The following is a 71,290-nucleotide window of genomic DNA, read 5'->3' as shown; positions in this document are numbered from 1 at the left end:
AAGTTGGATTAGGAGCGATAAGCGAAATTCGACTAATGAGAGCGGTGCACATGTGAAGAGGCAGAACTTGGCTCTAACCATGTCAAAAATATTAACCTAAAAGTTTAAGCCCATAAATAGAGGGAAACCGTTATTGTATTACACAAAAGGAGCTTGATAGAGAGATCATTATGGGAGAACCCGAGTTCAAGCCTATCAATATATCTAGTTCGACTCACCCTTTACTCAAAAACTTAAACAAATGAGTTATGACCAACCATAATATATTAAGTGTTCCATACTCTCCGATGTGGATTATTAAAACATAATTCACACGTGTGTACCAACAATCTTCCATCATGTATGAGTTCAGTATTAAGTTTGCTCTTCTTTAATATATATGTTTCTGAATCAATAAGTCTCAACTTGAATCTTAGATTCCCAGCTTTATCTTGGTTTCTTTCTCTAGACCGAACCAATAAGGTTGCCCCAAATCCATGTTTGTCATGAGATTCATTCTCTGATATATTCACCAAACACCACTACACATTGGTGTTTGGTGCTATTATTAAATAGTTCTGATACCATTATTAAATAGTTCATTATAAAAACTCAAACTTTTGAATTGACTTTCCATTTGTTAATATGAGAATCTGATGCAGTCAAACCAGTTCAAGTAGTCGTCCATACCTGCAAGGATTGCCCCTCGATGAACAGCCCGTCTGCCGGGACTCGATCGCCTATCTTCAAACAAACAACGTCCCCGACGACGATCTCAAATATGGAAACCTGCTGCCGCCAACCCTTCCTTAACACATCGATGAGAATATTACCACTTGCTGGAGACAATTCATCGAATTGTCGATTTTGCCAGTGATGGCTCACGGCTGACATCGTGATCATGAGGAGCACCATCACGAATGTGCTCCCTGCGTCACACCAGCCTTCCTTGACCCCATTCTCCTTGATCCCTGACCCGAGCCAAAGCGTGGCGCAAACAAGAAGAATCGTGATTTTGAGGTCCATGGAAGCCTCAAGCACGAAGTGGAAGAAGCCCTTGGCGGGCTGCTTGTATGTGTTGATGCCAAATACCCTTTGCCTGTGAGAGACGTCATCCGGTTGGCCGCTAATTCCAGCATTGACGTCAGTTTCAAGGGCCGAGGCGACTTTGTTGACACCCCCAAAGTGTCTGAGGTGATCGAGGTCCTTGTCCTTGACCAGCTTGGTGAGCTGTGACTGATCCATCTTGAAGGAGCTGGGTTGGTCGGAGCGAGCACTCGGAGCCTGATCGGGGATCAAAATTGAAGTGTAGGAAGGAGATTCTGTTGGGAGCTTGTTAGTTTTCTCTGTGGAGGTAGTGAAGGCTCGGGAGTAACGGCTGGTCACGAAGGCCAAACGCCATTTCTCGGCAAACTTGGACATAGGGGGCAAGTCGAGAGAGACCTTGGGGCGGACGTTGTCATCTTCGTCGTCGTCACCGCCACTGAGAATGCTCATCGTCGCTGGGAAGGGCCAGAAAGGCTTGTGATCCTCCTCCTCCGACGATGAGTCGAATTTGTGGAATATTGTTTGAGATGATATCTTCATACAGCTTGAGCTGAACCAGATGGTGGCGTCATTCGTGTAACGGATTAACTAGGTTTCAGCGAAATCGGAGGACGTAGCGGAAAAAGTGGTTCCCCGAAACGAAGCTCCGCCCGCGATTGAGTTCATTTGACGGGGCTTGGGACGAGGAGTCAACGAATTGTCGAAAGATATGCAGGGAGGATGACCCAACGCCGTGTTGTTTCTTTGATGGTTTCAATTCCTACACGGAGTATGAAATGCTCTCTATGAAAAAGAAAACAAAAAACAAAAACAAAAAAATACTGTTGGTGCATCAGAATTTGCACCTTGTATGGTGATAAACAAAATAGGATAATATAACCACTCACTGCGGTGGCGTAGTTGGCTTGAGCTTTGTGCCTCCCACGAAAGGTGCCAAATTCGAATCCCAGCGGCGTTACTTGGTGGCTTAACTGCTGGCGTGAGTGTGGTGGCTAACTTATGTCATCAGCCCCAGGTTCTTCCCGCCAGCTGTTGGCTTTCATGGTTTCCTGGGTTATCAAAAAACAAAATAGGATAATATAGACAACTTATTTTTTCAATGCCGCGTCTCTACTAGCATCACCTTCTTTGGGCCTTCAGATGCAATCTGCCATGGCGAAACAGTTCGTGGGTCAAAACCTCAACTGGACCGTCTCCTTCCTTGCGGGCAAAGACTTTTACAAGTGCATTGCTCGCTTCTCTTTTGGTACTCTTTGTTATTTCATTTGGAAGCACATGAATGACATTCTCTTTAGAGAGTAGCGCTTATGCATTCTAGCGGTGAAGAATTAACTCATCAAGGTCATCAGAGACAAGGCCACCACCTTCAGGAATGTGGATGATACTTATAGAAACCGGAGATTGCAGCGTAGCTCGAGTATTGATCTGATCATTTTTTTCAGCTGGGGAGTCTTCTACTTCGGCAGGGCCCTAGCTTGGTGTTTGCTGTCTGGATACTCTTCCTCCGCGTGGGTACTTCCTTGATGGCTCTTTACTTTTGTCGTTGGCGGATGCGGGCGTAGATTGTGCTTCATTTGGCCTTCTGTGGCCTCCTACTGCTTTTCTTTTCCTTTCGCCATTGTTTTGGCTGTTTCTGCTTCCTCAGGCCCGCTCTTGCCCTCTTTTGCATTCACTCTAACTATCCTGTTGTTTTGTTGAGTGCAAGTTTTGTAGTGTCGGATCTTTTGTAATTATTGGTTCAAGCTATATATTCTTACCCTTTATAAAAAAAAAACCAAAAAAACAAAATAAGATAATTGCCTTGTGCTAATTTAGGTTCAGTGAAATCAACATATGTGTACTTTACAGTTTGTCATGAAGACATCGACTAAAAATATGAATTGCTATAGATCACGAGAACATGGTGTGAAATATGGATCATCATGAAAATCACAAAATTCGCATTAACACCACTATAAAGAGTTAGGGGTAGATCAAATCATCCGGAAGGGTAAAGAAAAAGTCAGAAGAAGAAATTCTCTTTCTAGAAGAGTTAACTGAATCAGAAAAGGGTCAAAGATTGAGGATCTTGCTGCACCTACCTGAGAATAATTTTAAATTAATTTGTTTTGCATGAAGGAATCTCACGGTTGACTCATTATCTGTCCTGATCTTGCTCCGCGTTTCCTGGATGTTTCCTTCCACTCGCATTTTAGGAATCCCCCTCTCATGATAAAACATATTATTGACGAATGAGAACGCGAGAGTTAAGAGAAGCAATACTCTATTACTCTCTTTCCTAATAAATGCTTTATTTAGGAAGACTTTTTGGAGTTAAACTGAAGTATGTGTCTGTGTGTGAGAGAGATTAAACCTCTTTCACCATTCGATATTGATGTTGTTACGTTCGCATTCCGAATTTCAAAAATAAGAGCGGCTTAATTTGAGTTAATTAGAAATATGACTAATATGCATCATGAATTTGTTCCTTGCCTCGATGTAATCTATGTACGTAATTCATATTAGTTTAGTCTGTTTGTGCTTCCACATTTTCTTACGATTTTGTTCTACACGTTCTTGGCTATATTGAGGTCACTTGTCTTATTTCTTATTTTCTCAATGAATGCTTTCTTTGAATTGGAAAAATTACATCGACACATTCCTTATTTTTTTAGTTAAAAGGAAAAAAAATCACACTGCATCAGGAGAAATTCAATATACCAGCACAATAAGAAGATTTGAGTTAAACCCAATTAGCGTTCCTAAACCTTATAAATTGTTCTTTGTGCACAATTTTCCTCATGAGCTTCTTGCTTGTCGATAGCAGCTGTAAGATTGGTGTATCAGAGATCGGAATGCACTTGATGACCCAACCGATGAGCCAAGACGTGGCTGCGATCCCGACAGATGCGCCCATTGTCCCCAGCTCAACCAGTCTGTGACAGCGAACCACGCTTTAGGAACTCGACCATCACCACCTGGAGGACCACCATCACGAAGATGATCCCCAAGAACATCGTAGCTAATCTTGTTGCAATTAAAGCTCAATTAGGTAATCTCCTAAACTAAACTCAATTCAAATATATTAATTGAATAATTTGAATTATACGATTCTATCGTCGGTTTGGAGTGAATATTTAGGAATTTGATCTTTAAGAATTAAGATTAGGTAATCGATAATGTTTGATTCCTTTCTTGAGTTGGATTCGATAGTTGAATTATTTTTAATAAGCTTTCCTATTTTGTAGAAATATATATATATATATATGCATTGAACGTTAGGATAGGCGTTTCTTAGTTTAGAATTGCATACTTAGGAACTGCGTAGCTATTTAAGAAATTGCTTAATTTAAAGTAGGATTTAATTTAAATCATTTCCTAATTTCAATTGGGTAATATCATATTTTAGGAAATTTCCCATTTTAATCTCAAAAGAAAATCGCAAAATAACATTCATAAAATAACATGCATATATATATATATATATATATATATATATATATATCATATAAAATAGATTGCATGTCGTGTAGATTAGTTCATAATTTTTGTCCATCATTAAAATTAGGTTATGTTACAGTTTAATAATTCATGCACGCTAAGCTTAGCTTAAAATTGCATATAATTTAGTTTTCATAATTAAGGAAAAACCTAAAAAATAATTATTTGGAATTGCATAGGCATTTAAAAATTATATTTAGGCTAGGCAAACATTTTTAATTAACACTTTGTATATATTAAAGAAATTAACCACGGCAAGGTAATCTTTTTCTTTGCATTGAGGATAACCCTATTCTTAGTAATTTATATATTTATTTTTTTATCATTGAGTGTTACGTTATTTGATTACACACCCGCATGAATACCCATTACATGTCAGGGGATTTGGGTTTCAACTCAAAAAAACTGCTTGCAAAATATTTTTCAAAGTAAGAGAAAATGTATTAAATGATGTTAATTTAATGTAAAGTTAATCAAATCACTGAATCTATCAAAATTCTAATTCACAAAAGTAAAATTTTATCCCACACTTTATTTGAGCTTGTTGAGCTGAGCTGGTAAAGTGGTCTGCTCGCTACTGTTGCGCTGATGGAGCTCATCATCTCGCCCCACGCGGCGTTCATCCCAATCGATGTAACCAGCATCTGGGCCGAACCATCAGCAACCTTCGTTCCAGAGAACAGGAATGAATTCTTGATTGCTGTTCACTTCGACGTGATCACTCTCCCCGGTCATGCTTGATTCGTCAACCTAAATTGACCATACAAACGTCGCACATGATTTAGTGATGCTAGGGTGACACGATACAATGCGTTCCGGTCTCAACTTTAAACAAAGAAAATGAACCCCGAATAAATATTAACACGAACAAGTGGAGTATGTTTTAACTTTTAACAAAGTTCGTTCTACCATGACCGGAACTTTGACTTAAAATCAAAGATTTCTCTTTTCGTCATAGAATTAAGATTATGAAAGGTAAAGGTGCCTAGTATCAAACAGAATATTAGACACATGTACATTTATTTGGACTAATTAACTGTGCTCGAACTTGGTAATACTAAATCCATACATGAATGGATAAAGCCAACATGAAATAATGATAAAAAATTCAACCTCAAAGTTTGGAAAGACCAAATGTATATAAATATTATATAAACCACATTCTCAAGTAACTTAGGATATTCAACAATCCCCTCATGTGCAAAGTGGATTAGGAGCGATAAGTGAAATTTGATTAATGAGAGTGACGCACATGCGAAGGGACAGAACTTGGCTCTAACCATGTTAAAAATATTAACTTAAAAGTTTAAGCCAGGAAAGCCATTATTATGTTACACAAGAAAAGCCTAATAGAGAGATCAACAAGGGAGAGTTTTAGTTCAAACCCATAAACCTATTTAGTTAGACCCAACTTTGCTCAAAAGTTTAAACTAATTAATTATGACAAACTAGGATATATTAAGTGCTTCACACTTTCAGATGTGGATTTTAAAACATAATTCACATGTACGTATCATCAATCTTTCATCATGTATCTTTTATTATTAGGTCTTTTCTCCTTTTAATATATATATGTTTTTGAACCTACACATCTCAACTTGACTCTTCAATGCCCAGCTTCATCTTGGTCTCTTTCTCTAGACCAAACCATGAAGATTACTCCGAATCCATGTTTGTCATGAGATTCATTCTTTGATACATTCACCAAACATCAGTACACATTGGAATGCTCATCAATCAACCATAAGCTTTGATACTATTATTAAATAGTTCATTATAAAAACTTAAACTTTTGAATTGACTTTCTATTTGTTAATATGAGAATCTAATGCGGTCAATAGTTCAAATAGTCATCCACACCTGCAAGGAGTGCCCGTCGATGAACAGCCCGTCTGCCGGGACTTGATCGCCTATCTTCAAACAAACAACGTCTCCAACCACGATCTCGAATATGGAAACCTGCTGCGGCTGACCCTTCCTTATCACATCGATGAGAATATTACCACTCACCCGAGACAGTTCATCGAATTGTTGGTTTTGCCAGTGATGGCTCACGGCTGACATCGCGATCATGAGGAACACCATGACGAATGTGCTCCCTGCGTCGTACCAGCCTTCCTGGACCCCATTCTCCTTGATCCACGACCCGAGCCAAATCGTGATTTTGAGGTCCGTGAAAGCCTCGAGCACGAAGTGGAAGAAGCCCCTGGCGGGCTGCTTGTATGCGTTGACGCCGAATACCTTTTGCTTGTGAGAGACGTCGTCCGGTTCACCGCTAACTCCAGCATTGACATCAGTTTCGAGGGCCGAGGCGACTTTGTTGACACCCCCAAAGTGTCTGAGGTGGTCGAGGTCCTTGTCCTTGACCAGTTTGGTGAGCTGTGACTGACCCATCTTGAAGGAGCAGGGTGGGTCGGAGTGAGCGCTAGGAGCCTGATCGGGGATCGAAATTGAAGTGTAGGAAGGAGATTTTGCTGGGAGCTTCTTAGTTTTCTCTGCGGAGGCAGTGAAGGCTCGGGAGCAACGGATGGTGGCGAAGGCCAAACGCCATTTCTTGGCAATCTCGGACATAGCGGGCAAGTCGAGAGAGGCCTCGGGGCAGGCGTCGTTGCCGCCGAGAATGCTCGTTGTTGCTGGGAAGAGCCAGAAAGGCTTGGGATCCTCCTCCCCACGATTATTAGTCGAATTCGTGGAATGATGTTTGAGACAATATCTTCATATAGCTTGGGCTGAACTAGAGGGTGGCTTCATTTGTATAACGGAATTACAGGGTTTCAGCGAAATCGAGGGACGCAGCCTTGTATGGTGATAAACATATAGGACATTGCCTTGTGCTGATATAGGTTCAGTGAAATCAGCCGATTTGTTCCTTATAGTTGGTCTTGAGGATATTGGCTAATGATATAAATCGTTATGAATCTCGAGAACACGGTGTCAAATATGGATTGTCACATGTCATGAGAACATGGATTCGCATTAACACAATTTGGAAAGAATTATGCTGCGTTTGGTAGTCCGGGATTTGAGTCCGGATAGGATAACAATTATCCTATCCGATGTTTGGGAATGTTCACCGGATCGGACAAACTTGGATATATCCGGATAAAACGCTGGATAAAAAATCCGGGGGAGGGGGTGAGATAAGCCCGGATTGGATAAGATTTTTTTCTTTTTTAAAGAAAGAAAGAACTTAACAAAAAGAGAAGATATCACTTGCCGTTTTGAATGGTGGCCACTGCGGAGGTGGCCACAATTCCTAGATCTAGGGTTTTTCCATGGCCTTTAATTAATTGAATTTTCTATTTTTTAGTTTTATAATTTAAATAAATATCATATTTATTTTTTAATCTTATCCTGAAGTGCACTAAACACTTGATAGGATTAGATATGTCCGCCTTTATTATCCAAATGATTTAATATCCTACTTTATCATATTCTATCATGATTATTATCCGGACGACCAAACGTAGCCTTAGGGATTAGACCAAATCACCAGGAAGAAGCCACGCTCCGAAACCATCTAGGTAAAGAAAAAACAGAAGAAATACTCTAACTAGAAGAGTTATCTGTGTTGAAATATAATATACAGCGATGACAAGATCTTTGCAAATTAGTCAATGTGAAAAATACCAAAGAAATAAATGAGAAATAACAAGACACTAGAGATTTACGTGATTCGGATCAAGTATCGATACCTATATCCATGAAAAGAGCTTATAGTAAATATTCTATTATAATTGGAGAATTAAAGTCTACAATCATTTACATGCTCGAGAGTTTTTTATATTTAAATTTAGCTACAAATCTAAAACATTTATAAATAAATAATTCACTTAAACGGGAAATTCACGACATAAAATCACCGCGTTCAAGCATGAACCTTACGCCAAAAACAAGAACTTGTCTGCTAGTTCATTTCTTTTCGTACGGCCTCACATTCTTATTTCTTGTGCGGTGCTCGTCGACCCGAAGAAAAGCCCAGATGGCTTTGTGTGCCGTAAGTCAACAACTTTGACCTGCACCCACCGCTGTGCAACTTCAACAAGGATTCAGCTTTTGCAGCAAAGATAGAGTTTCTTTATTTGTTCTTTTAGCAAAAGACGTGTCTGCTCCTAAAAGTTAAATAGATAAAATAAAAAATAATGTGCTCATATATTGTCCTTTAGCGCCCCTTGCTTTTTTTTTTTTGCTCATACGTCCGAGACAAGTCCATGAAACAAGGGCGTCTTCATCTTTCAAATCTTCAAGGAGAAATTTCTGTTAACAAATTTGATTTAACAAATTAATTCAAATTCGAAAAATTAATTTAACAACTTGAATCAGACAAGGGTCCAAGATTGAGGATCTTTCTGCACCTACCTAACAATAATTTTTAATTAGTTTGTTTTGCGAAGGAATCGCAGATGACTAATCATCTGTCATGATCTTGCTCCGCGTTTCCTGGATGTTTCCTTCCGCCCGCATTCTGGAATCCCCCCCCTCTCAAGAATAAACATTGTATTGACGAATGAGAACGCGAGAGTCGAGAGAAATGCAATACTATATTACTCTCTTTTGTAAAAATGCTTGAAGTGCTATCATGTTCTCAAATAAATGCTCAAAGTAGACATTATTTTAAATAATGGCTTGAAATGCTATTATTTTATCAAAATAAAGGTTGAAATAAATTTTATTTCAAATGAGTGTCGAAGTGATTATATCTCTTTTAAATAAGAGCTCGAAGTAGTTAAGTCTATTTCAAATAAGGGCCTGACTTTTCGGCGATTAAGGGTATTTTTATCATTTATCCATTTTTTTCATTTTTTCATTTTTTTTTTCTTTTTCATTTTTTTCTTCCCCTTTTTCTTGGTTCTTCTTCTTCCTTTTCGCCGGTGGCTAGGGCTGTGAGAGGGTTGGCCTCGCTTGATTCAGCATGTATTTTTATCTTGGGTGTCACATCATTGATTAAATTCGAGCGTATCATCATTGTGTTTTCAAGTTTTGTCGTCACTTAAATTTCAACATAATTTGTTGATGCTCAGCTATGTTGAAGTGGTTATATTTCCCCAAGCTTTGTTGGCGATTAAATTTCAGCACAGTTTGTACGGTTTTTCATTTGAAGTAAAGTTCTGTTATATTTCCTATCTAGAGTAGTCACAGAACTTGTTTCCCTAAATGAAAATCAAAAAGTGATTTTTAATGAAAAATATTTCATCACGGCATAGTCGTTTCATGAAAGATGTTTCATCACGTGATACGAAACTTTCGGCCAAGCAACTTGTATTATTATAGGGGAGGAGAGGGGACCGGAGGGGAAGGGGGCTTTCCGCGAAGCCCCTCAAATGGAAAAAAAAACCGCGTTTGAGCAATTTACCGGGCTTTGGACGTGGACGATGAGTGAACAAAAAGTCAAAAAACATGCAGATACAAGAGCCAAATAAGGCAATTATTTAATCGATTAAATTTCTGCCGGAACTTGATCTCCGATCTCCAAACAAAGGACGTCTCCGATGACGATCTTGAATGTGGATAAAAAGACTCACCATTTAGATTTTCATATATGTAAGCTGGTGCGAAAATGTGACTAATGGTACCGACGCAACATAGGACTCGTTAGCAAGGCATAACGATGATGATATTTAAATTTTTTTCAATAAAAAATTCATATGTTTCAATTAGAAAAAGAAGAAAATTAGCAGATAAATATTGAACAAGGGTTAGTGAACCGAGTTCTTTTCGCCCCCAAAACAAAAGCTAGCTTTCCGAATCTATGATTTCGAGCGAATTCATAAGTTTGCATGGTGGAAAATTTAATGTATCTTTAAAGTAAGAGTCCATGCGTTTTTGGATCATTTAAGAAGTGAAGAGTACACGCATTTTATTGAGATTTGGCTGGAAGTATTAAAAGTGAAAACATTTTTATGCCATTAAAAAGAACTATAAAAAAGATTTCCAAATTCAACATTTCACAGTGTTTTTTTTTTTTTGGTAAGGAACATTTCACAGTGTTGTCATTCCGTAATAAAACGATAATACCCTGTGGTTTTGCTTTTCAATATCTATTAGTTATGGCCTTCTATATCTTTGATTTCCATGGCTTGGGCTGCCAAATCCACGTATAAGGGAATTTGGGGTCACTGTGGCGCCAGTACTGATGGTAAATAAAAAACAGTGCCGTCGTTTTAGCGGGATCTGGTCTCGACATGTAGGTGCTATTGAAGCCATAACGGAAGAGACGATGGTAGTGTTGTTCATATGGGTTTTGGTACGACGAAGAGGCCGACATTTTAGGATAGACAGATGACGGTTCGGGGAATTCCAGGTACTTGGCTACGAACTTTCCTTGAAGCTCAGTGGCCGCGTAGGGGGAAGCATTTTCTTCCAAGAAGAGAAGCGAGCGAGTCATGCCAAGTCAGAACGAAATTTGGTGAGAAAATTAAGGGCCCGTTCCACTCTTTGGTGAGAACGAAATTTGGCTTGTATATCCATTTGTGAACATGGGCATATCGGGAATGCGCTAAAAAGCACATGTAGAGCTCGACGTCATATTGACTTTTACCTGCCCCGCCGGGTTTGTGGAGGGCAATGACCGCCCGCCCGTGTAAGAAGCAACGCGGCAATGACCAAAAGTATTAGGGGGACAGCTGACGGGGACGGATAAGAGGTGGGCACGTACACGTGTCCTCCCCTGATTGATGGTTTACTCAAGACAAACGGAGTTCGTGCCCCACGTTAGACAATGATTCAAGCGCGATCTCCCCACCGAGCATGGATCGGGCCCCATTTTTTACAGGAGCAGAAGGTGCGTGGAAATATCGATAGCGACGACCGGGCCTGACTTATCCCCGGTCCAGTCCTTTTCGTTTAACTTAGAAAAAGCAAGCAGAGGTCGCCGCGCTGCGCGAGGCAAATTCCTGACAACCTCGCACGAACGACGTGACCCTCTCGTTCAGCTCCGGCACGTATATAAATGCGAACGTTGCACTTTTCAGCGGCTAACGAAACACCGAACTTCAGAGTTTTTCCTCCTTATCGTGTTGCCATTTGCATTGTGCGACTGTGCGTCTCTTCCGAGCGATGACGAGCATTCTCAGCGGCGACTCCATCCGCTACGAGGTCTCTCTCCACCCGCTCGCTATGCGCAGGTTCGCCAAGCGATGGCGTTTGGCCTTCGCCACCATCTATTGCTCCCGAGCCATCACTACCTTCGCAAAGAAAACTGACAAGTTCCCTGGAAAATCTCCTTCCCACGCTTCGATTTCAATCCCCGACCAGGCTCCGAGCGCTCGCTCCAATCAACCCAGCTCCTTCCAGACTGGACAGTCACAGCTTCGACCTCTTGCTCCTTCCTACACTTCGATTTTAATCCCCGATCAGGCTCTGCGCCCTCGCTCCGATCAACTCAGCTCCTTCCAGATTGAACAGTCACAGCTCGACCGCTCGACCCTTCCTACACTTCGATTTCAATCCCCGTTCAGGCTCCGAGCGCTCGCTCTGATCAATCCAGCTCCTTCCAGACTGAACAGTCGCAGCTCCAATCGCTCGCTTCAATCCCTGATCATGCTTCGAGCGCTCCCTCCGATCAACCCAGCTCCTTCCATATTGATCAGTCGCAGCTCACGAAGCTGGTCAAGGACAAGAACCTCAACTGGCTCAGAGAATTCGGCGATGTCAGCAAAGTCGCCTCGGCCCTCAAAACTGATGTCTCTCGCGGTATTAGCGGCGAACCGGACGACGTCACTCGCAGGCAAAACGCATTCGGCGTCAACACATTCAAGCCACCCACCAAGGGCTTCTTCCACTTTGTGTTCGAGGCTTTCAAGGACCTCATGCTCTTGATTCTTCTTGTTTGCGCTGGGCTTTCACCCGGTTTTGCGATCAAGGAGAACGGGCTCAAGGAAGGCTGGCACAATGGCGGGAGCCCATTCTTCACAGTTTTCCTCATGATCGTGGTGTCGGCCATGAGGAATTGCCGGCAGAACTGGCAGTTCGATAAATTGTATGGGGCGAGCGGTGATATTCTCATCGATGTGATCAGGAAGGGACAGCCGCGCAAGGTTTCCATATCCGAGATTGTTGTCGGAGATGTCGTTTGTTTGAAGAAACACGATCAAATCCCGGCAGATGGGTTGTTACTCGAGGGGCAGTCCTTGCTGGTACGGACGGGAATTTGTACTGTTTGTTTGCATTAGATTCGCTAATTAACTCATGTTAGATTCCTCCAGAAATATAAAGTATTAGTATTACCAAGTTCGAGCCCAGGTTGATTAATTAATTAAGTAATTAGTCCAAAGTGATGTACATGTGTACGGTATTCTGTTTGATACTGCATAGTTTGTCATAATCCATTTCTTCTCGTGTTAATATGTATTGAGGTTTTATTTTCTTTGACCGCATCCTATCGTCTCATTCTTGTGTCAATTTAGGTGGACGAATCAAGCATGACCGGGAAGAGTGGCTGCATGGAAGAGAAGAGCAATCAAAATCCTTTCCTGTTCTCTGGAACAGAGGTTGCTGATGGGTCTGCTCGGATGTTGGTCACATCAGTCGGGATGAACACAAAGGGGGGCGAGATGATGAGGCCAATCAACCGTGACATCAGCGAGCAGACCCCTTTACAGGCTCGGCTCAACAAGCTCACCTCATCGATTAGCAAAGTCGGCTTGGCGGTCAATTTTCTGGTTCTCGTCGTCCTGCTAATTTGCTACTTCACGGGAAACAAACAGGACAAGCACAGGAAACGGGAATCCGTTCCAGGCCAAACGATGGGTGACAACATCATGAACTCCGTGGTAGGCAACATTGTAGCCGCAGTGACAATCGTGGTGGTCTTGATTCCCGAAGGCTTGCCACTCGCGGTAACAATCACTCTTGTTCATTCCATGAAGAGGATGATGGTGGATCAGGTGATGGTGAGGAAGCTTTCAGCCTGCGAGACAATGGGGTCAGCCACCATTATTTGCACCGACAAGACTGGCACTCTCACAATGAACGAGATGAAAGTGACGGAATTCTGGGTCGGCCAAGACTCCGTGGTGGAAAATGCGTGGTCCTCTGTCCCCAATATTGTCCTGGATTTGATTCGGGACGGAGTTGCTTTGAACACCACGAGCATCGTCTATAGGCTGCCTTCAGGATCGGAGTATGAGTTCTCCAATAGTCCCACCGAAAAAGCGATTATTTCCTGGGCGGTTGCTCAATTGAACATGGACATGGACGAGACAAAGAAGAGCTGTGAAGTCATCCAAGTCGAAGCCTTCAACTCGCAGAAGAGGAGAAGCGGCGTCCTGATGAAGAAGAGCGCGGATGACACGGTCCATGTGCACTGGAAAGGAGCGCCAGAGATGATCTTGGCGATGTGCTCGAGCTTCTATGACGGGTCGGGGATGATGAAAGATTTTGACGAAGATAAAAGGGAGAGCGTCGAGCACATTATCCGGGGGATGGTGACGAGCAGCCTCAGGTGCGTCGCTTTCGCTCATAAACAAGTCTTAGAGGAAACGATCCTAGAAAGAGAAGACGGGAAGAAGATCCAAGAACGTGGCCTGACATTAATAGGACTTGTCGGAATTAAGGACCCATGCCATCCCGGCGTGAAGAGTGCGGTCCAAGCCTGTCAAGAGGCAGAAGTGAACATCATGATGATAACGGGAGACAACATCTTCACCGCTAAGGCCATCGCCACGGAGTGCGGTATTCTCAAGCCTGGGGACGATGCCTCCAACGAAGCCACCGTGGAAGGAGCTGAGTTCCGCTATTACACCTCGGAGGAGAAGCTTCGGAGAGTCGAGAAAATTCGGGTCATGGCGAGCTCCTCGTCTGACGATAAGTTCCTCATGGTTCAGTGCTTAAGGCAGAAAGGCCATGTGGTCGCCGTCACAGGGGACGGCATGAACGATGCACAGGCCCTAAAGGAAGCCGACATTGGGGTCTCGATGGGCATCCAAGGCACCGAGGTCGCCAAAGAGAGCTCGGATATCATCATCGACGACTTTGCGTCCGTGGTGAAGGTGTTGCTGTGGGGTCGATGCGTCTATGATAACATCCAGAAGTTCATCCAGTTTCAGCTCACGGTGAACATTGCAGCCCTTTTGATCAACTTCGTGGCTGCGGTCTCCTCCGGTGACATCCCTTTGACAGCCTTCCAGCTCTTATGGGTGAACCTGATCGTGGACACGCTTGGCGCCTTCGCCTTGTCCACAGAGCTGCCCACCGGGGAGCTCATGAAAAAGCCCCTTGTGGGCCGCACCGAGCCGCTCATAACAAACGTCATGTGGAGGAATCTGGTGGGACAAGCAATTTACCAAGTGGCCATCCTCCTCACTCTACAATTCAAGGGTGAATCGATCTTTGGCATGGACGAGGCGGTGAAGCGGACGCTAATATTTAATGCGTTCGTCCTGTGCCAGGTCTTCAATGAATTCAATGCGAGGAACATCGAGAAGCAGAACGTGTTCGAGGGCATTCACAAGAACAAGCTGTTCCTCGGGATCATCTCTGTGACAGTGGTCCTCCAGGTGGTAATGGTCGAGTTCCTGAAGCAGTTTGCTGTCACGGTGCGGTTGAGCTGGGGACAATGGGGTGCATGTGTAGGGATCGCGGCTGCATCTTGGCCTATCGGTTGGGTAGTTAAATGCATTCGGGTCCCTGATACACCAATCTTACAGCTACTTGGGATTGAATAGCAAGAAGCTCGTGAGGAAAATTAAGCTCGTAAGGAATGTGCAACCAGTCGATGTAATATTTCCAATTAAAAAAAAATGCATGCATTGAGAAAATAAGGATTTAGACGAGTGACCTTAACAATATAGCCAAAAACCATGAGAAAAATGTGAAAGCACGTCCCTCTCTATATCTCTTTCCCTCTCTCTCTCACACACACATCTCAGTTTGACTTCTTTTTGAGATTCCGTGTCGGCTGCTCGTCCGTCAGAAGCTGACATGAGAGTCTACGTCAACAGACATATTATTATTTATTTAAAAAATTGAACGCGTCGTCGTGATCAAGAGAATTCAAGAGCTGGTGATGCGTTCAGCCTTTATAATTAGTCCCGCCGGTCGAGTTGGAGAGACGACGACAAAGTTTTCGAGCAAAAAGTCTTCCTTGGTAAAAGCATTTACTACGAAAGAGAGCAATGGCGTATTGCATGCGTCTCTCGACTCTCGTGTTCTCCCATTGGTCAATACAGATGCTTCTGCATGAGACGGAAACGATTCAAAAATGGAGGTGGAAGGAAACATTCAAGAAAAATGCAGGTAGACATAGTTTAAACACTCGTTTATGCAAAATAAATAAATTAAAAATTATTCTTAGATGCAGCAGGACCCTCAATCTTCGATCCTCATCTGATCGAGACGACCTTCTAGGAGGAATATTTTTTCTTCCGTTTTATCTTTACTCAGATGGGTTTGGAGTGTGGCTTTTTACGCATGATTCGGTCCATCCCTTAGCTCTTTCCAGTGGTATTAATGTCAATACCTTGTTTTTTATTACGTGCAATAACTCGTATATGATATTGCGTTCCTATGATACAAAGCAATTTATTTCATTAGCTAATGTTTTCGCGATGAATGGTAAGTACCAATCGTCGATTTGTCTTGACCTAAATGAACACATGGCAATATTCTCTTTGTTGACAAACTTGCGAACTGCAATTTCTGCCGCACCAATCAAAATATTATGTATCTTTTACATAGAGAGCATTATATACTCCATTTTCGAGTTGCGAACCTTCCATAACAAGGCAGCATTGGGTCTTTCATCTCTGCATATCTTTTGACCTTTCGTTGACTCCCCCGTCCCAAGCCCGTCGAATGAACTCAATCGCGGGCTTTCGTGGAAACACGTTTTCCTCTACCTCCCCCAGTCTCGTCGTAACTCTAGTATGAACTCGCAACATTTGATAATGCGAAAAATAAGAACTCTTAAGGCGATTTTTTAATTTCGTTCCTTACGCATATAATGTTGCAAAAAGAAAATGATCGATCAATAGAATAAACGGCACAAGAAAATAAATAGAACATCGGATTTACGAAATTCGATTAACGTGACCTATGTCCATGGAAGGGCTGTACAAAGTTCCACTATAGATCACACCGAGTCACTCAAATATACTTAGTATTTCGCAGATTTTAATTACACCCAATAATTCACGCCACATTTAGCCCTCACAAGTTACAATTTCTCACGAAATCATCTCTCCACCTCACATAGGATTTACATAAAGAATTACCACAATATTTTTCATGACTTCAAACACTTAGGATGTAATTCATAAACACAAGCTCCTCTTCAATACTCTTCATAAAAAAAAAAAAAAAAAAAAAAACCCCTTCTTAAATATAGACAAAAGTTGGATCCAAAATAGAAAATCCCTTTGAGCCAAGTTACACCACTTCATTGGAATCCGAACTTCATTGTAATCTCCCATAACCTCTCACGTGCTCATACTACCATAGGCATCTTATGATTTTGAGCATTGCTTGAACTTCATTGGAATCGTCGACCTCATTAGAACACCAATTGTATATGCATTTTTAACTTCTCCACAACAATTTTTCCACACAACCTCCTCAATCAGAGATAATGCAAAACTATTGTTGCATCCATATCTATTAGAAGATCGAACACACACCTTATCAAACTCAACGGTTATAAGAACCATTGCCTTTCTAGGCTCCACCTCATTACAAACATTGTTCGTATAAACACTACCACAAATGCTCATATCTAGAAGTATTGGAAACTCATCAAGTGTAATTTTTGTGTTGATATTAGGTGAATTTAATTCCGAGCACCACAACCAGTAACTCCACTCATATTGTACATAGTCTAGGAGCATGCACTTTTTTGCCCTTTTACCGAGCTTACTATCACTCACTCAAACATAATATAGACAACCAAATATTCCAATAATATAATAATCAGCAAAGTTACCTAACCACTCATAAGTCCAATATCCAATCGCAATTGATGAAGGTACATTCATCGAGTTGCTTGCTGTCCTAAGCGCATATGTTAGCATTAGAGAGTATTTTATGGGTCATCTTGAATAATATTTTGCTCATCAACTAGGCAATCTATTGTGATTCACTTGTACAAGTGTGGTGTCTTGCTATGCCTTCCTCCATGTAGAATTCATTCAACAGCTCTGAGCAGGACTCTAAACTACTGTCAATTTGCATATGTTTGATCATCTTACCAGTTTCCTTTTCAATCGAAACTTTCAAATGCTTAATCCTAACACTAGTATTAAACTTAGCTCGCTCTTAATTTTTCATGTCTACATTCCAAATTGTAAGAATAAGACCCCACCTAGTTTGCATTAATTAGAAATTATACTTTTTTGATTTCTACTAAATTGCATCGATTTATTGGAGGCTCCAGGAAACTCAAAGTAAGACTCATTTTTGGGAGGACTTACTACTTAGATACTTTCAATAGTTATCTGCTCCGCATGACGCTAATTGATGAGAGTTACTTTGGAAAGGAAAACAAAAATGGAAGTCAAATTCATTTTGGGTGAAGATTAGCCTATTATTCCTAGATTAACTTTTTTTTTAATTGAGCTATGGCCCTTCCACTTGGCACTATGAAATCACTAAGGTTGACTTTTGTCCTTCACTTTCTAAGATAACTCGAAAAAAAGAATCAAAATTGGAAATTGATTAAAGGAAAAATTCCAAATAAGAGCTCACAGTGCTCTTATTTTCTCAACTAAGAGTTTAGAGTGAAATGATCTCAAATAAGGGCCTTAAATGCCCATATTTTCTTAAATAAGAGTCTCCAAATGGATATTGTTTTAATAAGGCTTAAAGTGGCCATATCGGTCTCTTTCCATCCTTTACATTTTCTCATTTTTATTGCCTTTTTTTAAATAAAAAAATTATTTTCCTTTCTTTTTTTTTCCATTAAAAAAAGAAAAAAAAGGACTAAAACAAGAAAAAAAACCTAGGCAGGAGGGCTAGGCTAGCCCTTCCACATCACTTGTGGCTGCTACCCTATCCCCAGTGGGGTTTCAGACATGACCGGTGGGGTCACTGGTCTTTGACACCTATTTAAATTTAATTTTTAGAAATAAAAGATAATATTTGATTTGAGGTAAATTTTGAAAAAAATAAATTGAATTCAAAAGAATTCAACAGTCAGATTTTGGAGCCACTTCTTTGTCAAAGAAGATGAGTGAATATGGCCGGATCTTCAACGATTACAAGTCTTTCCTCTATAAAAGGAGGGCGAGGTTTCGGAACCAAGAGGGGGAAGGAAAAAATAGAAAACTGAAGAGAAAAGAGAGAAAAGCTTTGGTTGTCCTTTTTGCTGAAAAGAAGTGTGCAGAGAGAGACAGAGGGAGGAGACGCAAAAGCGACGTGAGAGAGAGAGAGAGAGAGAGAGGAGAGAGGTGAGAGTGACCGGTTAACAAGCAAAAAAACAAGAGGGGCATCGTCTTCCTCCCCTGCATTTACCGCCTGCACCGGTTTTCTGCAACTCACAGCAGCTTCCTCGTCGTGTCATTGCACCACTCCGCTGCTTCCGTTCGTCGTCTTCGGCGCGCCAGCAACTCGCCGCACTGCCACAGCGACCTCGTCCGCCTAGCCGCCGTTGCAACCTGTTGCTGAGCCTTCCTTGCTGCTCTGCCCACCAGATCTGCTTGAGCACCGACGCCCGCACCCCCAACACCTCTGCTGACGCCGACTTGCAGCACCAGAAGTCCCGACGCCCTCGCTCCGCTGGTCCCTGCTGCTCGAACGTTGCCTCTGTTTCGCTCGATGAAGCTGCTGCTGTGCCGATCCAAGTCTCACCCGAGCGACCACCCGAGCTGCTTCAACCGCTCCAGATTCGGTCACCGGTAGCCCGACACCACCGGAGTCCATACCGCTGGTCTGCTCCGCTTCTACGCGTCTCCGCCACCGCTGCTCTGCTACGCCCGACGCCAGAAGTCGCCGCGCCTGCACCTCCGCTTGACGCCGCGCCACCGCCCAGACACCCGCAAGCTGCAGCACCCGTCGCTGCGCCCTACTCGTCGCCGCACCTCCGCTCGCCCGTTGCTTGCTGTACCTCCGTGATCGAGAAGCCCAAAGCCGCTGCTATTCCGCTTTTGTCCGTGCGTTGTTGCTTCTTCCCTGCAGGTGCACCAGCGACGACGAGCCGTGCGAAGCGCCTGAGCTGCCCCCACAAAGCCCGCCACGAGCTTGACCAGAAGCTGCTGTTGCGTTGCAACCGCCACAGCCCGATCTCGACGCGAACCACCGTTCGTGAATCTTTGGCGCGATCCAAATAAGGTAGTTTTCTTTAACCAAATTTCTTCTCAATATTATTATATAAACTGAAATATTGATGTTAATCGAGGCTTTAGGCATTACCTAATAGGATATTATCGATAAAAATCACTATAATTACTAATTTGGTCCGTAAGATTTCGGACCATTTTTTTAATTATGTTGATTTTGGTGATATCTTGGCTTTAAAATCATTATAATTATTAAGTTGATCCGAGAGATTTCAGATTAATTTTTTAATTATTTTGATTGTTGTGATGTTCATGGATAAAATAATCGTTAATTTAATCTGTGAGACAACGGATTATTTTTTCAAATATTTTAATTCTTCATTTGATAAATATCTTGAGTTGTTGGATATAATGTTTATATTTGATAAATGCTTGTTTTGGAAAACATAAAAATCTAAATATTGCATTAGAGCATTTAGGTTTAGGTAAATTAGGACTATATTTTTAGGGTTAGTAAATTAGAATTGGATTTATAGGATTATGATTTTTACATTAAACTTTTAGATGGGTTATTTTTTGTTAGGGCTAGTTTTAAATAATGTTGGCATGTCTTGATTTTTTTATATAGCTTTTAAGATAAGATATAGTTTAAGTTAAATTAATTCCTAAAATAAATTAGAATATCATTCACTTTAGTTAGTTTTTTTATTATTAATTCCGAATTTCAATAAAAAGAATCCAAAAATTATTAGATACATATTAATTAATTTGCATAATAAGTTTAATTAGAATTTGTTTATTAGTAAAATATTGTCATATTTAGGTACTTAGGTCTATACACATTTCATATTAAAGCAACACACCTATATATTTTTAGATTAAGTCAATTTTCATTTAGTAAAACTAAAAGAGGAACAAAAAAAAAAAAAATGTTATGCAGGCCATATGAGTTATAGTTTAATTTTTTGTTAATAATAAAAAGGAAAATGCTAAAATATGATCATTGCACCATTAAGTTACTTTATTTTCAATAAAAAACATTATGTCATTAAAATTTTTTAAAAAAAACTAAAGATCATTTCCTTGGTTAGTTAATAGGTTAATTCATAATTAATCTCATTTCATATCATCATTATTTAGCATAGGTTACATATATGCATTAAAAAATGAATCATCATAAAAAAAATCATAAAAGAGCATGCATGTATAAATATCATGTCATTCATCCCATATCACGTAGCACATGCATATTTAGGATTATATAAATTAGATTGCATACATATAGTGATAAGTTTAAGTCATACCATATGAATTGCATCTCACATATCATTAAAGTAAAATCCATGCATATTAAATTTAGATTAAGATTGCATATAATTAACTTTTTTTTTTTAAAAAAGAAAAAGAAAAAGTAGGTGTCCTGTCATTTAGAAATCATGTTTAGGGCATGCATTTTTATTAGCATTTTTATTGAATGTTATTTTATTGATTGTGCACCCGCATGACCATCATTTGCATGTTAGTAGCTTAGATTAAAATTAATCAACATTACCTACAAAATATATTTTTGAAATTAAAATAAAAGGTACCGAAAGGACGTTAGACTAATCTAGCGTAACCATGTCCCTGAACTTATTGAATCTCTGGTTCGCAAAAATAAAGTATTCTCTCATACTTTATTTGAGTTTCTAATCAACCCTAATTGATTAGTGGCGGCTCCAAATTGGATATAATTGCATGTTTAAATAGATTAATTTTTTAACATCAAGTCGTGATTGGTAGGACTTGGGAGGGTCCGTGCCAAGTCTTCGGACTTAGTAATCCATTAGCCCTTTCGAATAATTCACCTTAAAAAAAAATTCGGGAATGTCGCGACAGGTGCCTTAGCAAAGGCAAGGCCCTGTTCCTCACCTATACCTAGGGAAGAGAAGTTTGGGTTGCATCCTCTCCCAATTTTGACCAGGGCCTCATTGAGGCGCCTGCGACCATGCCGACCATGGCTAATGCCCCATCAGTGCTAGGGCAGGGCCATAGGCAAGGGAAGGTTGCCTCTAGCTCTCTCGCTTGGGATTTTTTCCTCTTTTTTTTAGCCTTTTTTTATAGAAAAAAAAAAGGAAAAATGAAAGAAAATGTGAAGGATAGAAATGCCCTTGGCTAATGTCAAGTCATTCTTTGAAACTGACATGGTTAGTTCAGGTTCTTATTTGAAATAAGGTCCATTTCAGACCTCTAATTAATAAAATTATGGTACTTTAGGCTTCCATTTGAGATAAGGTTCACTTTAAGTCATTATTGATATGCGTCATGAATTTGATCCCTGATATCGCCTATCCCTAATTCTTACCGATTCACTCGTCTCATGGAATTCATCATTCTTCTAGCTCATATTTCAAGTTGCATGCTTAGCCGGACACCGATGGGGACAGAGATGCAACAAGCCGACAGCACTCCACGACATGATTTGCTTATAATTCAAGCCAATTCTCTCATTTCCTAGCATAACATAAAAATAAAATCTGAAATATGAAAAGAATAGTATTGGGCTTTGGTTTGAAGCGCTGTAATTTGACTCGAGTCAATTCCTTTTAGAAGATTGGGTCGACATACTGAGCCCAGACAAGACAAGCTCAATCTTTTGACCCGTGCCAAAAGATCGATTGATTACTTATTCCTTATTTCTCAATGAACGCTTTCTTTCAATTGAATATATTACGTCGATAGATTACACATTCCCCATTTTCTGGGTAAAGGAAAAAAATCACACTGCATCAAGGACGAATTCAATATACCAGCATAACGAAAAGCATTGAGTTAGGGCCAATTAGTGTTCCTACTGTTCTCTGTGCACGATTTTCCTCACGAGCTTCTTGTTTTTGAATCCCAAGAAGCCAAAGATTAGTGTATCAGGGACTGGGATGCACTTGACAACCCAACCGATAGGCCAAGATGTTACCGCGGTCCCGATACACACGCCCCACTGGCCCCAGCTCAACTGCTCCGTGTCGGCGAACCACTTTAGGAACTCAACCATCATCACTTGGAGGACCACCGTCATGAAGATGATCCCGAGCACAGCTTGTTCTTGTGTATGCCCTTGAACACCTTCTTCTCGAGCTTCCTTGCATTGAACTCATTAAAGACCTGGCATAGGACGAACACGTTGAATATCAGCGTCCGCTTCACTGCCTCGTCGGCCCCAAAGATCGATTCGCCCTTGAATTGTAGAGTGACGAGGATGGCCATTTGGTATGTTGCTTGTGCTACGACGTTCCTCCACATTATGTTGGTTATGAGTGGCTCGGTCCGGCCCACAGGAGGCTTCTCCATGAGCTCGCTGGCAGGACGCTCAGTGGCTAGGGCAAGGGTGCCGAGCGTGTCCATGATGAGGTTCACCCATAAGAGCTGGACCGCTGTTAGAAGGACATCGCCAGAGGAGACCGCAGCCACGAAGTTGATCACGAGGGTCGTGGCATTCACCGTTAGCTGGAACTGGATGAAATTCTGGATGTTAATGTAGACGCATCGACCCCAACGCAGCACCATCACCATAGAGGCGAAGTTGTCATCGAGGACGACTATGTCTGAGCTCTCCTTGGCGACCTCAGTGCCTTGGATGCCCATCGAGAGCCCGATGTGAGCTTCCTTAAGGGCCGGTGCATCATTTGTGCCGTCCCCAGTGACAGCGACCACATGGCCTTTCTGCTTCAGGCACTGAACCATGAGGAGCTTATCGAAAGGTGAGGATCTCGTCATAACCCAGATTTTCTCAACTCTCCGAAGCCTCTCCTCAGGTGTGTAGCTGTGGAACTCCACTCCTTCCACGATGGCTCCATTGAAGGCATTGTCCCCGGGCCTGAGAATCCCACACTCAGTGGCAATGGCCTTAGCAGTGAACATGTTGTCTCCTGTTGTCATCTTGATGTTCACCCCCGCATCTTGACAAGCTTGGACCGCGCTCCTCAACAGGACGGCATGGGTCCTTAATACCAACAAGTCCTATTAATGTCAGGCCGTCCTCTTGGATCTTCTTCCCCTCTTCTCTTTCTTTGGTCGCTTCCTTGGAGACTTGTTTATGAGTGAAAGCGATGCACCTAAGGCTGCTCGCAGCCATGCCCTGGATAATCTGCTTGAATTTCATCCTTTCATCTTTGTCCAAATCTTTCTCTATCCCGGACCCGTCGTAGAAGCTCGAGCACATCGCCAAGACCATCTCTGCCGCTCCTTTCCAGTGCACATGGAATGTGTCATCCACGCTCTTCTTTATTAGGGCACCACTTCTCTTCTTCCTTGAGTTGAAGGCCCGTAAACCCAATCCGGCCCGTTGACCCTATCCGACAATCCGAATTTAACCTGAAATAGACAAAATCTATTTCTTAAAACATTTTTTTGTTAATATTAATATTTTTAATTAATTTTTTTTTGTCTTCCTCATTTCGTCCTCTTCTGCCCCTCTTCTTCTCCTTCTTCGATGGTTTACTCCCACGCCCGAAACTAGCCCCTCCTCCCAAAGCCTCCATCGCCGAACGCCCAACCTATTCTCTCACGCCGAGCACCATTAACAAAGCAGCGGCTGAGATTGTCGCTTGCCGCCACCATCACCTCGTGACATCATCGCCGGCCACCCCGAGCCGCGCACCACTTACAGCCACGACACCCAGGAAACCAACGGGAGACAAATACAACGCAGCGAATGTATGCCCACACTTGGCCCGATGATGCAAACGACAACTACCAAGCAACAAAAGGTTTATAACATGCAAAGCCTACTTATACGCGTTCAAGAACATATGGGAATCGGTAATGCAACCGCCTGGGCAGCTTAGAAATATCGTCGAACATGTGGTGGGCATGGATCGGAGGAACGATATCAACCCTTCTTGCACTCGGACTCAGCGCCAAACTTGAAAAAAAATCATCAAAGGGGCATTCGAAATCAACCACATTAGCCCGTAGAAGCCCAGCATGCGTGCGACTAACAGGAGGAACAAAACTCAGCGTCCTATCCTAGCAAAATAGGGCGGAGTAGCAGGGGTTCACGGGGACGGGCGTTTAAAATGAGGAGATCCCTACTCGGCTTCGGCAGCGGCGACGGGAGGGTGAACTCCAAATGGGTCGAGCAATGGCTGGCCTTCCCGCGGTGTTCTCGAAGCGAGACCCTCGGGAAAGCAACGCAACTCGACACATGTCAAAAAGCTATGCACAAGACCCAGCTGGTTCGGGTTGGGGGGTGGATGAGCGCTGCGGCGGACGGCGGTTGACGAACGGACTCTGGCGACGGTCGACCACCCTCTCGAGCTCCCCCACTCTCTGGTTCTCTCCCGAGCTCTCCGATCTCTCCCCCCTCTCTCGGCCAAAAGCGAACCCCCCAGAAAACAGAACGCTCCTCTCTCTTTTCAAACGCCCCTGTCTCTCTTCGCCTCTCGCCAGGACCGTGCCAGCTCGACCGTACGGACACGACATTCCCTTTCACCAGCGTCGCGCGCGACGCCCTCCACGCTGCTGTCCTCTGTACGCTGTACCAACGTCCCTTCTCCCCTGTTTGCCGCGAAGGCAGCGGCCAAGGCGAGCTGGAGGGGAAAGAAGAGGGAGCGAACGGGCTGGGCTGAGGAAGAAAATAGGTGGGCCGCATGGAAAGAAAAGATAAGTGGGCTGGGCTTCGGGAAAAAAGGAAAAAAGGAAGGAAAGGGGGGCCGGGAGGCCCAGATCTGGCCCGGCCCTATTTGCATTCTCTCTCTCTCTCTCTCTTTTGAAATGGGAAAAGAACAAAATAATAATAACTTTAATAATAGTTTCATAGAAAAAACTCAAAAAAATTCAACGATTAGTGCTCGTGATGCTATTGTTCCCAATGTCTACATGCGATTGCAAATTATTTTTGCTAGGGATTAGACATTCATCCCTAATTTTTTATGCGATTAAGTTTTAATTAAAAAGGTAAAATTTAGGTGTTAACATCACTTATGATGGGATGTGTTTGAGGGGATGTGTGTCTAAGAGGCACCTTTCAAAAAGGTGTGAGGGGTTATCTTTCAAGGAAAGTTCTAAAATAACTTCTGCATAAGTGTATGTGTGTGTGTGTGAGATAGAAAAGAAGGTTCATAAAAAAGAATGCTTCTACTCTCAAAAAGCTCCCATTTTTACTTTGAGAAGACAATTATCATTAACACTATAGAAATACAAATCTTTTCTCATGATTGTATTCGAACCATTGTGAAGTTATAAATTCGTTTATTGTGCGTTGGTAATTTTATGTAGATTGGTAATCGCTTTTGCTGTGCATTAAAATGTTAGTTGCTTCTTTTGCCGACTTTTTTCCAATAGAGACAATATTTTCATGTAGCTTGAGCTGAGGTAGAGGGTGAGGTCATTTGTGTAACGAATTAACTATGGTTACAGCAACATTGAGGGATGTAGCGAAGAACTAAATTGTACTGATCCATTCTATTTGTGCTTCCGCATTTTTCTTACGATTTTGTTCTTCACGTTTTTGGCTATATTAACGTCTCTCGTCTCATTTCTTATTTTTTGAATGAATGTTTTCTTTGAATTGGAAAAATTACATCGATTCATTGCGCATTTTTTTTTCTAGGTCAAAGGACCCAAAAAAAAAAAAAAATCACGCTGCGTCAAGAGAAATTCAATACACCAGTACATTAAGAAGAATTGAGTTAAAAACAATTGGCGTTCCTGAACCTAATTACTGTTTCTCTGTATAATTTTCTCAATTAGCTGTGAGATTGGTGTATGAGGGACCGGAATGCACTTGATGACCCAAGCAATAGGCCAAGATGCGGCCACGATCCCGAAACATGCACCCCATTGTCCCCAGCTCAACCGCTTCGTGACCATGAACCGCTTCAGGAACTCGACCATCCCCACCTGGAGGACCACCGTCATGAAGATGATCCCTAGGAACAGCTTGTTCTTGTGAATGCCCTTGAATATGTTCATCCTCGCGAGCTTCCTCGCGTTGAACTCGTTGAAGACCTGGCATAGGACGAACGCGTTAAATATCATCGTCCGGTTCACCACCTCGTCCACTCTAAAGATCGATTCGCCCTTGACTTGTAGAGTGAGGAGGACGGCCACTTGGTAAATTGCTTGTCCCACCAGATTCCTCCACATGATGTTTGTTATGAGCGGCTCGGTCCAGCCCACCGGGGGCTTATTCATGACCTCCTTGGTCTGCTCTGTGGACTGGTACGTGGGCAGGTCTGTGGGCAGGTCTGTGGACAGCGCGAAGGCGCCAAGCGTGTCCACAATCAGGTTTACCCATAAGAGCTGGATGGCTGTCAAAGGGACGTCACCGGAGGAGGTTGCGGCCACAAAGTTGATCAAAAGGGCCGCGATGTTCACTGTGAGCTTGAACTGGATGAACTTCTGGATGTTATCATAGATGCATCGACCCCAACGCAGCACCTCCGCCACAGAGAAGAAGTTGTCGCCGTTGATGACAATGTCCGAGCTCTCTTTGGCAACCTCAATGCCTTGGATGCCCATCGAGACCCCGATATGGGCTTCCTTGAGGGCCGGTATGTTGTCCATGCCGTCCCCTATGACGGCGACCACATGGCCTTTCTGCTTCAGGCATTGAACCATGAAGAGCTTATCAGAAGAGGAGGATCTTGCCATGACGCGGATTTTCTCAACTTCTTCAGGCCTCTTCTCCCTCGGGATTTTGCGGAAACCAGTCCCTGTCACGATGGCTCCATTGGAGGCATCATCCTCGGGCCTGAGAATCCCGCACTCTTTGGCGATGGCCTTAGCAGTGAACTCATTGTCTGCCGTAATCATCTTGATGTTCACTCCAGCGTTCTGAAAAGCTTTGACCGCGCAATTCACACCAGGACGGCACAGTTCCTTAATACCAACGAGTCCTAGTAATGTCAGGCTGTCCTCTTGGATCTTGTTCAGGTAATTTCTTTCTTCGATAGCTTCTGTGCAGACTTTTTTATGAGCGAAAGCGATGCACCTCAGGCCGCTCGCCTCCATCCCCTGGATTATCTGCTCGAATTTCTTCCTTTCATCTTTGTTCAAATCTTTCTCCATCCCTGACCGGTTGTAGAAGCTCGAGCACATTGCCAAGATCGTCTGCGCCACTCCTTTCCAGTGCACGTGGACTGTGCCATCCATGATGTTCATTATTAGGACACCGCTTGTCTTCTTCCGCGAGTCAAAGACTTCGCCTTGGATGAGTTTACATCTTTTCTTTATCTTCCCCATGTCCATGCTTACTTGTGAAAATGCCCAGGAAAGAATCGCTTTCTCGGTGGGACTACCGGAGAACCTGCACACCGATTCTGAAGATGGCTTTGCATTGTAGACGCTGCCCTCAGCGTTCGAAGCAACTCCGTCCCAAATCAAATCCACAACAAACTTGGAGGCAGAGGAACACCAGTTTTCTGCCACGGTGTCTTGGCCGACCCAGAATTTCGTCACTATCATCTGATTCTCCGTGAGAGTGCCGGTCTTGTCGATGCAAATGGTGGTGGCTGACCCCATTGTCTCGCAGGCCCAAAGCTTCCTCACCATCGCTCCATCCCCCATCAAGCTCTTCATCGAATAAGCAAGAATGAGTGTTACTGCAATTGGCGATCCTTCAGGAATCATCACCGATATGATTGTCACTGTGGCTGCAATTTTTCCCCCCACAGAGTTCATGATATTGTCACCCATCGTTTGGCCTGGAACGAATTCCTGTTTCCTGTTTGCGTCCCGATTTTTTCCCGTGAAGTAGAGAATTAGCAGGACCACAAGAACCAGAAAATTGATTAGCAAGCCGACTTTGCTAATCGACGAGGTGAGCTCGTTGAGCCGAGCCTGTAAAGGAGTCTGCTCGCTGCTGCCGCAGTTGATTGAACTCATCATCTTGGCCCACTTTGTATTCATCCCAACCCCTGTGACCACCATCCGAGCACGCCCATCAACGACCTTTGTTCCAAAGAACAGGATTGGATTCTGATCGTCCTTTTTTAAGCAATCACTCTCCCCGGTCATGCTCAATTCGTCAACCTAAATCGATAATACAAACGTTGCACATGATTCAGTGACGCTAGGATGCGGAGTCTCAAGTTGAAACAAAGAAAATGAAGCCTGAATAATATTAACCCGAGAAGAAATGGATTATGTTTTAAGCATACTTTTTCCAGTAAAATTTTTTAACACAGTTTGTTCTCCTCCGATTAGAATTACGAATTAAAACCCTTACTTTCCTCTTTGTCATAGAATTAAAATTATGAGAATGACAGTGTGCAGTATCAAACAGAATATCGGACGCTTTTACATTTCTTTGAACTAACTACTTAACTAATTAATCAACCTGGGCTCGAACTTGGTAATACGAATACTATATATTTCTGGAGGAAACTAACATGAGTTAATACGCGAAAACTAATGCGATCGAAACAGTACAAGTTCTCGTCCATACCAGCAAGTGCTGCCCATAAATGTACAGACCGTCTGCCGGGACTTGATCGTCGGTCTTGAGAAGAACGACATCTCCGACGACGATCTTGGATCTGGACACTTGCTGCTGCTGGCCCTTTCTTATCAAATCGAAGAGAATATTATCGCTAGCCCCATCCAATTTATCAAACTGCCGGTTCTGCTGGTATTTGCACACGGCGGACACCACAATCACGAGGAAAACTGAGAAGAAAGAGCTCCCGCCGCTGTACCAGCCTTCCCTGAGCCCGCTCTCTTTGATCGCAAGCCCGGGCGAAAGCCCAGCGCAAACAAGAAGAATCAGGTGCGTGAGGTCCTTGAAAGCCTCGAGCAAAAAGTGGAAGAAGCCCTTGGCGGGCCGCTTGAATGTGTTGACACCAAATGCTTTTTGCCTGCGAGTGACGTCATCCGGTTCGCCGCTAATTCCTTCGAGGAGATCAGTTTTAAGGGCTTCGGCGATTCCCCTGGGCCGCCGTGTTTTCCTCGGAGGCCGCCGAAATCCTTCTCATTGACCAGCCTTGTGAGCTCTGACTGATCAATCTGGAATGAGCTGGGTTGATCTGGGAACGAAATCGAAGTGTGGGAAGGATATTTTCTTCGCCTCGCGCAGGCCATTGCTCGGGCGATTCGAGGTGGCCTAGGAGCGGAAGGAGTCACGACTCCTCAGCGATGGGAAGAGATGCACAGATAGGGCCGCACAATGCAAATGGCAAGACAAAAGAGAGGAACTCTGATTGTGTTGTGATAGCAACGAAAAAAGCAACCTTGGAGTTTGTGGAATGATGTCTGAGAAAATACCCACCGATCGCATGGGTTAAGCGGCGAGCCGGGCTATTGCGGGGGACGGAAGCTGCCGACGGGTTTCCGAGAAAGGACGACCCGAAAGACTAACGCAGAGGAGAGACCCAATGCAAAACGACGGGTGATTGTGGACCAATGCAAGATATTTTGTGAGTGCATACTCGGGTCACAGCGAAATGTAAACACGTTTCCAGGAAAGCCCGCGATTGGCTTAATTTGACGGGCTTGGGATGGGGAGTCCGCGAATAATCAAAAGATATGCAAGGAGGATGAGACCCAATGCTGTGTTGTGAATTAGAATTTGTCATTTATTATCAGCAGAAAAAGGTACATTTGACAAATCTTCAATACTTTTAGATATGAGTGTTTGTGACGGTGTTTATATGAATCTGAATAGAAGGTGGAGCTGCAACTAAAAACACTTGAAGTAGAAAGTACTAGTGTGAGAATTGACAAAGATAATACTTATAATGAGGTTAAGCCTATAGAGTCAACGGTTGTTATAACCGTTGAGTTTAACAAGATCTATGTCGATCTGTTAACATATATGGATGCAAAAGTGGTTTTACATCTATAGTTGAGAAGGTTGTGTTGAAAAATCATTGTGCAGTAATTAAAAGTGGATGTAAAATTGGTGTTTTAATGAGATCCGTGGTTATTGTGAAGTTTAAGCAATGCTTTGAATCGAAATATGTCTATGGTGGTTGAGTTCATACGGGGTTATGGGAGATTAGACTAAAGTTTGGATTTAATAAAGCAATTGTAACTGGGCTCTAATATTGAGCCAATGTAGAAATTGTTGAAATGTCTCGACTTTTAGCCTAAAAAGAAAACTTTGGTAATTTGGCTAATTTGAAATATCAAAGTGTTGTTTCCAAGTGAGTACTTGACACGGAATATTGTTCGTGAATTACATCTAAGAAAGATTAGTATTTGTAGTCATGAAATCTTATGTTAAGATTTGTTTAATACTTTCGCGAGATTAAGAGATTATTTTGCAAAGAATTGCGAGACTAAACAATGTGTATGTTATTGGATGTAACTAGGATTTGAGAAACACCGTAAGTATTTGAGTGACTCGAATGTGTAACTCCTTTGTATTGTTTTATTTATAAAAGAATTCATTGCTGCTTGCTTTGTAGATGTAGGTCATTATGACCAAATTACGTAAATATGATATTCAATTTCTTTTTATTTATTTCATTTATTTTATTATTTGATCGCTCGCTTTCTAAGACATATACAATGACCATGGATTGCATGTACTTCATATACATGCAGTAGCAGAACAAGAGGGTGACACCATTTGTGCGAGGGTACAAGATATGCTTCTTTTTCATTTTTGTTTTTGTTCGTTTGTTTTTTTTTTTTTCGGCCTTTACACGGTCAGCTCTTTTTGACTTTTGGACTTCAAAACCGAGGGGGACGGTGGAGGGAGGTGTTATCTGCTGACGGGTTTTCCCGAAACGGAGCCCCAATGCCGTGTTATTTCTTCCAAACGCTTCGCAGTCAGCTGCTCATCAAGGGCATCGGATACCGGACGTCGTCTTTCCCATGCCTTAGACTTTGAATACAAATTCCACTCACAATAATATTCCTAAAATAAATGCTTTTTTGCCCCCTAAGAAATTAAATCAAATTTATACCTGTTAGCCTATTTTTGTGGCTTCATTAAACATTATAAGAAAGTTTCAATTGTTCTTCTTGTTTGGAGGTTTCCTCTTTCAAAGAACTCTTAGGGAGTCTATATATATGGCTGTGATTCTTTCTTCTCTATAGAGTGAGTAATTGAGAATGGCAATTCCTTCCTCTGGGATTGTATAATAATATTATTTTCCTTAGTGTGATGCTTAAGAAACCATAGGTGTGATGTTTAGGAAGCTTCGCGTGTGATGCCTAAAGAATCTACTCATTTTGACTATTTGTTTGTCACAATTTCTCAACTGATTGCGCTCATTGATATCAGACTTGCTGTCCTACATCAGTTATAACCTAGGTAGCATGGACACGGCGATACGGACATGCGACACGACACGACACGTGACACGTTATTTTTCAAAAAGTAGAGAATTCGACACGTTCCAACACGTTATATATTAAATGAATATTTTTATTTTTAATTAATTTAATTCAAATTCAATATTTTTATTTTTCGAAATTATATTTTAATCTCATTTATTTATTTTTCCATTAAAAAAAAACAAATCTCCACTAAAGTCCACCCCACCCTCTTCTAGTTCTTTCCCTCGTCCATTTCCCCCCCCCCAAAATTTATTTTTCTTTCCCTCCCCACCATCGTTCATTTCCCCCCACCCCCAAATTTATTTTCTTTCCCTCCCCTTCACTGACAAACAGGCTGTCCCTGTCTCTTCCCCTCCCCCAATACGCAATGGCCCATCAAGAACCCGTCCCTGTCTCTTCCCCTCCCCCAATACGCAATGGCCCATCAAAAACCCTAGCTCTACGCGACCCTTCCTCTTCTCGTTCCTCGCGGCTCGTTGCTCGCAGCACAAACCCCTTTCCTCGCTGCTCGCTGCTCGCCGCACGACCGCCTTCCTCTCCTCTTCCTTTCGCCTTTGGCCCTTTCTCCCTCGCAGCTGCAACCTCGTCGGATCTGTCGCAGCATCATAGTGGCGGCCGTCTCTCGCCATCGCGGCCTCATCTCTACTCCCTCGCCGTCGCTTCCACCCTCCATCATCTTCCGGACATGCGTGTCGAAACGTGTCGGGCACACGTTGACCGCGTGTCGAATTTCCGACGCGTGTTGATCTCGTGTCCAACCGTGTCCGAGTGTGTCGATGTGTCCGACACGCTCTGGCACATGTCGGACACGACACGGAAGCACGGACAACGTGTCCGTGCTACCTAGGTTATAACTTGGAAAATCCCCTAACAATGAGGCATTTTTGACAGGAATATAAGCACAATTACGTTATAATTTTAGCATTGTGAATCATTCTATCTCTACATTACTTACATAAAGTGTGTCATAGGTAAATTTACTAGTGATACTATTTGTTTTGAAAAGGAGATTCACAGATTACTTTTTACTTCAATGGTCGATTAATATGGCTATTGTCTTTAGCATACGATAAATTCATCATACTAGCAAATATGCAAAGAAATGAAAATTGAAATTATAAGTAAGAGAAAAATCGTAGTCATCTCAATGAATTTAATTCTTTTAGTTATTCCTTGTTGATCACCGAGACTCCCTCTGACAGTGTTTTTGGTAATTTATTTTAACATTTGCAAACCGTGTCTCAATGAATTTAATTTTGGTAATTTATTGATCAATGAGAAAGTTCAAGTGGAGAGATATGCAATAATATCGCTCTCTTTCAAAATCTTACAGCAGGACTTACTGATGCCACGATTTGGGCACAAGTCGGAAATATTTACCTAAGAATTTTTTTCCTCGAGAACTGTGTCCACTGAGTTATTGTAATTGTTTTCCAACCAAAAACATTTATGTAATTGTTTCGTTCACGCACTTTTGTTCAATTAAAATAAAATAAAAATGCGTTTTCTGGTTTCTAGTCGAAACTTCAACCCAATCAAAATCTACCTTCGAGATTTAAGTCTCGGTTAATCCCTTTGTAAAACCTTTTGACGTGAAATCATGTTATTTAAGTCCGGGCGCCACACTTAAATTTTATGTTTCGAGTTTGTTTTTCTGACTACTTAAGTTTTGTAAGGAAATGGTTTTCCACAATGACAAAAGAAAGTGTTGTAGACCGAAGAATTTGGGTCCTCTAAACTTACTCTTCGTGTCATTCAATCAACTCTGCTCGTGAGCTATATGTTTGATGTTGTTATGTCTGCAGGAGAATAAGGCTTGACTTGAATTGCATTAATTAGAAATGTGATCGATACACGTCATGAATTTGCTCCTTGCCTTGACATAATCTATGCATGTGAGTCATGCTGATGCAGTCATTTTGTCCTCCACATTCTTGGCAATATGAAGGTGACTCGGGTCATGGAATTCGTCGTTTCTTCATGCCCATATCTGAAGAAGCAAACTAGTAATGCAAAATATATTGTGTTTTTCAATTATTTTTTTTTTAAATCTGAAGTTTGACATGTGCAAATGACAAGTTTTAAAGGAATGGTTTCGGGCTCTGGCTTCGAGCCATTCAAATTGATTTGAGTCAATTCCTTTCACAAGCCAAGCTCGATCCTTTGACCCGTGCCAAAAGATCCATCAGGTTCCTGCGGCCGTCGCGCACGGAATGTGACGCATCACTCAGAGATTCCGTGCTGTGTTTGTTATACCTTTCGTCCCGTCCGTCCAAAAATGACACGGTTGCGTCTTGTTTCCCCTCCATCTATTTCTAATTGGTAGATTGATCATTCGTTTTTAAATTTATTCATGGGGGATGATGTCGGCATACACAATGCACCAATGAAAGGTTTAGCTGAAGATACCGTTCATAAATTTAATGCAAAAATATTAGAGAAGAAAAAGTTTCAGATTTTGTACAAGGTTTTAGGCTTTGTATAAATTACATGTGAAACCTGCAATTAACTCCTTAGAATTTTTTTTTTTTTTTTTTGGAATTTGGAATCTGCTCTGCATATCTTAAAACTTGAAACCTACTCAGTCACAAGTTCAAGATAGTTTCTAGGGTTTACTCAAGTTTCACATATATTATTAATTATTATCACCTTTAATGATTGCCGTTTATTATTACAATCAACTTATCACAATTTATATTTAGATACATGAATAAAGTAAATGTTTTATTATAAAAAGGAAGCTTAGATTAGATGTCATGGAGTACCACAGGATTGTGCTAAAACATAGACCAAGAAAAATATAAAAACAGGTTCCAGGTTCTAAGTTCCAAGTTCCACTTACTTAGAACTTGGAATTTACCTATTGAAATAGGTTTCTTAGTTTTTGGAACCTAAAACCTACTCTGCATACCTTGGAATTTGGAACCAAACATGTTTCCACTTGTCCAGTTCTTTGATTCCAAATTTTACTTTGGAACCATGCTCACCTCTAATAGAATTTGGTGGGATCTTAAAATTAAATCGACACAAAATCAAAAATAATATACGAGAAACAACAAAGGACAATGGAGATTTTTATATGGTTTGATCCGAGTGTCGGTATTTGCTCTATGATGAGAGTTGGCAACAAATAATTTAATAATAATTGGAGAACGGGAATTAAGGTCGCTAACTTGCTCGAGTAATTCTTATGCCTAAATTAGACTCAAGCCCATAGTATTAATAAATAAACAACTCCATTGAATGTAAAACTCTATCGAGTTCAATTGTTGGTCTTCTTGGACATGCATGAGTTGACCATTGCCGATTGAAGAAATATTATATATCACATAATAACCACCCAAGAAAATTTAAGCCTAATTATTATTGCAATAAGGATCAATATATATTCTCCAATCAAGTCGGGTCTCATACACGGCTCAAACTTGAGACATTAATTTAAGGGTAAATACAATGAAAAACTCCAAAGTGGTATACCAATAACAAATTTACCTCAAATTAATTTTTGAGTCACCGAAATGCCAAATTTGTATATTCATGACAATTTTACCATAATGTGGCAAGTTCATGTGAAAATTCATAACATTCTTTCTTTATTTCTTCAATTAGCCTTAATTTAAAAACAAATAGGGCTCTCTCTCTCTCTCTCTCTCTCTCTCTCTCTCTCTCTCTCTCTCTCTCTCTCTCTCTCTCTCTCTCTCTCTCTCTCTCTCTCTCTCTCTGTGAGAGCACAAAAAACCTTAGATTGCCTTCCTATTCATAGATTCCTTTATTGTCATCTTTGGCTAAGGTTGTGGAAATTGCAAACACATTTAGCAAGAACTCTTTAATAATACTTTTAGTAAATATAGTAGTACTCTTGATAAAATGGCTCAATCAAGTGCCATTATATGGCCTGATCAAATCTCATGTAAGAACATTAACGATAAATCAAGCATTGCAATTTTTATTTGACCTTCTATCGATACTCCCTCCTCAAGGTAAGCAAAAATAGTGTCATTTCACATGTGGTATACGGTATTTAACAGAATTCCAAACCCCATTCAAAGGAGTGTATTGAGCATTTGACGTGTCAACTTTTCCCGATAAATCTAGGTCGATGGACGAAGCAATCACGCATTGTAAGGACACAGATTGACATTAAAACCACTACAGTGAGTTAGGGGACAGATTAAGTCTTCTGTAAAAAGTCACGCTTCAAACCCATCAAGCAAAAAAAAAAAAAAAAAGACAAGTGCACTGAAAATCCTAGAACTTATAAAAAATATAATTAACTCTTAAAATTTATTAAATCGATGCACTCAAATTTTTTACGTGCCTCTGACATGACTAAAACATGAATGATAAGACCAGAACTAGGGGTGAGCATGGTCCGAGTTGGTCTGGGCCACCCCCTAACCCTAGGACCAACCCGTACAATGTCGTTCCTCAAGTTTTAGGACCGAGGACCGACCCTATTGAGCTTGGGACCAAGGACCGGACCGACCCAATGGGTTCGGTCCGGTTCCAGGGTCAACCCGGGACCGATATATAATTTTTTTCATCTTGTTTTTTATACTCCCTAAAAAAGTAAACCTACAAATTCAAATTACACATCCATCCACAATGCGGCATTGTGTAACTAAACTATAAATACCAATACATATTCAGCAAATTTAAAATGACACAATAATATAAATTTCGTACCTACTAATTGCTCATCGAGATATGGGACAAGATAGGGTCCACAATGCGGCGAGCGGGATGTTGTTATTTTTGATTTTGGCAAATTGAAGAACAAAGAAGACAGAATGGAAGAGAACATACTTTGGGGAAGGAAGCCGTGAGGAGATTTACAGTGTAAACTTCACGCCGTTTTGGACGTCACGAGTCCGTGATTGTGAGGAGTCCTTGGTCCTCACGGTGAAGAACGTACTCTGGACTGTGGAGGAGGAGGCCGTGAAGACCTTTACGGTGTAAACTTTACGCCTTTTGGAATTGGATGCCATCTATCCATGACTGTGAGTCTGAGGAGTCAATAGCTTTAACATAATTTTACTTAGGTTTGAATATATAGAAAAATTATAAATAATATAATATAATATAATATAAATTTTACTTAAGTTTGAATATATAAAAGAATTATAAATAATATAATATAATATAATATAATATACAAGGTTGGTCCAGGGTTGGACCGACCCAAAACTCTCAGGACCGAGGACCAACCCGCACAGTGTCGGTCCTGGAATTTCAGGACCAAGGACCGACCCAATCCTCTTGGGAACCAGACCCGGGACCGGCAGGGTTGGGCCGGTCCAGATCGGTCCGAAGGTCGACCCTAGACCGCTGCTCACCCCTAACCAGAACAATGTCATTTCGATCCAAATATGATTTAAATTAGAAGAAAATAATAAACTAAGTTAAAAAAGAATAAAAAAAATAATAAACAGAATGGAGAGATGGTGATGCTCTTTTCCTGTCGACTCGACGGACGCCCGAGGGCGATGGCGACACGAAGATGCGTTCGTGCTAGCTGTGGCCGGGCTATGAGCCAGTGATTCCGGTCCGGAAACTTGCGGGAAAACTCACGCGTTTTGGGGGTAGAGGAGGGGAGGTTCCAAGATATGAGGGAGCGGACGGGCGGATCGAAAATAATAAACTAAGATTTGCGTGTAATTCTTTCGTGAGATTAAGAGATTATTTCTTGAGGAATTTTGGGGCTAAACATTGTGTGTGTTATTGAGTGTAATCGGGGCTTGGGAAACACCGAGAGTGTTTGAGTGACTTGAGTGTGTAATCTCCTTGTATCGCTTGATCTATAATGAAATTCGCTGTTGCTCTCCCCGTGGACGTAAGTCTTTACGACTGAACCACGTAAATCTGGTGTCCGATTTATTTTCTTTTTTCTGTCTATATTATTGTTCGATCGCTCACCTTAATCGCAACAACCAGGACCAAGAAAGCAAGCATGTCCATGATCAGACTCACCCACATGAGGTGGACGGCATTCAAGGGGATGGCACCAAAGGAGACTACGGCCACGAAGTTGATCACGTGTGTGACATCCCAAATTTATGATTCTGTTTTCAATTAAATGAGACGGACTTTTCATCGACGCGCTTATAGTTCAATTCTCCGAGCTGATCACTCACGAGATAACTAGTTTATCAGGTGAAGCCGTTAAGGAATTTAAATGCAATAGGCTTGAGAATCTGACCATAAACCGACTGCTCGACCGTATAAATCTGCAAGGATCATTACGACACGCGAATCGAACAGAGATCGGTAATAGGTCGATTCGACCGAGATATGTAATTAGAGTGTGGGTGATTCCACCTGATTTCAGTATCCTCGTCGATCGGCACTGAACTGATTATTCTGTCGTTTTGGGTACCCTGTGTCCGTATTTGAAACCTCGAGATTTTACGACGATCGAGAGTCACCAATGTGTCGAAGATTATGTCGTGGCTTGAAAATAATCAACCACGGGTCAATTGCACTGAAAATTTCCTAAAAGCTACCCGGTAGATTAGGACGCGCTCAAATCGCGCCAGAGTGAAATTAACCGTGATTTTAAACCCAGATTCAGAAATTGAAGGTTCTGGCATGTCACAATTCATTTTAGGAACGTCGACTCATATTCATAAGGTTTTTCTACAAACCGAGATTTTTGGGGGAAAAGCAAAGTAAGGCCGTTTTTGTTCGGGATTGTCAGAGGGCCATTTTGAATCGAATATTTGGGATGCAAGTTGGATCATTTGGCGGGGAAATTTCATGAGAAGGCCGAGGACACATGGACCGATTTATTTGAACTTCAATTGAGCTTCAATTGATTGGAATTAAGAGAGAATTGAATGGATTGAATGGGGGAATGTCCAAAATTCGTAGCTCCCATGGCACACCACATTTTGCACCTATTGCCAAGCTTGTAGAGGAAGATTGGAGGAGAGAGAGTGGCTGAGGTCATATGGTGTCATGGTGGGGGCAAAGCCAATGAGAAGATGGCAAGTCTTGAGCTCTAGAGAGCCCAAGGAGACCCCCCACTCTTCAGCAACTTCTTCTCCCTTAATCTAAGGCTCTCTCCATTGTTGTTGTCCATATTGAACTTCAAAGAACCAGAGGAGATCAGCCCTCGGCCTGCCCAAGACCGTCGCTTGCCCGCCGGACCCTTTTTCCCCTTGTTTTCCCTTTGTTCCGGTTTATCGCTCCAGCCGACCTTTCGCCAAAGATCCGAGTAAAAAGTTAACTTCTTGGTTGAATCAGCAAACAAGCCACCCATCGTCGTGAAGAAGACATCCAGACTGTTCCGGAGAACCTCACCGCTCGCCGGAACGATTCTCCGGACGTCCCGTACGTTCGCCCGGCCGCCGCTCTGGGCCGTCGGACTCGCCCGGTTCCGCCTGTTTCGCCCGTTTCGCGGTTTTCAGCCATTTTCTCCCCATTTCTACCCTACCTCCACCCATACCAACCTCCAATAAGATTTCCTTGACCCCCGGGAGCCGCCGGTTGCCAACCACCCGCTCGCGGAGCTCCGATCAGCCTATTTTCGCCGTTGAAGTTCTTTGGTTTCTTCTCTGCGTTCAGTCCGAGATCGAAGCGAAAGACAGCAAGGTTTTGGAGACTTCGTGGCCCGTTTTCAAGCCCTTCCTGGCCTCCGTTGGTGTCGCCGCTTTGGGGTTTATCGACCGCCTTGGTGTCGTGGTCGCCGTGAACTCACCGGCGCGCAAAACCGGTGAGTTTATCCTCTAAACCTCGCTTAGCAAGTTAATCATGCTTAAGGGGTGTTTAGATTAGTCTAATTAGGTTTAGGTGGTTAGATTAGATTATTTTAATGTAAATTAGATTAGTTGTATGATTAGTTTAATGGATGTTTAATTAGGGCTAATTGTATGTTTAAATTAGTGTAATCTAATTTAAGCCCTAATTAATTATTTCGAAAATTTAAATATTATTTTTATTATTATTATAATATAATATTTAATTATTTAATTTTCGGAATTAAATTTAATTATTTGATAATTTCAAAAAATTTGCCGATGGCCGGTCGTTAGAATTTCACGCCGATCGCGACGGTGCGGTTGGTTTGTGCTAATTATATGTTAAATCGAGAAATTGAGTGGAAATGATGATTATGGTTAATTATTCCTAAGTGAGGAATTGGATAAAATTGAGAAGTTTTGGTATTTAACTTGAAAATACCCGGTGTTAGCTTCTAGCACCGTGATTGGTTTGTATGGCCGCCTTTGAATCGATTGGATTTATTGATTGATTTATTTGAAGTATGGATTAGTTTATTATTGAATTATCAGCTTTTGAGAGCTATTATATCAGTTACAGCTTTGGAGAGCTATTATATCAGTTACAGCTTTGGTGAGCTATTATATCAGTTACAGCTTTGGTGAGCTATCTATCTATACAGCTTGAGCGAGCTACCGTCTATATATTACAGCTTTGGAGATAGATAATATGATTGAATTGAATCATTGTGAATGATCGGATTTGGTTGAATTATGAAATGTACTAATGTGCAGGAATGGACTGAGGCGAGGTAAGTCCTCAATCCTCTTTGTGTGGCTAGAGCACCTTGGGGCTTATTTTCTTCCTAATCGAGTTTTAGATGGTAGGACTCGCTGAGACATTGTCTCATCCCGGTCGTGGGATAATATTGCAGGTCCCTAGATGGCGGATCCTCCGGAGCTTTTTGGTAGACCAGTGAGGGTCGCTGAGAGGATTTTTGACTTCGCCGATCTCAACTGAAGAGCCGGCGAATGGACCTATCTAGCTGATCTTAGGACAGCTTAGTTTTTGAGGACTGATCTTCTATAGATCTTTTGTAAATAGCCTAGTCCTGTAAATGAACTGGTTTGATATGTATAAAAAGTATGTGGTTGGTTTTGAAAATGTGATCCTGCTTTTCTATCCCAATTGAGTTTTGTCTGGGGATTATTTATCTACTTCCGCATGTGTAATTAAAAAGAATGGGTCAGCGACGTGTCCTGGGAAGTCGCATTTCTATCGACCGCAGTGGGATGTGCGCGTGCTCGAGGTTCGGGGCGTGACAACGTGGGCCACGACGTTCACTGTGTTCTGGAATTGGGTGAACTTCTGAATGTTATCGTAGACGCATCGACCCCACCATAGTACCTTCACCACGGAGGCAAAGTTCTCGTCGTGGACTGTGATGTCTAAGCTCTCTTTAGCGACCTCGGTTCCTTGGATGCCCATTGAGATCCCGATGTCGGCTTCCTTAGGGCAGGTGCATTGTTTGTATCGTGCCCCGTGAATGCAACCACGTGGCCTTTTTGCTTCAAGCACTGAACCATGAGGAGCTTATCGAAAGGCGATGATCTCGCCATGACCTGGATTTTCTCGACACTTTGAAGCCTCTCCTCAGGCGTGTAGCTGCGGAACTCAGCTCCTTCCACAATGAAGGCTTCGTCCTGGGGCTTGAGAATCCCGCACTCTGTGGCAAAGGCCTTAGCGGTGAAGATGTTGTCGCCCGTTATCATCTTGATGTTCACTCCTGCGTCCTGACAAGCTTGGACCGTGCTCTTCACACCAGCACGGCACGGGTCCTTAATACCCACAAGTCCTAGCAATGTCAGGCTGTCCTCTTGAATCTTCTTCCCGTCTTTCTTTTCTTTGGTCGCTTCCTTGGGGACTTGTTTATGAGCGAAAGCAATGCACCTGAGGCTGCTTGCTGCCATCCCCTGGATAATCTGCTCGAATCTCATCCTTTCGTCTTCGTCCAGATCTTTTGCTATCCCCGACCTGTCGTAGAAGCTCGAGCACATCGCCAACACCATCTCTGCTGCTCCTTTCCAATGCACGTGGACTGTGTCGCCCGTGCTCTTCATTATTAGGACACTGCTTCTCTTCTTCTGCAAGTTGAAGGCTTCGACTTGGATAACTTCACATCTCTTCTTTATATCCTCCATGTCCATGCTCAATTGTGAAACCGCCCAGGAAATAATGGCTTTCTCGGTGGTACTACCCAAGAACTCATACTCCGATCTCAAAGACGGCCTATAGAAGCTGCCCGTGCTGCTCAATGCGACCCCCTCCCGAATCAAATCCAGGACATTCTTGGAGACAGAGGAGTACGTGTTTTCCTCCATGGAGTCTAGGCCGATCCAGAATTTTGTCACCTTCATCTGGTTCATCGTAAGAGTGCCGCTCTTGTCGGTGCAAATAATGGTGGCCCTCCCCATCGTCTTGCAGGTCGACAACCTCCTTACCATTACCCAATCTGCCATCATCCTCTTCATTGAATAAGCGTGAGCGAACGTTACCGCTAGTGGCGAGCCTTCGGGAATTGCGACCACCATAATCATCACCATGTCTGCTATGATTCCTACCACGGAGTTTATGATATTGTGACCCGTCGTCTGACCCTCCACAAATTCCTGGTTCCCGTTCTTGTCCTGTGTGTTTCCGGTGAAGTAGCGAGTCAGCAGGATAACGAGAATCAGGAAATTAACCGCCAAGCTGACTTTGCCAATCGACGAGGTAAGCTTGTTGAGCTGAGCCGGTAAAGGGGTCTGCTCGCTGCTGTCGCGGCTGATGGAGCTCATCATCTCGCCCCACGCGGTGTTCATCCCAACCGATGTAACCAGCATCCGAGCTGAACCATCAACAACCTTCGTTTTAGAGAACAGGAATGGATTCTGATTGCTGTTCACTGCTACGTGATCATTCTCCCCGGTCATGCTCGATTCGTCAACCTAAATTGAAAATACAAACGTCACATGTGATTTAGTGACGCTAGGGTGACACGATACAATGCGTTCTCGTCTCAACTTTAAACAAAGAAAATAAACCCCGAATAAATATTAACACGAACAATGGAGTGTGTTTTAACTTTTAACAAAGTTTGTTCTACCATGACTGGAACTTTGACTTAAAACCATTAATTTTTCTTTTCGTCATAGAATTAAGATAATGAAAGGTGACAATGCCTAGTATCAAACAGAATATTACCCAATTATACATTTATTTGGACTAATTAACGTGTGCTCAAACTTGGTAATACTAAATCCATATATGAATGGAGAAAGCCAACATGAAATAACGGTAGAAAATTGAACCTAAAAGTTTTAAAAGACCACATATAAATACAGAGTATATAAACCACACTCTCAAGTAACCTAGGATATTTCACACTTCTATCATGTGCAAGTTGGATTAGGAGAGATAAGTGAAATTCGACTAATGAGAACAATGCACACGTGAAGGGGCAGAACTTGGCTCTAACCATGTCAAAAAAATTTACCTAAAAGTTTAAGCCCGTAAATAGAGGGAAACCTGTTGGAGAAATCCTCATGAAGAGTTTTGAAGTTGACAAACGTATCCTTCGGTCTAGTCTCGAAAGTCTGCTTCTGCGGGTTAAAGTCGAAGACTTCCGGACAGCCAGACTCAAGACTCAAAGTCTATCCTCATTGGATCTCGAATCCGTTGAAGAAAGGTTATCCAGAACTAAGTGGTTTGTTCAGGATTTAACCTTATCATCTGGAGGAGATCTCGTGGCTGGAGAAGACGTATCAGAATCCTTTGATTGATCAAAGATTGATTCAATGACTGAAGATTCGATGATTGTCTATATATTATTGGAAGGTTCTACTTATGGAAACCGAGATCCTGATTGTATGGGCAAACAGGATTGATGGGCTATCAACATGTTCCTTTAATAACTCGAACAATCTTCCTAATTAATTCTGTCCAACGGTTAGATTGGAGGAATTCCTTTGGTAAGTGCCAACGGATATGATGGCATAAAGGAGTATATAAGGAAGTCGTTCTTAGTTGTTCGAGGAGAGTGCGCGATAGAAAAATTCCAAAGTCTGAAGCTCCTATTTGTTTAGATAAATCTCTTGAGCGAATACTTGTATACAAAAGAGAGTCTATATTTGTGAGAGACCTTGAGGAGGTGTGGTAGAACATCTACACTTTGGAATCAAGGCAAAGCTGTGCTGTAACTTCTCTTTTGATTATAGTGAAATCCAGCCGGTGGGCTGTCAGTGCGGAAGAGTGGACGTAGGCTTGGAATAAGCCGAACCACTATAAATCCTGTGTTTAATTCTCTCTTCCTTACTCTCTTTATTTCAATCGTATTTCAATCTGTTAAGAATTGCTTCCGTATTCAAGAAAAACTGTTTGTGCGCCTATTCACCCCCCTCTAGGTGTTTATACTAGCTATATCAATTGGTATCAGAGCTTGTGTACTTACTTTATTTGAAGTGTTTTACTTCATAGTAAAAGATCCATGGCTAGTATGCTAGCACCGGGGCTGATGGAAGGGCGAAGCAATACCGACCACCTTACTTTGATGGAAAGGATTACAACATCCGGAAGAACAAGATGAAAGCTTTCCCTACGATCAAAGGATCCTCTCGGAATGGGATGTTGTAGAAAATGAATAATTCCTACCCTTTGCACCGAGTCTACGAAAGAGGAAAAGATACTGAAGAATCCAGTTGTCTCGGGGAAGAAATAACCAAAAGACAAACACTCGATGCAAAAGCAATTTACTCTTTATATTGTGCTTTATCACCAACGAGTATAATAGAATATCTTCTTGTGGTACGGCAAAAGAGGTTTGGGACAGATTGCATATCACCTATGAAGGAACAGATCGAGTGAAGGAAACAAGAATCAACATTCTTCTTGGTCAATATGAAGCCTTTAGAATGAAACCAGGAGAATCAATATCTGACATGTTTAGTCGTTTTACAGATATTGTGAATGGTCTTGAAAATCAAGGTCAACCAACTTCTGATCCCATGAAGGTAAACAAACTTCTGCGTGGACTCTCAAGGATTGGAATCACATAAAGACTTCGATAAGAGAGACGCGAGAATTATGCCACTATCTTGATGAGCTTATTGGAACACTTCAGTCCTATGAAGTGGAAAGGATCAATGAAGAAGAAGATCCAAGAGGTAAGAAATCCATTGCATTAAAATCAAATGATGATTCGATGTTACAGATTCTGAAGATGATATGGACGATGAGGAGCTTGCTCTCATGATAAGAAGATTCAGAAAACTAAATAGAAAAGGGAGAAGGTTCAACTCAAAGAAACCAGGCTTTCAAAGACAGCAGACCAAGTCTGTTGATGATGAGGAACAAAATAAAGATGTAGTCTGCTTTGAATGCAAGAAGAAGGGACACATCGGACCTAACTGTCCTCTTTTGAAGAAGAAGAAAGGAAAAGCTGAAAAGTTTCGAAAAGCTCTCAAAGCTGAAACACGGGTGATGCGAGTGTGAAGAAAGTGATAATGAATATGCAAATCTATGTCGATGGCACGATCGGACTCGGATTCGGATCGGACTCGGACAGTGAATTTGAGGCAAGTAATTTTAAGATTCTGTCAAAGTTTCTAAATATATTGATGAACTATGCTTAAGTCTTAAGACTTCTCTCAAAAGTATTTCCAAACTAAAAGGGAAAACTTAGCTCTAAAACAAAAAGGAAGATGTTTTAACGAAAAGAGTTAAAAGCCTAGACTCATCTGTTTCTAATCTTAAAGAAAAAGAAGGAAATCTTTTAAAAGAAAATGCTTTCTTAAAAACAGACTTATCAAATATATCAAAGAAATTTTCAATAGGGTCTGAAAAACTTGAGAAAATTCTTTCAGCACAAAGACCTTACTTCAATAAGTCTGGTCTAGGTATGACAGAAGAAACAAGTCCATTGATTGATTTTCCTAAAGTAAAAGAAAGAATTAAGAAAAGGCTTTCGAGTGAAGTTTACAAAAATCATTTTAAGAAAGTCTTTGTAAAACACATAGGAAGAAATTCTCTCGGATGTTCTAAGTGCGACGATGTAAGGAACACTTTGAAAAAGAGTGTCCTTTGGTATGGAAACCTATTAAAAGAGTATGGGCTAATACTTTTTTATCTTACTAACACCAAAGGACCCAAGAAAGTTTGGGTACCAAAGAAAGCTTGAGACTCTTTATTAAATGCGGGTCTCCATCAAGAAACGAGGTAAAGTGGTATCTTGACAGCGGTTGCTCAAGACACATGACAGGAGACTCAAATTGCTTTATAAAGCTTGCTCAAGTAAATGGTGGAAAAGTTTCATTTGGAGGAAACAACAAAGGAAGTATTGTGGGTTTTGGAACTGTGAAAATTGGGACTCTCACAATAAGTAATGTTTCCTTGGTGGAAGGACTCAATTACAATCTTCTCAGCATTAGTCAATTGTGTGATACTGGTTTCAAGATCTTCTTTCAAGAAGGAACATGTTACGAGTCGGCAAAGACTCTACTCAATCTTTTTGGGTCGAAGACATGGAAACATCTATCTTACGGATGTGAAACCAAATGAATCGCAATGTCTTATCTCAATTCAAGACGAAGCAAGCTTATGGCACAAAAAGCTTGGTCATGTCAACATGAAGCAATTAGCCAAAATCTCATCAAAGCAGCTTGTTCGGGTCTACCCAAATTGCCATACCAAAAGTCTGATTTATGCACTCCATGTATTCAGGAAAGCGGTAAGAAATTCATTTAAACCAATAAATTATGTCTCTACTAAACATGTACTACAGTTGTTGCATATGGATCTCTTCGGACCAACCAGGACTCAGAGTATTGGAGGTAAGAAGTATTGTCTAGTAATTGTTGATGATTACTCCCGTTTTACTTGGGTATATTTCCTCTCAAGTAAGTCCGAAACCTTTTCGTATTTTGAAAAATTTGTTAAAAAGGTTCAAAATGAAAAAGGATGTGTAATCTCTTGTATAAAAACAGATCACGGAGGAGAATTTGAAAATCAAGATTTTACAAAATTCTGTGATGAATCTGGATGTAAACATGTGTTTTCTTCTCCATATACTTCTCAGCAAAATGGGGTTGTGGAAAGAAAGAACAGATCTCTTCAAGAAATGGCTAGAACTCTTCTAATTGAAAGTAAAATTTCTTCTCGATTTTGGGTGAAAGGCTGTTTCAACAGCTTGCTATATCATCAATAGAGTCTTCTTAAGATCTATTCTTCAGAAAACCCCTTATGAGTTATTCAAAGAAAAGAAGCCTATTGTTTCATACTTTCATGTATTTGGTTGCAAATGTTTCATATTGAAAAATGCAAAAGATCGTGTTGGTAAGTTTGAAGAAAGATCAGATGAAGGTATCTTCCTTGGATATTCTACTTCAAGCAAAGCTTACGAGTCTATAACAAGAAGAGTCGATCTGTAGAGGAGTCAATGAATGTCAAATTTCGAGATTCAACGCAAGATGAATCAAGTCAGACTCATCATGAAGAGTCTGAACCGGCTCCAGACCCTCCAAAGTCTGCAACTCAAGAAGCATCTCAGACTCTGGAAAATCAGCATCAGGTTGTTAGTGAAGATCCAAATAAAGAAAGAGATCATCAACCAGACAAATCAACAAGTAACTGGAAGCATAAATCCAGTCATCCCAAAGATCTTATAATTGGCGAAATGAATGAAGGAATTCGCACCGGATCAAAAGGCGAAAGAGTCTAGTGATGTGGCTCTTGTTTCTGAAATTGAACCAAAGAGCATAGAAGAAGCTTTATCGATGAATGCTGGATTGAAGCTATGCAAGAAGAGCTCGAGACAATTCAGCATAAATGATGTATGAAATTGACATCCAAACCAAAGGTAAAACTGTTATTGGAGCCAAATGGGTGTTCGAAACAAGATGAACGAGAAATGAAAAGTCGTACGAAATAAAGCAAGACTCGTGGCCAAGGGATATACGCAAGAAGAAGGAATAGACTATGATGAGACTTACGCTCCAGTGGCAAGGTTAGAAGCTATTCGACTATTACTTGCGTTTGCTTGTTATAAGAATTTCAGGTTATTCCAAATGGACGTCAAAAGCGCATTTCTAAATGGATTTATCCATGAGGAAGTTTATGTGGAACAACCGCCAGGGTTTGAAGACCCAAAGAAGCCAGACTCAGTCTTCAGACTGAAAAAGGCTTTGTATGGTTTAAAGCAAGCACCTCGAGCTTGGTACGACAGGTTAAGTAATTTCCTTTTACAAAATGGTTTTGTCAAAGGTAAAGTAGATACGACTTTATTTATCAAGAAGGAAAACAAAAGTTTCTTACTTGTTCAAATATATGTAGATGATATCATTTTTGGATCCTCTAATGAAAGTACATGCAATAAATTTTCAAAGTCTATGCGGGAGGAGTTTGAAATGAGTATGATGGGAGAATTAACATTCTTTCTTGGTCTTCAAATAAAGCAATTGAAAGAAGGAACTTTTATCTTTCAAGAAAAATATGTTAATGATCTTGTCAAAAGGTTTGGGCTGAGAATTGCAAAAAGGTCGACATACCAATGTCAAGTTCTTTAAAGATAGACAAAGATGAAGAAGGGAAGAAAGTTGATCAAAAGCATGCACGGGAGCATTATCGGATCACTTCTTTATCTTCTTGCTTCTAGACCTGATATTTTGTTGAGTGTTTGCATCGTGCAGGTTTCAATCGGATCCTAGAGAATCTCATCTCGGTCTTCGAAACGCATCATCAAATACGTCGCTTCATCATTAAGCATCGGTCTTTGGTATCCTAAGAAGGAGACTTTAATCTTCTAGGTTATTCGAGACGCGAATCTAGCCGGTTGCGAGTTGATAGAAAGAGCACTTCGGGAACTTGCCGGTTGCTTGGAAACGAAAGTGTCTTGGTTTTCTAGGAAGCAAAGTCTTGTGTCACTTTCAACAACGAAGCGAGTATGTAGCTCTTGGAAGCTGCTGTTCACAAATTCTATGGATAAAACAACAGCTAAGGGATTTTGAAATTGAAGACTCATGCACGGAGATTAATTGCGACAACACCAGGCGCTATCAACCTCACCAAAAATCCAATTCTCCACTCAAGAGCAAAGCATATAGAGATTCGACATCACTTCATTAGAGATCATGTTCAAAATGGAGATGTCTCAATTCAATTTGTTGACTCAAAGAATCAATCGGCTGATATACTCACAAAGCCTTTGGACAAAAATCAATTTGAGTCTATACGGACCCGGACTCAACATTTTGAGGTATGAGGATATCAAAGTCTAAAGACCTTCAGACTCGGGCTTATAAGACCTTATCTACGAGTCTTGTCTCAACCTTCGGTGTAAGTCTTTCTCTCTCAATCTTATCTTGAAAAGGTACGATCATCGAGACTCTATTTAAATTGTTGCTATATTTATTAACCGTAAAATTTTGCAACGATTCATTTTCAAAAAGGAAGTTACTTTTGAAATAGCTATTTTTCGGATAAAGGCAGTTATTTTGAAATGGCATATTTTATTTCCTTTGTGACGATTCGTTTTCTTCTCTTTTAACCGAACGAACACTATCGATTACTCTTCACCTTTCTATTCACTTTACTCTCAAAACCCTAGAAAACATCGATCCTCCACTTCCGTTTGTCTCCTTCGTTCAATCTTAAAAAGTTGTCATCTTTTCTGTGAAAGTCAAGCAAGAAATCTTCCATTGACTCGAGAAAGATGTCGTTTTCAAGAAAGTCCTCAAGAATCGCAAGCGGGGGACCACGAGAGAATGAGTGAAGGGCCTACTCACTTTGATCTTACGGAAGATGAAGTTTCTCCAAATCGGCATCCGAGCCCACAACATTCTCGGCGGCGTCATTCTCCACCATCTAGTCCTCAAGGCGTTGTTCAACGGGAAGAAATCATCGAGCGGGACCGTAAGAACTCAAAAACTGCTTTTATCTATAAGCTATATCGTGCTTTAAAAGGAATTCGTACTCCTTTGAAATATGTTGATGATTTTGTTAAAGAAAAAGGATATAGGAACGAATATATCTTTACTGAAAAGAATGGAAAGTTTGGGAATTGCTCGTAAAGGGGTGGTGAAAACCCTTGCGAATATCCCAAGTGATCCTCGTGTATTTGGGGGCCAAATCCTGTAGATGGGAATGATGATGACAATATGTTCAGTTTATTTCAACCGAAAATGGGTATTGCGGCTGAAATTCAAGGAAAAAGGGAGATTTGTTCGGATCAAAGGAACAAAAGGATCGTACTCGAAATTGCTGAAGCGTGGGGTAATAAACCCTAGAAGTGTGGACTTTGATTTTTCTGGATCTTTGTGAAAGTGAACTTGAGGGAAAAGTTCAATTATCTTCAATTGGAAAAGTTCTATTATGACTCAACAGAGGCTTATGCTAAACTGACTGCGTATTTCTATTCAAATCTTAACTTTTTAGATGCGAATATATTTTCCTTCAGTGTTAAAGATCAAGACTATGTTGTCGATATGGATATCTTTGGCTGATGTGTTAGAAGTTGAGAGAGGGAGATATCAACCGATTAAGGTTTCCATTGCTCGGGCCACTCTTGAACTGGTGAAGGACAGAAAAACAGAAGAGAAGATCACCTACTCAAGGATGAATGCATTCAACATCCTGCTTCACAAAACTGTGATTAATTGCCTTCGGCCAAAATCAACTTCCAAAGCGATGTTTCAAGCTCGAGGCAAAGCTAATGTGTATGCCATCCTCTCTCGTGGAAAGAAGTTTTCTCTCCCTCATACTATCATGTTTCACATGTATAGAGCGTGATGAAGGACAGAGGTCAACTCCCTTATCCAAGCCTTGTTACGAAGATATTCGGACATTTAATATTCAGCCTCCACAAATCCTTTGTGTTCGATCATGCGATCAAATGGTGGTAGGACTGAAAATGGTGACCAAAATGCGTGCGAAGGAACTGAGCAAGGAATTGGAGAAATTCAAGGAGAAGACTCTGCCAAGTCTCATCAACTCTCTTCTGCTGCTAAGAGAAAAGGGAAGGAGCCCATGGCTGCTCCATCAAAGAAAAGAAGAGCTCTCCTCGTTGAGGATGAAGATGATGACGATGACATTACCATCTCTGCAATGGCATTAAAGAACTTAAGTTGTCTGTTCCAGAAAGATTCGGAACAAATGACGAAAGAAGCGAGAGGAGGAGGAAGAAGAAAGAGAAAGAAAGGAGGAAGGAAAGGAAGAAGAAGAAAAAGAAGCAAATGAGAAGAAAGATGAAGAAAGAGAAACGTGCAAGAAGCGAGATCAAGCAAGACTGGAAGAAGAAAGAAGAGAAGGAGATCTGAAGGAATCTCTTCTCCACCCGTAGGCATTGAAACGGGGAGATCGGGAAAAGGAGTGACATCTTCATATCGAGATGAAAGTGAAGGAGTCGGTCGCTCACCGCGGACCCGAAGATGTTTTGCATCTCAATTTCCGGAGGAAGGTCATGAAGCTTCATCGCCAAACCTACGAGATTATCTTTGAACCTCCATCGTCGCTTTTACTCCATCGGAATCGAGCGAAGCAAGTACTCGGACGATAATGGAGCAGATTTTCGCGAGAATCATGGACATTCTCTTGGAGATGAAAGGTCAAATTTATGCATTGGGATGCGAAGTTCAAAGCTTGAAGAATGAAAGTCAAGCTTCTTCCCTGTTCATTGAATGATAAGATGCAAGCCCTCTCTATTCGAGAATCGGGCCAATGCTAAGAGTGAGGAGGTTGTTCAGTGAAGGAAGACTTTAAGAGGCTGGAAGGCATCGTTCGATCTATGGAAGATATCCAGCTTGTCCGTGTTCCCAAGTTTTCTTCAACTTCATCTCATCCTTTTCAATGATGACAAAAAGGGGGAGAGATGCAAGATTTTGATTCAAAAACTCTTTACTTTCATTAAACTTTTTGGACAAATTTGAGGTTTATGGTTTGAACCTGTTTGACTGTGTTTTTGTGTCTGGATGCCTAGACTTGGATTTAACTTGACTGCTTCTATTTATCAATATTGATATCTTATGAATGGCTTAATCATATATTGGACTAACTTATTTTCGTGGTTGCGAGAATCTAGTGTTATTCTATTAGCCATTTATTTCAATAAGATATGCATATGTGTTTGAGAAATGTTTTGCGGGTCAAAGTTATCCAAATTTGCGGGAAGGTTTTGTCACCATCAAAAAGGGGAGATTGTTGGAGAAATCCTCATGAAGAGTTTTGAAGTTGACAAAACGTATCCTTCGGTCTAGTGCGAAAGTCTGCGGACTCGTCGGTTTAAAGTCGAAGACTTCCGGACAGCCAGACTCAAGACTCAAAGTCTATCCTCATTGACAGTCTCGAATCCGTTGAAGAAAGGTTATCCAGAACTAAGTGGTTTGTTCAGGATTTAACCTTATCATCTGGAGAAGATCTCGTGGCTGGAGAAGACGTATCAGAATCCTTTGATTGATCAAAGATTGATTCAATGACTGAAGATTCGATGATTGTCTATATATTATTGGAAGGTTCTACTTATGGAAACCGAGATCCTGATTGTATGGGCAAACGAGTTGATGGGCTATCAACATGTTCCTTTAATAACTCGAACAATCTTCCTAATTGATTCTGTCCAACGGTTAGATTGGAGGAATTCCTTTGGTAAGTGCCAACGGATATGATGGCATAAAGGAGTATATAAGGAAGTCGTTCTTAGTTGTTCGAGGAGAGTGCGCGATAGAAAAATTCCAAAGTCTGAAGCTCCTATTTGTTTAGATAAATCTCTTGAGCGAATACTTGTATACAAAAGAGAGTCTATATTTGTGAGAGACCTTGAGGAGGTGTGGTAGAACATCTACACTTTGGAATCAAGGCAAAGCTGTGCTGTAACTTCTCTTTTGATTATAGTGAAATCCAGCCGGTGGGCTGTCAGTGCGGAAGAGTGGACGTAGGCTTGGAATAAGCCGAACCACTATAAATCCTGTGTTTAATTCTCTCTTCCTTACTCTCTTTATTTCAATCGTATTTCAATCTGTTAAGAATTGCTTCCGTATTCAAGAAAAACTGTTTGTGCGCCTATTCACCCCCCTCTAGGTGTTTATACTAGCTATATCAAAACCGTTATTGAATTACACAACATGAGCTTGATAGAGAGATCATTATGAGAGAGTCCGAGTTCAAGCCTATCAATATATCTAGTTCGACTCACCCTTTACTCAAATACTTAAACGAATGAGTTATGATTAACCATAATATATTAAGTGTTCCATACTCTCCGAGTGGATTATTAAAACATAATTCACACGTGTGTACCAACAATCTTCCATCATGTATGAGTTCAGTATTAAGTATACTCTTCTTTAATATATATTTTTCTAAATCAATAGGTCTCAACTTGAATCTTAGATGCCCAGCTTCATCTTGGTTTCTTTCTCTAAACTGAACCAATAAGGTTGCCCCGAATCCACATTTGTCATGAGATTCATCCTTTGATATATAAATCAAACACCAATGGTGTTTGGTACTATTATTAAATAGTTCTGATACCATTATTAAATAGTTCATTATAAAAACTCAAACTTTTGAATTGACTTTCTATTTGTTAATATGATAATCTGATGCGGTCAAACCAGTTCAAATAGTCGTCCATGATATTGCTAGTATGAGTACCTAGAGGGGGGTGAATAGGTATATAAAAGATTTTTCTTCAACAATTGCACAATACTAGACAGTTGAAGGAAACGATAATCAAAGTAAGACTGAGAGAAGAGAAAATTGAACACGCGGTTTATAGTGGTTCGGCATATCAAGCCTACGTCCACTCTTCTTCACCGACAGCCTATTGGCTGGATTCCACTATGAACAAAAGAAAGTTACAGCACAGCTTTGCCTTGATTCCACAGTGTAGATGTTCTACCACACCTCCTCAAGATTTCTCACAAATATAGACTCTCTTTTGTATACAAGTATTCGCTCAAAGGAATTGTCTAAACAAAAGGAGCTTCAGACTTTGGAATTCTTCTATCGCGCACACCTTGAACAACTAAGACTGTCTTCCTTATATACTCCTTTATGCCATCATACCCGTTGGCACTTACCAAAAGAATTCCTCCAATCTACCCGTTGGACGGAATCAATTAGGAAGATTGTTCAAGCTATTAAAGGAACGTGTTGATAGCCCATCAATCATGTTCGCCCATACAATCGGGATCTCGGTTTCCATAAGCGAGAACCTTCCAATAATATTTAGGCAATCACCGGATCTTCAATTATCGAGTCAATCTTCGATCAATCAAAGGACTCCGTTATGTCTTCTCCAGCCACGAGATCTTCTCCGTTGATAAGGTTAAATCCTTAACGAAACATCCAGTTACGGATAACCTTTCTTCAACGGATTAGAGACTGTCAATGAGGATAGACTTTGAGTCTTGAGTCTCGCTGTCCGGAGGTCTTCGGACTTTAAATAACGAGTCCGCAAGCCTTCGAACTAAATCGATGGAAACGTTTTGTCAACTTCAAAACACTTCAAGAAGATTTCTCCAACAATCTCCCCATTTTTGATGGTGACAAAACTTTCTTGCAGATTTGGATATCTTTAACCTGCAAACATTTCTCAAACACATATGCATATCTTATAGAGATAAATGGCTAACGAATAACACTAGAATCTGCAACCACATAAAATAGGTTAGTCCAGATATATGAAGCCATCCATAAGATATCAATATTAGTTAATAGAAGCAGTCAAGTCCAAGTCTAGTTCGGTTCTCATCCGGACACAAAACAAAGTCAAACGAGTTCAAACAAAACAATCCAACAAACAATTAAAATTTTAATGAATGAAAAGTTTTTTGTTCAAATCTTGCATCTCTCCCCCTTTTTTCATCATTAAAAGGATGAGATGAAGTCAAGATTGCTTGGGAACGCGGACAAGCTGGAAATCTTCCATAGGCTGAGCGATGCCTTCCAGCCTTTTAAAGTCTTCCTTTAGTTGTGCAATCTCCTCACTCTTGGCATTGGCCTGATTCTAAACGAGAGAGGGCTTGCATTTTATCATTCAATGAACAGGAAGCTTGACCTTCATTCTTCAAGCTTTGAACTTCACATCCCAAGGCATAAATTTGACCTCGCATCTCCAAGAGAATATCCATGATTCTGCGAAAATCTGCTCCATTATCGCAGTACTTGCTTCGGCTCGATCGATGGAGTAAATGCGACGATGGTAGATCAGCATAATCTCGCGGGTTTGGCGATGAAACTTCATGACCTTCCTCTGGAAATTGAGAGGCATAAACATCCTTTGGGTCTGGGTGAGCGGCGACTCCTTCACTTGCATCAGGATATGAAGACTTCACTCCTTTCTCCTGATCTCCCCCTGTTTCCATGCCTACAGGTGGAGAAGAGTGTTCCTCAGGTTCTCCTTCTTCTCTTCTTTCTTCTTTAGGTCTTTCCTCCTCTGTTTCTTTTTCAGCTTCTATTTCTTCTTCTTCCTTCTCCTCTGCTTCTTTCGTCATTTGTTCCGATTCTTTTACGTGGAACAGACTGACTTAAATTCTTCAAAGCCAATGCAGAGATGGTGATGTCTTCCTCATCATCTTCATCCTCAACGAGGAGAGCTCTTCTTCTCTTGGATGGAGCAACCATGGGCTCCTTCCCTTTTCTTTTAGCTGCAGAAGAGATTTGATGAGATTTTGCAGGAGTCTTCTCCTTGAATTTCTCCAACTCCTTGCTCAGTTCTTTCAGATACATTTTGGTCACCATTTTCAGTCCTACCACCATATGATCGCATGGTCGAACACAAAAGATTTGCGGAGGCTGAATATTAAGATGTCTGAATAACTTCGTAACAAGGCTTGGGTAAGGAAGTTGACCTCTGTCCTTCATCATTGCTCTATACATGTGAAACATAACAGTGTGAGGGAGAGAAAACCTTTCCCCAAAGAGGATGGCATACATCAGCTTTGCCTCTGAACTTGAAACATCAGTCTTGGAAGTTGATTTCGGTCGGAGGCAATTAATCGCAATCTTGTGAAGCAAGATGTTGAATGCACCCATCCTTAAGTAGGTGATCTTTTCATCTGTTCTCCTGTCCTTCACCAGTTCAAGTGTGGCCCGAGCAATGAAAACTTTGATTGGTTGATATCTTCCTCTTTCAACTTCTAACATATCTGCCAGCATATTCATATCTACAACAAAGTCTTGGTCTTTAACGCTGAAAGAGAATCTATTCGCATCTAAAAAGCTTAGATTTGAATAGAAATATGCGGTTAATTCAGCATAGGCCTCAGAGAGTCAGAGCAGAACTTTTCAAGTTGAAGATAACTGAACTTTTCCCTCAAGTTCACATTCATAGCATCCAGAAAATCAAAATCCACACTCCTAGGGTTTATTACCCCACGCTTCAGCAATTTTGAGTACAGATCCTTTTGCTCCTTCGATCTGAACAAATCTCCCATTTTTCCTTGATTTTCAACCGCAACACCCATTTTTGGTTGAAATTGATTGTACAATTTGTCATCATCATTCCCATCTACGATTCGGCCCCAGTCCACGAGGATCACTTGGGATATTTGCAAGGGTTTCCTCGGCCACCCCTTTTCGAGCAATTCCCAAACTTTCCATTTTTCGCGAAAGATTTATTCGTTCCCATGTCCTTTGTCTTTAAGAAAATCATCAATGTAGTTCAAAGGAGTACGAATTCCTTTTAAGGCACGATATAAGCGGTAAATATAAGCGGGCTTTTGAACTCTTATAAGTCTGCATCCTCGATGATTTCTTCTGTTGTTGATGATCAACGCCTTGAGGACTAGATGGAGGAGAATGACGCTGCTGAGAATGTTGTGGGCTCGCTTGCTGTTCTGGAGTCACTTCTTCTTCAGTAAGATCGAAGTGCGTAGGCCCCTCACTCATTTGCCGTGGTCCCTTGCTTGCGATTCTCGAAGACTTTCTTGAAGATGACATCTTTCTCGGTTTTGGAAGATTCCTTGCTTGACTTTCCCGGGAAAGATGACAACTTTTGAGGATTAAACGAGGAAGACAAATGGGAATGGAGGATCGATGCTTTCTAGGGTTTTTGAGAGTAAAGTGAAGAGGAATCGACAGTGCACGATCGGTTAAAAAGAGGAATAAACGAACCGTCACAAAGGAAATAAAAAAAAATGCATTTTCAAAATAACTGTCTTTTTCCGCAAAAATAGCCATTTCAAAAATAACTTCCTTTTTGAAAATGAAACGATGCAATATTTACGTCAATTAAATATAGCAACAATTTAAACACAGTCTGACGATCGTACCTTTTCAAGATGAGATTCAAAAGAGAGAATGACTTACAGTCTGACGGTCGTACCAAGACTATCTTTAAGATAAAGTCTTGTAAGACTGAGTTTGAAAGTCTTTAGACTTTGATGTCCTCATACCTCAAAATGTTGAGTCTGGAACGTATAGACTCAAATTGATTTTTCTCCAAAGGCTTTGTGAATATATCCGCTAGTTGATTCTTTGAGTCAACAAATTGAATTGAAACATCTCCATTTTGAACATGGTCTCTAATAAAGTGATGTCGAATCTCTATATGCTTTGCTCTTGAATGGAGAATTGGATTTTGGTGAGGTTGATAGCGCTGGTGTTGTCGCAATTAATCTCTGTGCATGAGTCTTCAATTTCAAAGTCTCTTAGCTGCTATTTTATCCATAGAATTTGCGAACAGCAGCTTCCAAGGGCTACATACTCTGCTTTTGTTGTTGAAAGAGACACAATGCTTTGTTTCCTTGAAAACCAAGACACATCACCTTCCAAGCAACTTGCAAGTTCTGAAGTGCTCTTTCTATCAACTCGCAGCCGGCCGGATCTGCGTCGTGAATATCCCGGAAGATTAAAGTCTCCTTCTTAGGATACCAAAGACCGTGCTTGCTGATGAAGCAACGTATTTAATGATGCGTTTCACAGCCTTTGAGATGGGATTCTCTAGGATCGATTGAAACCTAGCACGGATGCAAACACTCAACAAAATGTCGAGGTCTAGAAGCGGTAAGATAAAGAAGTGAACCAATGATGCTCTGTACAGCTTTTGATCAACTTTCTTCCCTTCTTCATCTTTGTCTATCTTCAAAGAACTTGACATCGGTATGTCGGTCTTTTGCACTTTTCAGTCAAATCTTTTGACAAGATCATTAACATATTTTTCTTGATAAATAAAAGTTCATTCCTTCAATTGTTTTACTTGAAGACCAAGAAAGAATGTTAACTCTCCCATCATACTCATTTCAAACTCATCCACATAGACTTAGAAAATTTCTTGCCAGATTTTCATTAGAGGATCCAAAAATAATGTCATCCACATATATTTGAACAAGTAAGAAACTTTTGTTTTCCTTTTTGATAAATAAAGTCGTATCTACTTTACCTTTGACAAAACCATTTTGTATTAAGAACTTACTTAATCTGTCGTACCAAGCTCGAGGTGCTTGCTTTAAACCATACAAAGCCTTTTTCGGTCGAAGGCGAGTCCGCTTCTTTGGGTCTTCAAACCCTGGTGGTTGTTCCACATAAACTTCCTCATGGATAAATCCATTTAGGAAGGCGCTTTTGACGTCCATTTGGAATAACCTGAAATTCTTATAACAAGCAAACGCAAGTAATAGTCGAATAGCTTCTAACCTTGCTCTTTGGAGCGTAAGTCTCATCATAATCTATTCCTTCTTCTTGCGTATATCCCTTGGCCACGAGTCTTGCTTTGTTTCGTACGACTTTTCCTTTCTCATTCATCTTGTTTCTGAACACCCATTTATCTCCAATAACAGTTTTACCTTTTGGTTTGGATGTCATTTCCCAGACATCATTAATGTTGAACTGTCTGAACTCTTCTTGCATAGCTTCAATCCAGCTTTCATCGGATAAAGCTTCTTCTATGCTTTTTGGTTCAATTTCAGAAACGAGAGCCACGGCACTAGACTCTTCTCGCCTTTTGGATCAGTGCGAATTCCTTCATTAATTTCGCCGATTATAAGATCTTTGGGATGACTTGGACTTATGCTTCCAGTTACTTGTTGATTTGTCTGGTTGATGATCTCTCTTTGTTTGGATCTTCACGAACATCCCGATGCTGGTTTTCAGTGAGTCGAGATGCTTCTTGAGTTGTAAGCTTTGGAAGGTGCGGAACGGTTCGGACTCTTCTTGATGAGTCGACTTGATTCATCTTGCTTTGAGTCTTGAAATTTGACATTCATTGACTCCTCCACAGGCTGGCTCTTCTTGTTATAGACTCTGAAGGCTTTGCTTGATGTAGAATATCCAAGGAAGATACCTTCATCGATCTTTCTTCAAACTTACCAACTCGATCTTTTGCATTTTTCAATATAAAACATTTGCAACCGAAAACATGAAAGTATGAAACAATAGGCTTCTTATCTTTGAATAACTCATAAGGGGTTTTCTCTAGAATAGGTCTTAAGAAGACTCTATTGATGATATAGCATGCTGTTGAAACGACTTCAGCCCAAAATCGTGAAGAAATCTTGCTTTCAATTAAAGAGTTCTAGCCATTTCTTGAAGAGATCTGTTCTTTCTTTCCACAACTCCATTTTGTTGAGGAGTATATGGAGAGGAGAACACGTGATTAAAGCCAGATTCATCACAAAATTTTGTAAAATCTTGATTTTCAAATTCACCTCCATGATCTGTTATTATACTTGAGATGACACATCATTTTTCATTTTGAACCTTTTTAGCAAATTTTTCAAAATACGAGAAGGTTTCGGACTTCCTTGCAAGGAAATATACCCAAGTAAAACGGGAGTAATCGTCCACAATTACTAGGCAATATTTCTTACCTCCAATACTCTGTGTTCTGGTTGGTCCGAAGAGATCCATATGCAGCAACTGTAGTACATGATTAGTAGAGACATGATTTATTGGCTTAAATGAATTTCTTACCTGCTTTCCCCGGAATACATGGAGTGCATGGATCGGTCTTTTGATAAGGTAATTTGGGTAGTCCTCGAACAAGTTGCTTTGATGAGATTTTGGCTAATTGCTTCATGTTGACATGACCAAGCTTTCTGTGCCATAAGCTTGCTTCGTCTTGAATTGAGATAAAACATTGCAATTCATTTGGTTTCACATCCAGAAGATAGATGTTTCCATGTCTTCGACCCATGAAAGACTAAGTAGAGTCTTTACTAATTCCGAACATATTCCTTCTTGAAAGAAGATCTTGAAACCAGTATCACACAATTGACTAATCTTTGAGAAGATTGTAATTGAGTCCTTCCACTAAGGAAACATTACTTATTGTGAGATTTCAATTTTCACAATTCCAAATCCCACAATACTTCCTTTGCTTTGTTTCCTCCAAATGAAACTTTTCCACCATTTACTTGAGCAAACTTTATAAAACAATTTGAGTCTCTGTCATGTGTCTTGAGCATCCACTGTCAAGATACCACTTTACCTTTTTTTTTCTTGACGGTGACCTCAAATTCACTTTGTCGAGTCGATCCAGTCCGAGTCGATTGTGTGCCATCAGACATAGATTGGCATATTCATTATCACTTTCTTTACACTCGTATCACTCCGGGTTTCGGCTTTGAGAGCTTTTCAAAATTTTTCAGCTTTTCCTCTCTTCTTCTTCGAAGAGGACGTTAGATCGATGTTTCCCTTTTCTTACATTCAAAGCGGACTACGTCTTTGTTTGGTTTCTCATCATCAACAGACTTGGTCTGCTGTCTTTGAAAGCTTTGTTTCTTTGAGTTGAACCTTCTTCCTTTTCTATTCAGTTTTCTGAATCTTCTTATCATGAGAGCAAGCTCCTCATCGTCCATATCATCTTCAGAATCTGTATCATCAGAATCATCAATTGATTTCAATGCAATGGATTTCTTACCTTTTGGATCTTCATCTTCATTGATCCGTTCCACTTCATAAGACTGAAGAGTTCCAATTAGCTCGTCGACAGATAGTGGCATAATTCTTTGCATCTCTCTTATCGAAGTCTTTATGTGACTCCAATCCTGGAGAGTCCACGCAGTAGCTTGTTTACCTTCATGGGATCGAGAAGTTGGTTGAGCTTGATTTTCAAGACCATTCACAATATCTGTAAAACGACTAAACATGTCGGTTATAGATTCTCCTGGTTTCATTAAAGGCTTCGTATTGACCAAGAAGAATGTTGATTCTTGTTTCCTTCACTCGATCTGTTCCTTCATAGGTGATATGCAATCTGTCCCAAACTTTTTTTGCTTTGTAACACAAGAAGATATTCTATTATATTCGAGTTGGTGACAAAGCACAATATAAGGAGTAAATTGCTTTTGCATCGAGTGCTTGTCTCTTGATTATCTCTTTCTGAGTCATTCCGCTGGTCTCTCAGTTTCTTTCCCTCTTTCAGAAACTGATGCAGTGGTAGGAGTAATTCCTTTTTCTACAACGTCCCATTCCAGAGGATCCTTTGATCGTAGGAAGGCTTTCATCTTGTTCTTCGAGATGTTGTAATCCTTTCCATCAAAGTAGGGTGGTGCATTGCTTTGCCCTTCCATCAGCCCTGCTAGCATACTAGCCATGGATCTTTTACTACAGTAAAACACTTCAAATAAAGTAAGTACACGGCTCGATACCAATTGATATTGCTAGTACGAGTACCTAGAGGGGGTGAATAGGTATATAAAGATTTTTCTTCAACAATTGCACAATACTAGACAGTTGAAGGAAACGATAATCAAAGTAAGGCGAGAGAAGAGAAAATTGAACACGCGGTTTATAGTGGTTAGAAACATATCAAGCCTACGTCCACTCTTCTTCACTTTGACACCTATTGGCTGGATTCCACTATGAACAAAAGAGAAGTTACAGCACAGCTTTGCCTTGATTCCACAGTGTAGATGTTCTACCACACCTCCTCAAGATTTCTCACAAATATAGACTCTCTTTTGTATACAAGTATTCACTCAAAGGAATTGTCTAAACAAAAGGTGCTTCGAGACTTTGGAATTCTTCTATCGCGCACACCTTGAACAACTAAGACCGTCTTCCTTATATACTCCTTTATGTCATCATACCCGTTGGCACTTACCAAAGGAATTCCTCCAATCTACCCGTTGGACGGAATCAATTAGGAAGATTGTTCAAGCTATTAAAGGAACGTGTTGATAGCCCATCAATCTGTTCGCCCATACAATCGGATCTCGATTTCCATAAGCGAGAACCTTCCAATAATATTTAGGCAATCACCGGATCTTCAATTATCGAGTCAATCTTCGATCAATCAAAGGACTCCGTTATGTCTTCTCCAGCCACGAGATCTTCTCCGATTGATAAGGTTAAATCCTTAACGAAACATCCGATTCGGGATAACCTTTCTTCAACGGATTAGAGACTCACAATGAGGATAGACTTTGAGTCTTGAGTCTGGCTGTCCGGAGGTCTTCGAGACTTTAAATAATGAGTCCGCAAGCCTTCGACTAGATTGATGGAAACGTTTTGTCAACTTCAAAACACTTCAAGAAGATTTCTCCAACAGTCCATACCTGCAAGGAGTGCCCCTCGATGAACAGCCCATTTGCCGGGACTCGATCGCCTATCTTCAAACACACAACGTCCCCGACGACGATCTCAAATATGGAAACCTGCTGCCGCCGATCCTTCCTTATCACATCGATGATAATATTACCACTCATTGGAGACAATTCATCAAATTGTCGGTTTTGCCAATGATGGCTCACGGCTGACACCGCGGTCATGAGGAGCACCATCACGAATGTGCTCCCTGCGTCACACCAGCCTTCCTTGACCCCATTCTCCTTGATCCCTGACCCGAGCCAAAGCGTGGCGCAAACAAGAAGAATCGTGATTTTGAGGTCCATGAAAGCCTCGAGCACGAAGTGGAAGCAGCCCTTGGCGGGCTGCATGTATGTGTTGATGCCAAATACCCTTTGCCTGTGAGAGACGTCATCCGGTTCGCCGCTAATTCCAGCATTGACATCAGATTCAAGGGCCGAGGTGACTTTGTTGACACCCCCAAAGTGTCTGAGGTGACCGAGGTCTTTGTCCTTGACCAGCTTGGTGAGCTGTGACTAATCCATCTTGAAGGAGCTGGGTTGGTCGGAGCGAGCACTCGGAGCCTGATCGGGGATCAAAATTGAAGTGTAGGAAGGAAATTCTGTTGGGAGCTTGTTAGTTTTCTCTGTGGAGGTAGTGAAGGCTCGGGAGCAACGGCTAGTCACGAAGGCCAAACGCCATTTCTCGGCAAACTTGGACATAGCGGGCAAGTCCAGAGAGCCCTTGCGCCAGACGTCGTCATCTTCGTCCTCGTCCCCGCCACTGAGAATGCTCATCGTCGCTGGGAAGGGCCAGAAAGGCTTGTGATCCTCCTCCGATGATGATGAGTTGAATTTGTGGAATGATGTTTGAGATGATATCTTCATACAGCTTGAGCTGAACCAGATGGTGGCGTCATTTGAGTAACGGATTAACTAGGGTTACAGCGAAATCGAGGGACGTAGCGGAAAACTTGTTTCCCCGAAACGAAGCTCCACCCGCGATCAAGTTCATTTGACGGGGCTTGGGACGGGGAGTCAATGAATTGTCGAAAGATATGCAGGGAGGATGAGACCCAACACCGTGTTGTTTCTTGGAAGGTTTCAACTCCTATACGGAGAATGAAATGCTCTCTATGAAAAAGAATTAAAAAAAAAAAAAAAAAAAAAAAGACAAAGAAATTACTATTGGTGCATCGAATTCGCACCTTGTATGGTGATAAACAAAATAGGATAATTGCCTTATGCTGATTTAGGTTCAGTGAAATCAACATATTTATACTTTGAGGATATCGGCTAATGATATAAACTGCTATAAATTACAAGAACATGATGTAAAATATAGATTATCATGAAGATCACAAGATTCATAGTAACACCATTCGAAAAAGTTAGGGATAGACCAAATCATCCGGAAGAAGCCACGCTCCAAAAGCCCATCTGGGACTGGGTAAAGAAAAAGTCAGAGGAAGAAATTCTCTTTCTAGAAGAGTTACCTGAATCAGATAAGGGTCAAAGATTGAGGATCTTGCTGCACCTACCTAACAATGATTTTTAATTAATTTGTTTTGCATGAAGGAATCGCACGGTTGACTCATCATCTGTCTTGATCTTGCTCCGCGTTTCTTGGATGTTTCCTTCCACCCTTATTTTGGAATCCCCCTCTCATGAAGAAACATCGTATTGGCGAATGAGAACGCAAGAGTTGAGAGAAAGCAATACTCTATTACTCTCTTTCCTAATGCTTTATTTAGGAAGACATTTTGAAGTTAAACTGAAATATGTGTGTGGGCGAGAGATTAAACCTCTTTCACTATTCGATAATGATGTTGTTACATTCGCATTATGAATCCCGAAAATAAGGGCAGCTTAATTTGAATTAATTAGAAATTTGACTAATACACATCATGAATTTGTTCCTTGCCTCGACGCAATCTATGTACGTGGTGCACCCCGGATCAAGCGTCAATACCTAGGGGGAAGCTAGCACAGGACCCCACTGATATAGCTAGTATAAACACCTAGAGGGGGGTGAATAGGTGCACAAACAATTTTTCTTGAATACGGAAGCAATTCTTAACAGATTGAAATACGATTGAAATAAAGAGAGTAAGGAAGAGAGAATTAAACACAGGATTTATAGTGGTTCGGCTTATTCCAAGCCTACGTCCACTCTTCCGCACCGACGACCCACCGGCTGGATTTCACTATAATCAAAGAGAAGTTACAGCACAGCTTTGCCTTGATTCCAAAGTGTAGATGTTCTACCACACCTCCTCAAGGTCTCTCACAAATATAGACTCTCTTTTGTATACAAGTATTCGCTCAAGAGATTTATCTAAACAAATAGGAGCTTCAGACTTTGGAATTTTTCTATCGCGCACTCCTCGAACAACTAAGAACGACTTCCTTATATACTCCTTTATGCCATCATATCCGTTGGCACTTACCAAAGGAATTCCTCCAATCTAACCGTTGGATAGAATCAATTAGGAAGATTGTTCGAGTTATTAAAGGAACATGTTGATAGCCCATCAATCCTGTTTTCCCATACAATCGGGATCTCGGTTTCCATAAGTAGAACCTTCCAATAATATATAGACAATCATCGAATCTTCAGTCATTGAATCAATCTTTGATCAATCAAAGGATTACGATACGTCTTCTCCGGCCACGAGATCTTCTCCCGGATGATAAGGTTAAATCCACGAACAAACCACTTAGTTACGGATAACCTTTTTCAACGGATTCGAGGCTGTCAATGAGGATAGACTTTGAGTCTTGAGTCGGCTGTCCGGAAGTCTTCGAGACTTTAAGCGACGAGTCTGCGGACTTTCGGACTAGACCGAAGGATACGTTTTGTCAACTTCAAAACTCTTCATGAGGATTTCTCCAACAATCTCCCCTTTTTATGGTGACAAAACCTTCCTGCAGATTTGGATAACTTTGACCTTTGCGCAAAACATTTCTCAAACACATATGCATATCTTATTGAAATAAATGGCTAATAGAATAACACTAGATTCTGCAACCACAGAAAATAAGTTAGTCCAATATATGATTAAGCCATTCATAAGATATCAATATTGATAAATAGAAACGATCAAGTTAAATCCAAGTCTAGGCATCCGAACACAAAAACACGGTCAAACGAGTTCAAACCATAAACCTCAAATTTGTCCAAAAGTTTAATGAAAGTAAAGAGTTTTTGAATCAAAATCTTGCATCTCTCCCCCTTTTTGTCATCATTGAAAAGGATGAGATGAAGTTGAAGAAAACTTGGGAACACGGACAAGCTGGATATCTTCCATAGGCGAACGATGCCTTCCGGCCTCTTAAAGTCTTCCTTGGTGAACAACCTCCTCACTCTTAGCATTGGCCTGATTCGAATAGAGAGGGCTTGCATCTTTATCATTCAATGAACAGGAAGAAGCTTGACTTTCATTCTTCAAGCTTTGAACTTCGCATCCCAAGGCATAAATTTGACCTTTCATCTCCAAGAGAATGTCCATGATTCTGCGAAAATCTGCTCCATTATCAGTCCGAGTACTTGCTTACGCTCGTTCGATGGAGTAAAAGCGGGCGATGGAGGTTCGCATAATCTCGCGAGGTTTGGCGATGAAGCTTCATGACCTTCCTCTGGAAATGAGATGCAAAACATCTTACGGTGCGGGTGAGCGGCCCGACTCCTTCACTTTCATCTCGATATGAAGATGTCACTCCTTTTTCCTGATCTCCCCCTGTTTCAATGCCTACGGGTGGAGAAGAGATTCCTTCAGGATCTCCTTCTCTTCTTTCTTCTTCCAGTCTTGCTTGATCTGCTTCTTGCACTGTTTCTCTTTCTTCATCTTTCTTCTCATTTGCTTCTTTTTCTTCTTCTTCCTTCTCCTCTGCTTCTTTCTCTTCTTCTTCCTCCTCCTCTCGCTTCTTTCGTCATTTGTTCCGAATCTTTCTGGAACAGGGACGACTTAAGTTCTTCAATGCCATTGCGAGAGATGGTAATGTCATCGTCATCATCTTCATCCTCAATGAGGAGAGCTCTTCTTTTCTTTGATGGAGCAGCCATGGGCTCCTTCCCTTTTCTCTTAAACGAGAAGAGAGTTGATGAGACTTGGCGGAGTCTTCTCCTTGAATTTCTTCAATTCCTTGCTCAGTTCCTTCAGACGCATTTTGGTCACCATTTTCAGTCCTACCACCATTTGATCGCATGATCGAACACAAAGGATTTGTGGAGGCTGAATATTCAGATGTCTGAATAACTTCGTAACAAGGCTTGGATAAGGGAGTTGACCTCTGTCCTTCATCACTGCTCTATACATGTGAAACATGATAGTATGAGGGAGAGAAAACTTCTTTCCACGAGAGGATGGCATACATCGGCTTTGCCTCAAAGCTTGAAACATCGGTTTTGGAAGTTGATTTCGGCGAAGGCAATTAATCACGATTTTGTGAAGCGGGATGTTGAATGCATTCATCCTTGAGTAGGTGATCTTCTCTTGTTCTTGTCCTTCACCAGTTCAAGAGTGGCCCGAGCAATGGAAACCTTAATCGGTTGATATCTCCCTCTCTCAACTTCTAACACATCAGCCAGCATATCCATATCGACAACATAGTCTTGATCTTTGACACTGAATGAAAATCTATTCGCATCTAAAAGCTAAGATTTGAATAGAAATACGCGATCGAATTCGGCATATGCCTCGTTGAGTCGAACGAACTTTTCCGGTTGAAGATAACGAACTTTTCCCTCAAGTTCACTTTCACAGCATCCAGAAAATCAAAGTCCACACTTCTAGGGTTTATTACCCCACGCTTCAGCAATTTCGAGTACAGATCCTTTTGTTCCTTTGATCTGAACAAATCTCCCCTTTTTCCTTGAATTTCAGCCGCAATACCCATTTTCGGTTGAAATAAACTGAACATATTGTCATCATCATTCCCATCTACAGGATTTGGCCCCCAGTCACGAGGATCACTTGGGATATTCGCAAGGGTTTCCTCAGCCACCCCTTTACGAGCAATTCCCAAACTTTCCATTCTTTTCAGAAAGATATATTCGTTCCTATATCCTTTTTCTTTAACAAAATCATCAACATATTTCAAAGGAGTACGAATTCCTTTTAAAGCACGATATAGCTTATAGATAAAAGCAGGCTTTTGAGTTCTTACGGGTTCTGCTTCCTCGATGATTTCTTCCTGTTGAACAACGCCTTGAGGACTAGATGGTGGAGAATGACGCTGCTGAGAATGTTGTGGGCTCGGATGCTGATTTGGAGAAACTTCATCTTCCGTAAGATCAAAGTGAGTAGGCCCTTCACTCATTCTCTGTGGTCCCCTGCTTGCGATTCTTGAGGACTTTCTTGAAAATGACATCTTTCTCAGTCAATGGAAGATTTCTTGCTTGACTTTCACAGAAAAGATGACAACTTTTTAAGATTGAACGAAGGAGACAAACGGAAGTGGAGGATCGATGTTTTCTAGGGTTTTGAGAGTAAAGTGAGTAGAAAGGTGAAGAGTAATCGATAGTGTTCGTTCGGTTAAAAAGAGAAGTAAACGAATCGTCACAAAGGAAATAAAATATGCCTTTTCAAAATAACCCTTTATCCGGAAAAATAGCTATTTCAAAAATAACTTCCTTTTTGAAAATGAATCGTTGCAAAATTTACGGTTAATAAATATAGCAACAATTTAAATAGAGTCTGATAATCGTACCTTTTCAAGATAAGATTGGAGAGAGAAGGACTTACAGTCTGAAGGTTGAGACAAGACTGTAGATAAGGTCTTATAAGCCTGAGTCTGAAGGTCTTTAGACTTTGATATCCTCATACCTCAAAATGTTGAGTTTGGTCCGTATAGACTCAAATTGATTTTTGTCCAAAGGCTTTGTGAGTATATCAGCCAGTTGATTCTTTGAGTCAACAAATTGGATTGAGACATCTCCATTTTGAACATGATCTCTAATGAAGTGATGTCGAATCTCTATATGCTTTGCTCTTGAGTGGAGAATTGGATTTTTGGTGAGGTTGATAGCGCTGGTGTTGTCGCAATTAATCTCCGTGCATGAGTCTTCAATTTCAAAATCCCTTAGCTGTTGTTTTATCCATAGAATTTGCGAACAGCGGCTTCCAAGAGCTACATACTCCTTGTTGTTGAAAGTGACACAGTACTTTGCTTTCTAGAAAACCAAGACACTGTTCTGTTTCCAAGCAACTGGCAAGTTCCTGAAGTGCTCTTTCTATCAACTCTGCAACCGGCCAGATCTGCGTCTGAATAACCCAGAAGATTAAAGTCTCCCTTCTTAGGATACCAAAGACCGATGCTTGATGATGAAGCGACGTATTTGATGATGCGTTTCGCAGCACTGAGATGAGATTCTCTAGGATCTGATTGAAACCTTGCACAGATGCAAACACTCAACAAAATATCAGGTCTAGAAGCAGTAAGATAAAGAAGTGATTCGATAATGCTCTGTCAGACTTTTGATCAACTTTCTTCCCTTCTTCATCTTTGTCTATCTTTAAAGAACTTGACATTGGTATGTCGACCTTTTTGCAATTCTCTAGTCCAAACCTTTTGACATGATCATTAACATATTTTTCTTGAAAAATAAAAGTTCCTTCTTTCAATTGCTTTATTTGAAGACCAAGAAAGAATGTTAATTCTCCCATCATACTCATTTCAAACTCCTCCTGCATAGACTTTGAACATTTCTTGCCTGAGACTTTCATTAGAGGATCCAAAAATGATATCATCTACATATATTTGAACAAGTAAGAAACTTTTGTTTTCCTTCTTGATAAATAAAGTCGTATCTACTTTACCTTTGACAAAACCATTTTGTAAAAGGAAATTACTTAACTTTGTCGTACCAAGCTCGAGGTGCTTGCTTTAAACCATACAAAGCCTTTTTCGGTCAAGACGAGTCGCTTCTTTGGGTCTTCAAACCCCGGCGGTTGTTCCACATAAACTTCCTCATGGATAAATCCATTTAGAAATGCGCTTTTGACGTCCATTTGGAATAACCTGAAATTCTTATAACAAGCAAATGCAAGTAATAGTCGAATAGCTTCTAACCTTGCCACTGGAGCATAAGTCTCATCATAGTCTATTCCTTCTTCTTGTGTATATCCCTTGGCCACGAGTCTTGCTTTATTTCGTACGACTTTTCCTTTCTCGTTCATCTTGTTTGAACACCCATTTGGCTCCAATAACGGTTTTACCTTTTGGTTTGGATGTCAATTCCCGGACATCATTTATGCTGAATTGTCGAGCTCTTCTTGCATAGCTTCAATCCAGCTTTCATCGGATAAAGCTTCTTCTATGCTCTTTGGTTCAATTTCGAAACAAGAGCCACATCACTAGACTCTTCTCGCCTTTTGGATCAGTGCGAATTCCTTCATTCATTTCGCCAATTATAAGATCTTTGGGATGACTGGACTTTATGTTTCCGGTTACTTGTTGATTTGTCTGGTTGATGATCTCTTTCTTTATTTGGATCTTCACTAACAACTTGATGCTGGTTTTCCAGTCGAGATGCTTCTTGAGTTGCGTAGACTTTGGAGGGTGCAGGAGCCGGTTCGAGACTCTTCTTGATGAGTCGACTTGATTCATCTTGCGTTGAATCTTGAAATTTGACATTCATTGACTCCTCTGGACTGGCTCTTCTTGTTATAGACTCTGTAAGCTTTGCTTGAAGTAGAATATCCAAGGAAGATACCTTCATCGATCTTTCTTCAAACTTACCAACACGATCTTTTGCATTTTTCAATATGAAACATTTGCAACCAAATACATGAAAGTATGAAACAATAGGCTTCTTTTCTTTGAATAACTCATAAGGGGTTTTGAAGAATAGATCTTAAGAAGACTCTATTGATGATATAGCAAGTGTTGAAACAAACACTTCAAAAAATCGAGAAGAAATTTTACTTTCAATTAGAAGAGTTCTAGCCATTTCTTGAAGAGATCTGTTCTTTCTTTCCACAACCCCATTTCTTGAGGAGTATATGGAGAAGAAAACACATGTTTACATCCGAGATTCATCACGGAATTTTGTAAAATCTCGATTTTCAAATTCTCCTCCGTGATCTGTTTTTATACAAGAGATTACACATCCTTTTTCATTTTGAACCTTTTTAGCAAATTTTTCAAAATACGAAAAGGTTTCGGACTTACTTGAGAGGAAATATACCCAAGTAAAACGGGAGTAATCATCAACAATTACTAGACAATACTTCTTACCTCCAATACTCTGAGTCATGGTTGGTCCGAAGAGATCCATTTGTAACAACTGTAGTACATGTTTAGTAGAGACATAATTTATTGGTTTAAATGAATTTCTTACCTGCTTTCCCAGAATACATGGAGTGCATGAATCAGTCTTTTGGTATGGCAATTTGGGTAGACCTCGAACAAGCTGCTTTGATGAGATTTTGGCTAATTGCTTCATGTTGACATGACCAAGCTTTTTGTGCCATAAGCTTGCTTCGTCTTGAATTGAGATAAGACATTGCGATTCATTTGGTTTCACATCCAGAAGATAGATGTTTCCATGTCTTCGACCCAAAAAAGATTGAGTAGAGTCTTTGCTGACTCCAGAACATGTTCCTTCTTGAAAGAAGATCTTGAAACCAGTATCACACAATTGACTAATGCTGAGAAGATTGTAATTGAGTCCTTCCACCAAGGAAACATTACTTATTGTGAGAGTCCCAATTTTCACGGTTCCAAATCCCACAATACTTCCTTTGTTGTTTCCTCCAAATGAAACTTTTCCACCATTTACTTGAGCAAGCTTTATAAAGCAATTTGAGTCTCTGTCATGTGTCTTGAGCAACTTTGCTGTCAAGATACCACTTTACTGTTTCTTGATGGAGACCTGCATTTAATAAAGAGTCTCAAGCTTTCTTTGGTACCCAAACTTTCTTGGGTCCTTTGGTGTTAGTAAGATAAACAGTATTAGCCCATACTCTTTTAATAGGTTTCCATACCAAAGGACACTCTTTTTCAAAGTGTTCCTTCTTGTCGCACTTAGAACATCCGAGAGAATTTCTTCCT

General features: G+C 41.1%; 5 protein-coding genes, 1 long non-coding RNA gene and 1 pseudogene across 7 annotated transcripts in view; 2 read left to right on the top strand and 5 right to left on the bottom strand.

Annotated features, from left to right (window-relative positions):
* LOC104456349 (putative calcium-transporting ATPase 13, plasma membrane-type) overlaps positions 1-2,043 on the bottom strand; it is a 4,815-nt gene extending 2,772 nt beyond the window's left edge. For both annotated transcript variants that reach the window (XM_039299505.1, XM_039299506.1), the window contains exons 1-2: positions 1,914-2,043; positions 670-1,786 (exon numbers count right to left, since the gene is read on the bottom strand). In XM_039299505.1, coding sequence (XP_039155439.1) covers positions 670-1,566 — 897 coding nt within the window. In that variant the 5' untranslated portion in view covers positions 1,567-1,786; positions 1,914-2,043. The remainder of the gene's footprint in view (positions 1-669; positions 1,787-1,913) is intronic.
* A 4,305-nt stretch (positions 2,044-6,348) lies between these two features.
* On the bottom strand, positions 6,349-7,077 carry LOC120286942 (putative calcium-transporting ATPase 13, plasma membrane-type). Its single transcript, XM_039299563.1, has one exon. The coding sequence runs from the start codon at positions 7,075-7,077 to the stop codon at positions 6,349-6,351; it is 729 nt and encodes a 242-aa protein (XP_039155497.1).
* Positions 7,078-11,562: 4,485 nt separating this feature from the next.
* LOC104416229 lies at positions 11,563-19,763 on the top strand (annotated as a pseudogene).
* A 3,000-nt stretch (positions 19,764-22,763) lies between these two features.
* Positions 22,764-23,922, bottom strand: LOC104416228 (putative calcium-transporting ATPase 13, plasma membrane-type). Its single transcript, XM_039299562.1, has 2 exons — positions 23,804-23,922; positions 22,764-23,691 (listed from the first exon to the last, which is right to left on the bottom strand). Exons 1-2 carry the CDS (start codon positions 23,920-23,922, stop codon positions 22,764-22,766), a joined length of 1,047 nt encoding a protein of 348 aa, XP_039155496.1.
* Positions 23,923-26,318: 2,396 nt separating this feature from the next.
* Positions 26,319-32,608, bottom strand: LOC104456347 (putative calcium-transporting ATPase 13, plasma membrane-type). Its single transcript, XM_039299561.1, has 4 exons — positions 32,311-32,608; positions 30,844-30,873; positions 29,140-29,657; positions 26,319-28,724 (listed from the first exon to the last, which is right to left on the bottom strand). The coding sequence occupies exons 1-4, from the start codon at positions 32,606-32,608 to the stop codon at positions 26,406-26,408; spliced, it is 3,165 nt and encodes a 1,054-aa protein (XP_039155495.1). The 3' UTR covers positions 26,319-26,405.
* A 7,038-nt stretch (positions 32,609-39,646) lies between these two features.
* On the top strand, positions 39,647-40,857 carry LOC120286915. The gene is made up of 2 exons (XR_005545627.1): positions 39,647-39,693; positions 40,633-40,857. It is a non-coding gene; the product is annotated as an uncharacterized LOC120286915 (long non-coding RNA).
* A 289-nt stretch (positions 40,858-41,146) lies between these two features.
* On the bottom strand, positions 41,147-63,031 carry LOC120286941 (putative calcium-transporting ATPase 13, plasma membrane-type). The gene is made up of 3 exons (XM_039299560.1): positions 62,921-63,031; positions 62,225-62,770; positions 41,147-42,685 (listed from the first exon to the last, which is right to left on the bottom strand). The coding sequence occupies exons 1-3, from the start codon at positions 63,029-63,031 to the stop codon at positions 41,147-41,149; spliced, it is 2,196 nt and encodes a 731-aa protein (XP_039155494.1).
* Between the last annotated feature and the right edge of the window lie 8,259 nt (positions 63,032-71,290).

Source organism: Eucalyptus grandis, chromosome 8 (assembly GCF_016545825.1).
Source record: "Eucalyptus grandis isolate ANBG69807.140 chromosome 8, ASM1654582v1, whole genome shotgun sequence".
NCBI classification, from domain to species: Eukaryota; Viridiplantae; Streptophyta; class Magnoliopsida; order Myrtales; family Myrtaceae; genus Eucalyptus; species Eucalyptus grandis.
Note: the sequence above shows the minus strand (reverse complement) of the source record. Positions and strands in the feature narration are given on the sequence as shown.

Excerpts from the sequence above, each read along its gene's own strand:
- LOC120286942 (XM_039299563.1), bottom strand. The coding sequence starts at position 7,077 with ATGTCCGAGATTGCCAAGAAATGGCGTTTGGCCTTCGCCACCATCCGT.
- LOC104416228 (XM_039299562.1), bottom strand. The coding sequence starts at position 23,922 with ATGGTCTTGGCGATGTGCTCGAGCTTCTACGACGGGTCCGGGATAGAG. Across the intron at positions 23,692-23,803 it reads ATGGCTGCGAGCAGCCTTAG|GACCCATGCCGTCCTGTTGA; the intron begins GTGCATCGCTTT and ends GTTGGTATTAAG.
- LOC104456347 (XM_039299561.1), bottom strand. The coding sequence starts at position 32,608 with ATGGCGAGAGACGGCCGCCACTATGATGCTGCGACAGATCCGACGAGG. Across the intron at positions 29,658-30,843 it reads CGAACAATATTCCGTGTCAA|GATTTCGGCGGCCTCCGAGG; the intron begins GTACTCACTTGG and ends GTCAATGAGAAG. Across the intron at positions 28,725-29,139 it reads TTTATGGGCAGCACTTGCTG|GTTGACGAATTGAGCATGAC; the intron begins GTATGGACGAGA and ends TTATCGATTTAG.
- LOC120286941 (XM_039299560.1), bottom strand. The coding sequence starts at position 63,031 with ATGAGCATTCTCAGTGGCGGGGACGAGGACGAAGATGACGACGTCTGG. Across the intron at positions 62,771-62,920 it reads AGAAATGGCGTTTGGCCTTC|TCACAGCTCACCAAGCTGGT; the intron begins GTGACTAGCCGT and ends AAGATGGATTAG. Across the intron at positions 42,686-62,224 it reads TCGAGGGGCACTCCTTGCAG|GTTGACGAATCGAGCATGAC; the intron begins GTATGGACTGTT and ends TTTTCAATTTAG.